This window comes from Grampus griseus, assembly GCF_964374135.1.
Source record: "Grampus griseus genome assembly, chromosome: 14".
Classification (NCBI taxonomy): Eukaryota; Metazoa; Chordata; class Mammalia; order Artiodactyla; family Delphinidae; genus Grampus; species Grampus griseus.
The window spans coordinates 3854312-3916126 of record NC_139008.1 but is presented as its reverse complement, the minus strand read 5'-3'; the positions used below and the strand labels follow the sequence as shown (position 1 = coordinate 3916126).

Here is a 61815-nt window from a genome sequence, read left to right as displayed (position 1 = left end):
CCCAGCTATGCCCGAAGAGATTCTCCTGAGTCCCCCCCAGAAATCGCCAGGCCTTGGAGGGAGTTCACAGGCCCGAGGAGCTGAGCGGCGGAAGATGGGGCTGCCGCAGGGCCTGAAGACCCTGGTCCAGCCCTGCTGCAAATGCTCCGCGACACCCGCACAATCCCCTCCCTCCTCCGGGGTCAGCAAGACCTGGCCAGGAGTCCTGGCGCTGCCCTTCCTAAGGGTGGGGGCCCCTAAGGTCTCTAGGCCCATAGTGGATACTTCCCCTGCCCCCAGGCCTGGGGTGACATTTCAGTGGAGGATAGGGACAGGTGGGCGGAGGTGTGCACGTATATTTTCAGATTCCTGAGCTGGAAGCCTGGCGTCACACCCCGTACACCCTCCGGGAAAGGTGACTGTCATGACTAAGCCTACATATGCCTACAAGTGCCCCTGGATGACAGGGCGAGGCCAGATTCCAGCCCCTGCACTTTGTCCTTTGCTCTCCGCTCATAAGGACCCTGGGAGTGGGCTAGGGCAGAACCAGGAAGCTTAGCTTATCTGCTGATACATGAACACCTTTCTCCTCCTCCCTACACCCCCCCACCCCCTCCCCCAAAACCAACCATGAGCAGGTACCACAGAGAGGCCACTGGCCCCCGGTTCTTCCCTGGAAACAAGAGCAGTTGTAACCACAGCCCAGCAACTCCGTGTCTTTTTTGGTTTTTTTTGGCTGCGCTTACATGGTATGCAGGATCTTCCCGGACCAGTGATCGAACCCGTGCCCCCTGCCTTGGGAAAGCGGAGTCTTAACCACTAGACCACCAAGGAAGTCCAGCTCCGTGGTTGTTTTCGTTTTTTGTTTATTTGAATTAATTAATTAATTTTTGGCTGCGTTGGGTCTTCGTTGCTGCGCGTGGGCTTTCTCTAGCTGTGGCGAGCAGGGGCTGCTCTTCGTTGCGGTGTACGGACTTCTCACTGCGGTGGCTTCTCTTGCTGCGGAGCACGGGCTCTAGGCGCACAGGCTTCAGTAGCTGTGGCACGTGGGCTCAGTAGTTGTGGCTCGTGGGCTCCAGAGCACAGGCTCAGTAGTTGTGGCGCACGGGCCTAGTTGCTCCACAGCATGTGGGATCTTCCCGGACCGGGGCTGGAACCCATGTCGCCTGCATCGGCAGGCAGATACTTTTTTTTTTTTTAATAATTTTTTTAAAAAAATTATTTTCTTTATTTATTTTTGGCCGTGTTGGGTCTTCGTTGCTGTGCAGGCTTTCTCTAGTTGCAGCGAGCGGGGGCTACTCTTCGTTGCAGTGCGCGGGCTTCTCATTGCAGTGGCTTCTCTTGTTGCGGAGCACAGGCTCTAGGTGCGCGGGCTTCAGTAGTTGTGGCACGCGGGCTCAGTAGTTGTGACTCGTGGGCTCTAGAGTGCGGGCTCAGTAGTTGTGGCGCACGAGCTTAGTTGCTCTGCAGCATGTGGGATCTTCCCAGACCAGGGCTCAAACCCGTGTCCCCTGCATTGGCAGGCGGATTCTAAACCACTGAGCCACCAGGGCAGCCCCAGCTGCATGTTTTTTGACGCCTCGACTTACACTCTGGTTTCGTCCTTCCAGCAGCCCCACACAGTTTTTACCCCCTTTTTAAAAAAGTTAATTAATTTATTTTTTGGCTGTGTTGGGTCTTCGTTGCTGCGTACGGGCTTTGTCTAGTTGCAGCGAGCAGGGGCTATTCTTTGTTGCGGTGCGCGGGCTTCTCACTCGGTGGCTTCTCTTGTTGCAGAGCACAGACTTTAGGAGCGTGGGCTTCAGTAGTTGTGGCATAAGGGCTCAGTAGATGTGGCTCGCCGGCTCTAGAGCACAGGCTCTGGAGTTGTGGTGCATTGGCTTAGCTGCTCCACAGCATGTGGGATCTTCCCGGACCAGGGCTCCAACCCGTGTCCCCTGCATTGGCAGGCGGATTCTTAACCACTGTGACACCAGGGAAGTCCTCACCCCCATTTTACAAGTGAGAAAACTGAGGGCCTTTGCCAGTAAAGTGACTTGCCCAGAGTCACAGAGATGGCAGATATTCCCCCTCTTGCCATCTTTCCCTGGCTGTGTGTGACCTTGGGCATGTCCCCTCACTCCTCTGGGCTTCACCTGGATTTGGGGAAACATCAAGGCCCCTGCCTCATGAGGCAGTTAATGGGGAGTGAGCAGGACAGGGCCTGCCTCCTAGAGGCTCATGAAGGGCATCTGGGCATGTAGCGACAGTCGGTCCCAGCTGGGGGCTCACCACCTCACCTCATGCAGGTAAGCGTGGCCCTGCATGAACGTGAGTGAGCTGCACGCTCCCCATACCCCAGGCAGGTCCCCAACCTCGACTGTCAGCTTTGCTACCCACGACTTAAAACATCATGATGAAAGCTGCCCTTCCTGCCTCTTGGGGTTGCCATGGGATAAAATCAAATTATAGAACATCAGAAAAATGAAAGAGTATCACAGACACATAGGTTATTATTCTCATTACTATTATTATAATTATTTGTATAGCGCTAGTATTTCTAATACAAACTTCTACTTGGCCAGAGACAGACAGAAATCTGAAATCTGAGGCTACAGAGTTAGTTTTGGAGCCTCCTGGGCCCTTTCATAATGGAGAGCCATCTGCTGAAACATCAGACATGGCCCTCCCCTCTCCCGCTCCCCCACCCTCTATAGCTCCCCATTACCATTGCGGACAAAGTCCCAGCTCCTGAGTTCACGCCAGTCCTCTGAGAACACACCCACCCCAGGCATCCTGGGCGCCAGCAAATCTCCAGACCTGAGAAGCACTTTCCCACCTCCTGGCTGAGTTCCAAGGCTGCGTTCTTGCTGTGTGGCACTGCATCTTGCTTTCCTTCTCTGGGCCAAGGCTGAGGCTGACTAGGAGAGGAAGTGGCACCTGACAGCTTTGGGGGAGGGCAGCACAGAGGCCCTGCAGCTGTCACCTGTTGCAGAGTTCTAGTTCCTTGTTTCCAGCCAGTTCTTTGGTGAGTGTCATGGTACCCCCAGCGCTGGACCCCAGAGGCTGGCCCCGTAAACTTGCGTCTGCAGGGTGTCCAACTTCCAGGAGGGCCTGTTTCTTGCCCTTATGGGCTCCAGAACCCAAGCTTAACCCAGCTATTCGAGCCTAGCTCTGACCCTGCCTACCTCAGTCTCCCCACCTGTACAATGGGACCTGAATTCAAGGCCCAGTACATTCCTTCCAAGGGGTAAGGACTCACAGCCCCCACTGAGCTGTGCTAAGAGGGCTCCACCAACCCCATGCCCACCCCAACCCTGCTCACCCAGTTGGGGTCTTTCTCAGATGGGGCCTCCATGTACTCTACTGAGTGTTGGCCAGAACAAAAATGGTGTTGAGCCCAGATCTCCCCATTAAGGTTTCTATGGACTCAATTTCCAAAGTTCCCAGCCACATCAGATATTTGCAGTTCTCCCAACATACCTTCTGTCAAGCCCCCTCTAAATTGTCTCCTTTGTGAACTCCTATTCATACTTCAAAGCCCAGCCAAAAAGACCCCTCCTGTGGAAAGCCTTGCTTGATCCTTGGGCTGGGTTGCTCTTCCTCCAGTTCAGCTCCTCACACGTTCAGGATATCAAACAGTTGTTTTCCCTGGAGACTTCCGGAGAACAAGGCTCAAGTCTGACCTGTGAGTGATATCAGACACTGGGTGAGTCAGCTGCAGCCCAGAGACCTGAGGACTTCTTGTGACACCCAGCCTCCCATACACCCATCCCGTCAACATCCGCTGGAAGGTGTGAGCCCTGAGCTGGCCAAACCCCTTCCTCCCCAGGCCTGTTCCTCATCAGCTTTGGCAGTCCTGGGACATCATTCCTGCTAGGGCTGTGCCCACACCCTCCTGGCACAGGGTGTTCACACCCTTGAGAGCCAGTACATCCATTCCTGCGACCTCTGTCCCTTCTGTAGAGAACTGGATCCATCCATCTTCCCTTCCTCCCTTCCTTTCTTCCATCTGAAGATAGACGCCCAAAGCTGGGGTTTCCCTGGTAGAGCAGTGGTTAAGAATCCAGCTGCCAATGCAGGGGACATGGGCTTGAGCCCTGGTCCAGGAAGATCCCACATGCCGCAGAGCAACTATGCCCTTGCGCCACAACTACTGAGCCTGCGCTCTAGAGCCTGCGAGCCACAGCTACTGAGCCTGTGTGCCGCAACTACTGAAGCCCACACACCTAGAGCCCATGCGCCACAACAAGAGAAGCCCCCGCAGTGAGAAGCCCGTGCACCGCAACGAAGAGTAGCCCCCGCTCACCGCAACTAGAGAATGCCCGCACGCAGCAATGGAGACCCAAAAAAAGAAAAAAAAAAGAAGCCCAAAACGGTACTGACTATACACCCTGAGATGGGGATCCCACAGTGATCAAAACAAATGTGGTCCCTGCCTTTGCAGCATGGAGGGAGAGAATAAACCTATGATCACACAGATACACCCAAGAATCGGCTGTGACGAGCATGACAAAGAAGTGCAGGAGCCACAAGAACCCTGCCCTTGTCTAGGGATCCCCCTGGACCAGGTGATGTTTACACCGAGCCCTGAAGGATAAGCAGAACTTCAAGAAGCAGAAAGGATGTGTGTGGGAAGAAGGGTCCATTACAGACAGACAGAACAGCAAGTGCAAAGGCCCTGAGGCAGGCGGGAGTTTGGTGCTCTAAGGGCTAGAGGCCAGCATGTCTGGAGTGTAGAGTGAGGCTGGCGGGAGCGGGGGGTGGGGGTGGGGTGGGGGGACGGGCAGCCACACTCCCAAACTAGCTGCCGTCTAGGCAAGGACGCACATTATCATTGTGCAGCTACTTGGATTGCCACAAACTGAACACTCACAGTACCCAGCACCCAGATCAAGAGACATGTGCAGGTCCCTCCATCACATCCTTTCCAGTCGGTCCTCCCCAAAGGGCACCGTTGGCCTGACCTCTGCACACAGATGAACACAGGATCATAGAGAATCTGTTCTTGCGTGTGAAGTGGGATCTCACTGTGGTTTGCATTTGCATCTCCCGGATGACCCGTGATGTCAACACTCTTTTTATCTTTGCTGGCGATGTGGAGATTTGGGTGGCCTCTTGTTTAAAATACCCCTTCATGGGAATTCCCTGGTGGTCTAGCGGTTAGGGCCCCGCACTTTCACTGCTGTGGCCTGGGTTCAATCCCTAGTCGGGGAACTGAGATCCCACAAGCCTTGTGGCATGGCTAAAAAAATAAAAATAAAATGCCCCTTCACTTCTTTTTCTCATTCCCCTCCCTGCCTTTCCCCTCTCTTTCTTGCCCAAAGGCTATACCGGTATTCTCTGGTGGAAGAACAATCCAGAAGGAGATGAAGGCTCCCTCCTCCCCACAACCCACCCCTCTTGGGCCCTGCTCTGTGTGTGACAGGCCCGGAGACCAGGGAGAGGCACAGCGCTGCACATGCGCACACATGTCCCCTGTTGGAGCCCCCGCCCTTCCTGCAGCCCCCCAGTAAGCCTGGGACGGACCATATGCGGTACATGGCCTTCGTGTCACAGAGGCACAGTACGCCTGGCCCAAGTCGCCAGCAATGGCCACCCTGTACTGGCTCCGAGCAGGCCCAGCTCCAATGTGTCTGTTGGCTCACCTGTCCCCTCCCTACAGCTCTGCGACGTAGATGAGTGAGTTTGCCGAGGCCGCCAACACACAACCTGCTCAGCTGTGTCCCCAGAGAGGAGATTTCAGAGCTGGACACAGAACTTTCCACCCACTTCTGCAGTCCCCTGCCTACATGTCTGGGAACCAGGATGACCCAGCCCGGGCCCTGCCCTCCAGGGTCCCCCCACCCACAGAGAGGGAGCAACTAGGGGTAGACAGGAGGCCCTTGAGCCAGGGCCTTTGAGGGACCTGGAGTCCTTCTGACTCAGGGAGGGATGAGGGACCAGGCCCTCATCCTCGTCAGATGCACGTCAGCAGGGCTGCGTCTGGCCAGACCTGGACCACCAGGACGGTGTGTGCTTCCTGCCAGAAGGAGTAGGTCTTGCACGGCTCCTGGGCTGTCTCAGCAGGTCGGCTTTAGAGCCATCTTGGCCGAGGGGAGCGGGGTCCTGCACCCATCCTGGACAGACCAGCCTGGTACTCCCGGCAGAAAACTTAGCATCCTCCTCGCCATCCTGGCAGCACACAAAATGTGAAGCCCCCGCCCTCCAGGCCTGGGCTCTGGCTTGCCCCATGTGCTGTGTGATGCTGGCTGAGACTCTGCCCATCTCTGGGCCTTGGTTTCCCCTTTGGTAAGTAGGCCGGTGATGGTCACCGTCCAGGCTGTCTGTGACAAGCCCCTGAAAGGTCAGGAAGGCCCACTCAGAGGGCACGATCCACACTCGGTCCTGCTGCCCCTGGTGGGCTCAGGGGTGCCGAGTCCCTTTCCGAGGACATCCAGGGGTGAGGGATACAACTGTGTCCTACTTAACACAGAGCCTGAAAGTGGACCAGAAAAGGAAGGACCAGGGTCCCCAAAAGACGGGACGCCGAGCTGACCGTTCTGTGGGGCCTCGCGGCGGGAAGAGGGTGCTATGTTCTTTCCTGGGGTCCCCAGCTGCTCTGGGGCTCCCTTCGCTCTGGCTTAGCTAAGAGGGCACAGCATGCAGCCCCCTGGCCCTGTGCACAGTGGGTTTATCGCTGAGTCCTACCTGGGTCTGGACCAACCCCCCAGCCTGGCCACTACGTGTTCTGGGTCATAGGTGTGGGCACACGTGTCCTCAGGTGCACCTGTGTGCCCCCAGTGCTGGGGTCTCAGCAGCCCGGATGACTCGGACAGCCCGAATTACTCACTGGGGACCTGGGAAGTGGAGGGAACAGGGCCCCTCTGGGGAGGGGGAACCCTGGTTTCGGCCCCCGGCCCCCAACAGGGGCTGCTGTGCCAGGGGAAACCCCTTCCCCGCCTGACCCATCACACCCAAGCCTGAGATGGGGCTTCTCTGGGCTCGTACAGAACCAGTCTCATGGGTTCAGGACTGTGTCCCAGTGGACAGTGCAGGCCAAGGGGAGGGGCTGGTCCCCTGTCTCCCCGGCAGCTGGCACAGGGCTGGGCGTAGGGGAGACATCAGGAAGCTCAGGCCACCGAGCCGGCTCAGGTTCCTGGCCAGCCCAGCCGGCGGCTGAGATTTCTGGCCGAGGAGGGCCTGGTTACACGGCTGCGCGGCTCAGCCGATTGGGTTTCCACTTGGATGGGCCCCAGGCCCCAGGCTGGAGGAGCCAGCGCTAGCTGAGGAGGGCCCCACGGGGGGCCCCAGGCGCGCCCCACGGCCAAGCAGGGAGCCCGCTCTGCACTGCCCACTGACCACCCTGAGCCTCGGTTTGCCCACCTGAGAACAGCAGCCCCCTGGAGGCTCAGGGACTCAGGGCGCCCCCTCGAGACTGGCTGTGGGCCTTTGCGCTGCTCCAGCCCAGACTCCTGGGTTCCGGTAATCAGTAATTAATTGATTCTCGCTCTCACTGATCTCAGCTGGCTCCTCTGAGAAATGGGGAGATTCCTGCTTGGCCGGCAGGGGCGCGGTGAGCGTTCTGTGTGCGCAGGTGGGTCTGGCTCTGCTTCCGCGGGCCCTTGGGGACTCTGCCTTCCCTGTCTTGTCGCTGATGCGCTGCGGATGCGGGCTTCGCCCTGAGGTAGGTGAGCCTGAGGCTCCTGAGTCACCTCGGCCCCACCCACCCGCCTGCACTTTCCCAACGCCTCCCTTCCCCCTTCCTGTTCCCCTTTCACTTCCTCCGGCCCCTCCAGCTTGGGAGCTGTACCTCCGCTCCCCCAGCTCCCCCAGCTCCTAGGGCATTTCGGAGCCCCTGGCCCAGCCAGGAAGGGAGCCGGAACAAGGCCACCCAGCCAGGAAGGGGCTGAGCCCCCACCAGTGGCCCCAGGCGCCTGGGACGGGAGAGCCCACGTCACTGACTGCTTCTGGTCCCCCTGGGGCCAGACGCCCCCCTGCCCCTTTTCACAGCCCAGGGACAGAGGCCTGAGGCGCAGGGTCCCCTGGCCTCCTGTCTGTGCCATTCCCGTGGGCATGTTTGCCAACACTCTGGGGCATCAGGCCCAGGAGCTCCAGAACCCTGCTTGGCCTGAACTTGAAATTGCTGCTGACCCCACCCCACGTGGTCCAACCTGTCCCCCAGCTTCTCAGGCCTCTGTCTGGGGAACCAGAGGAACCTGGCATCTGAGGGATGTCTTGGTTGCCAGATGACTCGGAGCAGGTCACCACCCACTCCCGGTGGGCTAAGGTGGGCCCAGGTGAGAAGTGGACCTCAAAGGCCTCCTGGGACCACAACTGGGGCGGGGGGCATGAGGCCAGATGCCCCCTGTCTGTCTGGACGGCTGTCACCCCAAGGGGCCTCTGCCTCTTAGCACTCAGGGTCTGCCTGGGTCACCTCGGTTCTCATCTGGAGAACGGAGACAGCTAGCCCTCCCAGCAGAAGACTCCAGGGACCAGCAGAAGGGGCTCAGCTGGGTGTGTGTAGTGGGGGAAGCCCAGGGAAACTTACGTCTATTTCTGAAAAATTCAATCAAATAAGCAAGGCTGGGAACTCCCCAGGAGGGTGGCGTTTCTCTGGGTGCCCTGGGGGACAGGAAGAGAGAGGGTAGTTTTTAAGGATTTTTAAAAACACTCCCAAGAAGTGTTGGAAGTTCCCAGTTTCTCCGGAGCAGGGATCCCCCTCGGGCGGATAGCTCTGTCAGGGAGGACAGGAGGCCCAGGGCAGGCTGAGGGGCTGGAGGCTGCCCAGTGACAGCCCTGGGAGAGACTCTGGCTAGAGGCCAGGCCAGGATAGGGACCAAGGCCCTGGCTGACGCCCAGGAGAGCACACAGGGCCCAGCCCATCCTTCTCGCCTCCGGGGCCCCCTTCAGCTGGCTGGGCACCTCCTCAGAGGGCCTTCCCTGACTCCCTCCTTCCCGAGAAAATCCGCTGCTTTCCTTCTTGGGCATCAGCACTTGTTCTCTTTGGCTTTCTTGTTTGAGGTCTGTCTCAGGGATCACACCTGCTTTATTCAGTGTGTTGTCTGGTGCTCTTCTTCTCTGGAAGCACGTCTGGCTGGTCGGTGCTGGTGTGTGGAATGCAGGAACAGTGTGATCCAGGATGTTGAGCTCCTGCCTGTGCTCTTGCTGTGTAATCCTGACTGGGTCAGTTCCCCTCTCTGGGCAGGAAAGCTTACTGCTGTTATGGTAGAGGAGGGAGGAAGTCGTAGCCAACTTCCTGGAGGTGGCAGCCCAGAGCTGGCCCTGGAGGCAGAGGCACCCCAAGCCCAGTCCCTCCCAGGACCTTAGGAATCCAGAAGTCCAGAATTGCCTCTTGAGACCATCCTGGGAGCAGGGGACGAGGGCAGGGGAAAGAGGTGGTGACAGCGTGCAGGCCTGGGGCTCAGGACCCCCTGTTGTGTAACCAAGGGCCAGTGGCTGTCTCCTCTGGGCCTCAGGAGATAAGCACTGAGGACAGAGGTGGGACCCAAGAATTTAGACTTTGGAACAGCCTTTGGTCCCAGTCCCTGAGGACACTGCAGGGGACACTGCAGAGGCAGTGAGAGGCCTCCAGGCCATACACCTGGAATCCCTCACGCCGGACTCCAAGCCCTTTTCCAGTCTGGCCTCAGTTTCCTCATCTGTAGCAAGAGGCGTATTTGCTAGAATGCTGCCCATCAGTTGCTCCTCACTGAGGACCCACAGTGCGCAGGGGATCTGCCCTCCTGGAGCCAACAGTCTAAGGTCTTCCTAAGGTCTCCCCTTCTCTGTCCTGCCTCAGTTTCTTCCTCTGAAAAATGGAGCTTGGTTTCCCTGCGGGTCAGGGCAGCAGTGGGGCCCGAACACCCAGAGCAAGGCGGCCGGGTGGCCAGTTCTGGAGGAAGGCCGGGAGTGGTCCTTTGCTATGGGCTGTAAAGGTCGCCTGGCCTGGAGGCCTCTCAGGGAGGGGAACCGCAAGAGGAAAAAAAAAAAGCACCAGAAAGGCAAGTGAAGTCCCCATTGGCTGAGCCGGCTAAGGGCCCCGGGGGCTGTGTGCCTGCCCCGGTGACAGCTCTGAAAACTCCCTGCAAGGGCAAAGAACCTGTTCACTTCCTCTCCGGAGGTCTCCTCCCTCTTCCTCTGGCCCCTCCACTTCCTCTTTTCCTCCTCTGGCTGCTGTCTCTCTTCAGCTCCTTCTCTCCCGCTAGGCCTGCGGCCCCTACCCCCCAACCCTCCATCTTCCCAGGGTCCTTTCTCAGGGCCTAGGACACCCAAGCGGTCACTTATTCATTCAACAGATCAGAGCCCTGGGGAGGGTATGGTGGGTGGAGGTGGACGGACCAGAGACCCGAAAGGGCTCACAGTCTGGTCGGGGAGGCCCAGTTATAAATGCCGGCCCTGTGCAGTGGTCTTTGGGGGGAGGGGGGATATGCTGCAGATGCCAAAGGACTCCCTCAAGTAGGGGCCTTCTGGGATGGGCCTTGAAGGATGCATAGGAGACTCCCAGCTGCCGCAGACAGAGGGCCGGGAGTAGTGCAGCCTCAGCTCGGTGCTTCTGCCCCTTGGCCCGCCCCTGGTTGAGAAGCGGCGAGGTGGCAGCACAGGTCCTGCTTGGGGACCAGCCTTGCTCTCCACCCGATGTAGCTGCCTGGAGCCACCAGTCTCCCACGCCTTGGCCTGCAGCCCTGGTCCCAGTCTGTCTGGCACCCACCAGGCTCAGTGAACAGCCCGGAGCAGCCCTCATCGGCCAGGAGCAAAGAGGGTCACCCACCCCCCCCAACCCCCACCACAGCTCCTGAATCACAGGGTTGGCAGGTCCCAGGGTGGCTGGCCGGACGCCCGTGAATGAGGCCAGGGACAGGGCAGTCTGGCCCCTGGGAAGCAGGGAGTGGACGGGCTGGGAACATTTGCCCAGGCCCGGGGCGGGGCTGGGGGAGCCACCGAGAGCAGATCCCTGGGAATTCCGCTGGCAGGTGGCTCTGAGCCCGTGGGCTCTGCTGTGCGCTGGGAGACGGTCACCCTTTCTACCTGTTTGTGGCCTCTGCAACCTTCAAAGAGCCCTGCCAGCACTAGCCTCCTGCAGTGGGCTGGACCAAGCTGCCTCTGCCCTGGCCAGATTCCACCTCCATATATGGACGAAGCTTTTGCTGGTTTCAACACACGCTCAGTGAGCACCTACTGTGTGTAGCAAAGCCCTGGGCAGACCTGAGGTGCCTGGACACAGACCACGGGCAACAGGCCAGGGCCTCTACCTGGACCACCCTTCCTGTTTTCCCTTGTGTGAAAATTCAGCTTGTCACCACCTCTGAGAGGATGCGTGCTCCTCCAGGTTGGGCCAGATTCCCCTCTGGGGGTTCCATGGCCTCTGGGTTTCCTTTCACCACACAGTGGCTACTGTCGGCCACCCTCTGGGTGGCAGGCTCTCCCTGCCGGCCTGACACTTCTCAGAGCAGGGAACTACCCAGAACACTGTGGGGCACCCAGGTCTGCCCCAGGGTTTGGTGGAGAGACCCCGGGCAGGAGCAGGTGCAGTGGGAGGGTCTCCTCTGAGGGCAGCTGGCCTTCAGCTACTGTCACTGCCGCTCCACCCCACACCCTCACTCCTCTCTGGCACATTGTGTGTCCTTCCCCAGTCCTTGGTGGCCTCCAGATGGTCCAGGAGGGCAGTTCAGCTGTGGCTGCACATGACAGACAGACGATGGACGGTGGGCCCCGGGCCCCAGAGCTGTGACAAATGGCCCTGCCTGCCTGCACCCAGCAGTGGTTGGCAGCTGCCCGGGTCGCCGGCTAACAGCCCAGGCTTGGCCTTGGCTGGGTGTGACCAGGCAGCTCTGAGGCAGCCCAGCTCCGTGGGAACAGTTTCTCTGCTCTACAGAGCCCACCACTCCCCAGGTCTGCAGCAGCGGAGGTTTGGAGCCCTTCTCACAGGGAACTTCTAGCCGCTGGCCCCTGGGGGTGTGGGGGGGCTGCCCTGTCCCTGGGGACTGTGGTCTTGAAGCCCCTGTTAAATGGCCACCAGCCCCCCTTACTCCCCCATGAAACACCATAGTCCTCAGCCCCAGGTCTCTTGAGTAGTAATGTGCCCCCATGGCAAACGGAGACCCCCACTCAGCACGCTCAGCACCCCCAGAGGCCCCCCTGTAACCCAGGCTTTCTGGGCAGTGGAGCTAATGTGGACAAGGGGGGTGACTCGCTGCCCACCCCTCCCCCCCAACTGTTCCTTAAGTATGCGCCCACAGCAACCAGGCACCCTCGCATCTGTGCTGACCCTTGCCCACCGGGTCGCTCACTGCTCTGGGGCATCCACACCCGGAGGGTCCCGGGGTGGGGGGACCCGGAGTGACAGGCAGGCCGGGTGCAGGCCTGGCCACGCGGGGCCGGACCGGGCACTGCTCAGCTGGGCGGCGGCCCGGGGCTCGCACCCCACGACCCGCGGGCCCAGCACCCAAAGCCAAAACTCTCTCCCTCCTCCTCTTCCTCAATCTCGCTCTCGCTCTCTACCAGTCCATCTCTCTCTCTCTCTCTTTTTTTTTTTGCAAAAGGAGGGGAGAGGGGGTAAAAAAATGCTGCACTGTGCGGCGAGGCCGGTGAGTGAGCGGCGCGGGGCCAATCAGCGCTGGCCGTTTCGAAAGTTGCCTTTTATGGCTCGAGCGGCCGCGGCGGCGCCCTATAAAACCCGGCGGCGCGACGCGCAGCCACAGTCGAGACCGCGTCCACTCCGTCAGCACAGGCCCCTCGCCCTCGCCGCTCCGCCTCCGTCGCCGGTCTACACCGCTACCAGGTAGGGCCCCGCGCCGGCCGGGCCGCTAATGCGCTGGGCCCGCGCCTCCTCCGGGCAGGCAGCGCGCAATCCCGGCCCCGTGGACAGCCTCCTGGCTGCGGGGAGTGGACTCATGCGCTCCTCGCTCGGGGCCGGAGCTGCGCTCGGGGCGCGCTCCCAGAATGTTCGTTGGGACCGCGGGTCTTTGTCCGAGCGGGTGGCTCGCTCCGCCGGCGGGACGGCGGGACAGCGAGGCAGCGAGGTGGCGAGGCGGTAGGGTGGGTGGGCGCGGCGGGGCAGCAGGGCCGGGTGGGGGCTGGGGACACCAGTGCGCGTGCGTGTGCGCGTTAGGCTCGGGAAGCGAGGGCGGGGCGGCCGGCCGGAAGGGGTGGGGTCGCCGCGGCGCGAGAGCGCCTGCGCGCACTTCCTTCTCGCGCCGCCGGCTCCCGCGGGTGTGGCTGCTGAGCGTTCGCCGGGTGGTGCTTTTTGGGCGGGGCGGGGCCGGCGCCCGGTGTAGGGGGGCGGAGGCCTGGCTTCCTGCCGCGAGCCGCGGGGCCGCCTCCAACCCGCGTTTGCCTTTTATGGTAATAACGCGGCCGGCCGGCTTTCTTTGTCCCCAATCTGGGCGCGCGCCGGCGCCCCCTGGCGGCTCGAAGGCGCGGTGCGCCGGAAGTGGGTAGGGCGGGGGCGGCCGCACGGCTCATGGTCCTGTTCTCCCCGCAGTTTGCCATGGATGACGATATTGCTGCGCTCGTGGTCGACAACGGCTCCGGCATGTGCAAGGCCGGCTTCGCGGGTGACGATGCTCCCCGGGCCGTCTTTCCCTCCATCGTGGGGCGCCCCCGGCACCAGGTAAGGCGCCCGCCTCGGGTCTGACTTGGTGGGTGGGGCTTCCCTCTCGGGAGCAGGCGGAGGGAGGGAGGGGGAGGCCTTCGGTTTTCTGGGTGAGGGTCGGTGGGGCAGTGCCTGAGCTGAAGGCGCCTTGCTCCTCCCTCCGCAGGGCGTGATGGTGGGCATGGGGCAGAAGGACTCCTATGTGGGCGACGAGGCGCAGAGCAAGAGAGGCATCCTGACCCTCAAGTACCCCATCGAGCACGGCATCGTCACCAACTGGGACGACATGGAGAAGATCTGGCACCACACCTTCTACAACGAGCTGCGTGTGGCCCCCGAGGAGCACCCCGTTCTGCTGACCGAGGCCCCCCTGAACCCCAAGGCCAACCGTGAGAAGATGACCCAGGTCAGTGGCTCGCTGGCCTCGCCTGGGCGCCACCCCCGCACCCCGTTTCTTGCCCTTCTTTGTCACGCCCTTTCTCACTTGTTCTTTCTTCTGCCATTTTCCTAGGACTTTCTTCTCTGACCTGAGTCTCCTTTGGAACTCTGCAGGTTCTATTTGCTATTTCCCAGATGGAATCTTTTTCTCGTGTTTGCTTTTCTGACTAGGTGTTGAAAGCATAAAGTGCTGTGGGTGTAGGTACTAACACTGGCTCGTGTGACAAAGCTGACGGGGCCGCTGTAAAGTGGCCTTGGAGTGTGTATTCAGTAGGTGCACAATAGGTCTGAAGTGAATCCCCGTCCTGGGAGCCCCAGCACACTTAGTCATGTTCCTTGCACTCTTTGCATGTCCCCAGTCTGGCCTCACTGCTCCCGGTGGCTTCCCAAGTGTGACATGGTCCATCTCTCCGTGCAGATCATGTTCGAGACCTTCAACACCCCAGCCATGTACGTGGCCATCCAGGCTGTGCTGTCCTTGTACGCCTCTGGCCGCACCACTGGCATCGTGATGGACTCCGGTGATGGGGTCACCCACACGGTGCCTATCTACGAGGGGTACGCCCTCCCCCATGCCATCCTGCGTCTGGACCTGGCTGGCCGGGACCTGACGGACTACCTCATGAAGATCCTCACGGAGCGTGGCTACAGCTTCACCACCACGGCCGAGCGGGAAATCGTACGTGACATCAAGGAGAAGCTCTGCTACGTCGCCCTGGACTTCGAGCAGGAGATGGCCACCGCGGCCTCCAGCTCCTCCCTGGAGAAGAGCTACGAGCTGCCCGATGGTCAGGTCATCACCATTGGCAACGAGCGGTTCCGCTGCCCTGAGGCTCTCTTCCAGCCTTCCTTCCTGGGTGAGTCAGGAGGTCTCGTGCCCGCCCCACACGAGGGTCACTAGCCACGCTGGGAGTTAAGTCTGGCTTCTCTTTCTCCTCAGGCATGGAGTCTTGTGGCATCCACGAAACTACCTTCAATTCCATCATGAAGTGTGACGTCGACATCCGCAAGGACCTCTACGCCAACACGGTGCTGTCCGGCGGGACCACCATGTACCCGGGCATCGCCGACAGGATGCAGAAGGAGATCACCGCCCTGGCTCCCAGCACGATGAAGATCAAGGTGAGTGCCTGGCCTGAGCTGGCCCGGGCCCTTGGGGGGTGAGATGTGGCTTTGGTGCAGGTGAGCGTGGTGGTCGTCAAGGCAGCTGCCTTGCTGTAGGCCCCTGGTGTACCAGGGCTGGGACCGCCAGAGCCCTCACTGTGCCTTTCTCTCCCCAGATCATCGCTCCCCCTGAACGCAAGTACTCCGTGTGGATCGGCGGCTCCATCCTGGCCTCGCTGTCCACCTTCCAGCAGATGTGGATCAGCAAGCAGGAGTACGACGAGTCTGGCCCCTCCATCGTCCACCGCAAGTGCTTCTAGGCGGACTCTTAGTTGCGTCACACCCTTTTCTCGACAAAACCTAACTTGTGCAGAAAACGAGATGAGATTGGCATGGCTTTATTTGGTTTTTTGTTTTTTTTTTTTTGGTCTTTTTTGATTTTATTTTGTTTTGTTTTTTTTGCGCTTGACTCAGGATTTAAAAACTGGAACGGTGAAGGTGACAGCAGTCGGTTGGATGGAGCATCCCCAGAGTTCTACAATGTGGCCGAGGACTTTGATTGTACATTGTTTTTTTTTTTTTTTTTTAATAGTCATTCCAAATATTGTGAGATGCATTGTTACAGGAGGTCCCTTGCCTTCCCAAAAGCCGCCCCACTTCTCCCTTAGGAGAAGGGCCAGTCCTCGCCCGAGTCCACATAGGGGAGGGTGATAGCATTGCTTTCGTGTAAATTATGTACTCCAAATTTTTTTTTTTTAATCTTTGCCTTAATACTTGTTCTTTTTGTTTGTTTTATTTTGAATGGTCAACCATCGTGGCCCCCCTTTTTGTCCCCCATCTTGAGATGTATGAAGGCTTTTGGTCCCCCTGGGAGTGGGTTGAGGTGCGGAGGTAGCCAGGGCTTACCTGTACACTGACTTGAGACCAGTTCAATAAAGTGCACACCTTATACACGTGGCTGGTGGCTGGCGTTGTTGGATGTTGGGGAGAAGGCTGGGGCACTGGGGGTGCTTTGAGGTGCCTCTCACCCTGAAGGGTCTGGGATTGGGTTATGTGGGAGGAGTTAGGAATTCTGGCCTCTAATCCTGTTTAAGTGAATTCCCCGCCTGGCCCTTGTTCCCCTCGGTTTCTCGCTGGGTTCTGAGGTCCAGATGCTGGAAGAGTGGGGAGCTAGGGAGGTGTGGTCCCTGTACCCACCTCGTAGAACTGGGTGGGGACCTTCATCTCTGTGGGTGCTGCTTCCTCACTGTTCTCTTGGGATAGTGGGGTCTCCCAGGCCACAGGCTTTGTCCTCGCCTTCCCTTCAGTACCTGCGGAGAACCAGGGGCTCTGAGGTTATGGGCGGGGCCTGAAATTTAACACCTGCCCACTCACCTGGAGTGACCCCCGTGGAAGGGACAGCGCCACCCATCCGGGGCCTGTGGGCAAGGGGATGCGGGGTCGGCAGAGATGACCTTAGTTGGAGGGTAGACGTCATCCTTTATTCTTGGGGCCCAGTTTCAAGTGCAGATCTGGCTCGGGGGGAAGCAGCCTGGGGGTTGCGGTCAGTTTGGGACTCTTCTCCAAGCCTGGCTGGCCTCCACTCTGCTAGAAGCTGTGGTTGACATGGAGGGAAAGTGGGTGAGGCCTCTCCCACACTGCCAGAGGGAGTGAGATACGGAAACTGGCCCCCAAGTCGATCCAGATTTGGGGCCTTGGGGGACCCTCTCCCCTCCATGAACCTGGGGCTTCCCCAGGGCTCCGCTGGGGACGGTGGGAGCTGTGGCCTGTGAGGATGGGGCGACCCACTGCCTCCCATCTTAGGGACAGTGCAGACCCTCGGGCACCTTTTGCGCAGCACCTTGGGGGTGTGTGGTGGGAAGAGGGCTGTTCGACCTCCTGGTGGCTTCAAAAACCAAAGGGGAGCCCACGGTCCCCGGGCTAACCTGGGCAGATTTTCCTAGGTCAGCACATGAAACAGCATGGCGGGTGCAGAATGTGATATCTGGAAGGTGCTCTGTTCCCCAGGGCGTTGCCCTCTATCACCTGGCCCAGAGGAAGAGCACCGAGGATCCTTCGCCCTGACCCTGTGCAGTCTTAGAGGCCTGCGGACCTGGAAGGGAAGTCCCTCCTGGGTCAGTTGCAGCTCTTTTGGTCTAATTCAGGGATGGTGGTCAGCCCTGGGCTCTGGGAGCTGAGAGTACCTACTCTGTGCTGATGTCTTGGACACAGAGCCTGCCCTGGAGGAGCTGTCAGCCTGGAAACTCCCCTCTCTCCCTCCCTCCCTTTCTCTCTTCCCCGCTTCCTCCCTCACGCTATTTGTGCTAGGCATTGTGCCACGCTGTGGGATGCAGTGGAGAAGAAACCAGGTGTGTTTCCTGCCCTCACAAGGGGCCCAGCTTACTGGGCAAGACAGAATAAATAGGAATGTACAAGTACCAGTGGTGATAACAAGAAAGAGGAGTAGCGGCTGCATGTGGTAAAGAACATAGGGTCGGTCTGGGAAAACGGAGACATTCATCACGTTGATGCGTGATGGTGTCACGGGTGTGGACAGACATCAAAGCTCATCAAAGTACCTCAGTGCAGCTGAAAAAAACCTAAGAAATACAGGTTAAAAAAAAAGGAAAAAAGCAATCATCATTTTGCCTTTTTCCAATAAATAAGGTAATAAAAGACCATAAACCTGGCTGATGGGGGGGATGGGGGGATCCGCGGCTCTTGATCAGGAGGCTTTTTCAGACGGCTTCCTGTGGGAGGGGTGCGGGAGCTGGCCACACGACAGTCGCTTGGGCAGGTGGAAGTGTGGGTGTGCATGTCTCAGGCAGAGGCCCTGATCGACTGAGGACAGAGGCCCGGGGATGAATGGGAGGGTGGATGGGGCTATGTGTCTTCTGTGTGGCCCTGGGAAGTCACGTTACCGTCCACATGCCCATCTGAGAAATGGGAATGTCAGTAACAGCTGGAGGGGTGCTGTGAGCAGGTGCTCCCTCAGTCTTTTCCTTTGAAAGGAGACACACACTTGACCCTTTAGGTGCTGCTCCCTTCCTCCCGGGGCCACAGCTGGGCTGATCATCTGGGCTAAGCCAGAGGGTGCTGCATTACCTGCCGCCTTCCTCTCAGCACCCATCTTACAGATTAGGAAACTGAGGCTCAGGGAGGACAGGTGCACTGGCCCCAGGTTACCCATCTTATAAGTGAGGAAGCTGGAATTTGACCCTAATACCTGTGAAGTCCAACAGGGCAACGGGCCAGGAAAGGCAAGGTTCAGCCCAACCCAACCGTCCTCTTGTTTTACAGAACTTCGGCTTCTCCACTCTGACCCTCGAGCCACCTCAGCCCTGGGCCAGGAGGCTCCTTGCTTTCTCAGGTGGCTGGCTCCCCCGTGAGGCCGCTCTGACCGCCTGAGGTTCACCTTCTTAAGCAGCTGAAACGTCTCTCGCTGGAAGGTCGCTCCTCTGTGAAGCACCTCTTGCCTGGATGCAACTGCACCCTAACAGGTGCCCTGAGGGGAGGGGAGTCTCGGTAAGTGCGGGGGCTCAGAGCCCTGCGTCCTTCCCTCCATCCTGACGTGTCTTCTTGGATCCCAGCAGTGAGGACACAGGGAGGATGCTCGGATGCTCGTGGTGGCACTGTTGCAGGCCGGTCATCTTCTTTGGGGGGATCTGGGGCTGTGAGGCAGCTCTGAGGGGCCAGTGGCAGGATTGGAACTCACCCTCTAGCCTGGAATCACCCAAGGGACTCGGGATCATTCAGGGCCACGGTTGGCGCCTTCATTCACACATTCACCTTATTCATCATTCAACTTACAGTTCAAGCGGCCACGCAGTTCTAGAGGGAGGGGGTTCAGCAGTAGTATTGCGACATTGTCCCTGCCCTCATAGGGCTGCCAGTCTTTTTTTTTTTTTTTTCCCCACTGCATCACATGGCTTGTGGGATTTTAGTTCTCCAACTAGGATCCAATCTGGGCCCTCGGCAGTAAAAACGCGGAGCCCTAACCACTGGACTGCCCGGGGCTTCCCAGGGCTTCCCGTCTTGCTGCACTGTCCCCTAGGGGGCCACGAGCCACACATGGCTGTTTATATTTATGTTAATTACAATTAAGAATTCAGTTCTTCAGTTGCACAAGTCACATTTCAAGTGCCCATTGGACAGCACAGGTATGGAACATTCTCAACCTTGTAGAAAATTCTAGTGGATGGCACTGGACTGGTGGGAGGACAGATGTGGACCCAAAACTCATACTGATGGCTCTTAATTATCCACTGGGATAAATGCCTTCAAGAAATACTTGGAGGAATGGCGACAGAGAATAATGGAACAGTGACCTGGTCGGGAGGAGGGGAAGGTTTTCTGTGGACGGGATGTTGAGAAATGAGTCAGAGTCGGGCCGAGAGCCACCTGACAGAGGCAACAGCACAGGCAAAGGCAGAGGGAGCGCCTTCAGGAGTGAGCAGGTCAGAGGTACATATTTCAAAAGTAATAAAATTTAATTTTTAGAGCAGTTTTAGGTTCACAGCAAAATTGAGAGGAAGATACTGAGATTTCCCATACATCCCCGGCTTGCATAACCTCCTCCACCATCAACATCCCCACTAGAGCCTGAGAGCAGAGTAGAGTGGTACATGTGTTACCGCTGATGAAACCTACATTGACACGTGGTATCACCTGTAATTTACCTTGGAGTTCACCCTTGGTGTTTACATTATACGGGTTTGGACAGGGATCCACCATTACAGTATCATACAGAGCAGTTTCACTGCCCTGAAAATCCTCTGTGCTCTGCCCATTCCTCCCTGGCCTGGTCTCCCTGAGTCCTGGCAACCGCTGACCTTTTTATTATCTCCATAATTTTTGCCTTTTCCAGAATGTCATGTAGTTGGGATCATAAAGTATGTAGCTTTTTCAGATTGGCTTCTTTCACTCAGTAATATGCATTTAAGTTTCCTCCATGTCTTTTTTAAAAAATTAATTTATTTTTTATTATTTTTAAATTTTTATTTATTTATTTACTTATTTTTGGCTGCGTTGGGTCTTCGTTGCTGCTCGCAGGCTTTCTCTAGTTGCAGCGAGCGGGGGCTGCTCTTCGTCGCAGTACGCGGGCTTCTCATTGCGGTGGCTTCTCGCTGCAGAACATGGGCTCTAGGCACACGGGCTTCAGTAGTTGTGGCTCGTGGGCTGTAGAGCGCAGGCTCAGTAGTTGTGGCACACAGGCTTAGTTGCTCCACAGCATGTGGGATCTTCCTGGACCGGGGCTTGAACCTGTGTCCCCTGCGTTGGCAGGGAGATTCTTACCACTGTGCCAACAGGGAAGTCCCTCCTCCATGTCTTTTCATGGCTTGATAGCCCGTTTCTTTATAGTGTTGACTGCTATCCCACAGTTCAGATGGACTACAGTTCATTTATCCATTCACCTACGCTTCTCGGTGGACGCTGTGAGGAAGTGTCACCGAAACCTGGAAAGGCTTGTGACAGAGGGAGAGCAGTGAGGCACCGGGGCTGACTCCCCAGCCCCACCCTCAGTGATTTCCAGCTCAAATGTTCCTCAGAATCGGGGATGCCCAGGAAATGTGAGACTCCTTCCTCATTAGAAAAAGTAAGAGTGGTAGAGGTTACAGCTTCTGTGTATTGAATAACTCCTCTCTGCTGGACAGTACCTGCATAATCTCATTTAGTCAATAATCGATTTGACAAATGTTGATCAAGGGTCTGCTGCAGCCATGCCCTGTTCTAGTGGGGGAGGGAAAATAAACACATCTGCCACAATGAGAAACATACTGATTATGGCTTATAGGGGAAGGAAAGGAAGGGGTCAGGGAGTCAGGAGAACCTGGGCCTCTGTGAAACCCCCAGATGCCTGCCTGAGTCAGAGTTGGGCTTCACTGTTGAGGTTTTGATAGTAAACAAAAAATAGTGGAAACCCCATTAATACATGTTTGCCTCAAGTGGCTCCTAGCCTTTGACCTAACCATGAGCTGTGCCTGTTCCCATGGTGGTCCGCCCACAGTTGGAGCCACCAGAGTTCTCTGGATACAAACTGGCTCAACCTGGTGAGGTGGGAGGGAAATGAGGCCCAGGGAGAGTCTGATATGAAGCTTGATGTACTGGGTTGAATAGTGTCCCCCAAAGATTCAGGTTCACCTGGAATCTCAGAATGTGACCTTATTTGGAAACAAGATCTTTGCAGATGTCATTAGTTAAGATGAGGTCATACTGGCCTAGGGTGGATCTTAAATTCATCATGACTGGTGTCTTTATAAGAAGAGGAGCGGGAATTCCCTGGCAGTCCAGTGGTTAGGACCCAGTGCTTTAACTGCTGTGGGCCCAGGGTTCAGTCCCTGGTTGGGGAAGTAAGATCCCATAAGCCCCAGCGGCGTGGCCAAAAAAAAAAAAAAAAGAGGAGAGGAGAGGATACACACACGTGCAAAAAGTGAAGATGGCCCCACAGGCAGAACTTGGAGTATGTGGCCACAAGCCAAGGAATTCCAAGGATTGCTGGCAACCTCCACAACCTAAAAGAATCAAGGAAGAGGGCTTCCCTGGTGGCACAGTGGTTAAGAATCTGCCTGCCAACGCAGGGTACGCGGGTTCGAGCCCTGGTCCGGGAAGACCCTACATGCTGAGGAGCAACTAAGCCTGTGCACCCCAACTACTGAGCCTGCGCTCTACAGCCCGCGAGCCACAACTACTGAGCCCTTGCACCACAACTACTGAAGCCCATGAGCCACAACTACTGAAGCCCACGTGCCTAGGGCCCCTGCTCTGCAACAAGAGAAGTCACCGCAGTGAGAAGCCTGTGCACCGCAACGAGAGTAGCCCCTTCTCACCGCAACTAGAGAAAGCCCGTGCACAGCGACAAAGACCCAACACAGCCAAAAATAAATAAATAAAATAAATAAATTTAAAAAATATATTAAAAAAAATCAAGGAAGGATTCTTCCCTTGAGTCTTTGGCGGGAGCATGGCCCAGTCAACATCTTCTTCTTCTTCTTTTTTTTTTTTTAAATAAATTTAGTTAGTTTTAGCTGCGTTGGGTCTCCATTGCCGCGCAGGGGTTTTCTCTAGTTGCGGAGAGCTGGGGCTGCTTCTCATTGCGGTGGACGGGCTCTAGGTATGTGGGCTTCAGTAGTTGCAGCTCGCGGGCTCTAGAGCGCAGGCTCAGTACTTGTGGCGCACGGACTTAGTTGCTCCACAGGCATGTGGGATCTTCCTGGACCAGGGCTCGAGCCCGTGTTCCCTGCGTTGGCAGGCGGATTCCCAATCACTGCGCCACCAGGGAAGCCTCAACATCTTCATTTCTGACTTCTAGCATTCACATACAGTTCTTTCTTCCCCACAAATTTTTATTAGTAAATGATTTATAAACGCAAAAGGTTACAGGTGAGAGCATATCATCCATACATTAATTTACCCAGAAAATATTTATTCAGCGCCCATGTCAGGGAGCTTTCTAGGTACAGGGCGTTTACAGTTTATTGGGGAGGACAGGAAAAAAAAAAAAAAAGGTACAGTAGATCAGATTGTGCAAAGAGTATGGAGAAAAATAACAGAGGATAAGGTTATTTGTTAGGTTAGGTGTGTGTTTGCGAGGATGGGGAGGGGGTGATGCTATTTTCTGCAAGGGGGTCAGGGACCGGCTCTCTGACAGGTGGTTTCTGAACATTGCAGGCACTGGAACCGGCAAATGCAAAGGCCTAGAGTCAGGAGAGTGCTGGGCCGGCAAGAGAGGGCCTGTGTGGCTGGAAAGGGGCGTGCAGAGAGCAGAGGAGCGGGACATGACTTCGGAGAGCAAGTGCGGCCCCCCGGCCAGGATGCCCGCGCTCTACCCAGCCCTACCGGGTCCTTGGCTGCGCGCCGCACCCAACATGGCGGCCGCGCGGGACTCGCCCGCGGGATAGAGGAAGTGCGTATCGGCGGGCGCCGGAAGTAGAGAGCGGCCCGCCCCTGCCCCGGGTCTCTGTGGAGCCTCTGACGCGCCGGCTTTGAGCATCCCTGGCCAGCCAGGCGGGAGGCCCCGGAGCTGTGGCTCCGGCGGCAGCGGCTCGTCCCGCCCTCGACATGGCCAGCATCGGAGAGGTACGGCAGGAGCCTGTCTCTACTCTCCTCCCTGCCCGGCGGCTTTGGTCCCGCTCGGTCCTCCCCACCCCGACTCCGGTTTCCCTGCGTCCTTTCCGTCTCGCTCCCTTTCCCGTTCCATCCTTCCCGTCCTGACCTCGGCTGGCTCTCAGCTTCCCATCCTGACCGCCGCCGCGGCCCTCACTCCGACCCTGGCGTCGGCCTGGCTTGGTCCTTCCTGCCCCGACCCTGGCCTTGGCCTCGCCCCGTCCTTCCCATCCCTGCTCTGGCCTTGCCCCTTGCCCCTTGCCCCTTACCCCATCCCCCCTCCTTGACCCATCCCGCCTCCTAGGACCTTATCCTGTATCCGAGGGCATAAGCTCTCTCAACTTTCGGTTTTCCATCCGTTTGCCGGTCCCGCATTCCTGGTCGGCAGACTTCACCCCCTCTCCCGTCTTCCCCAGAGTTTCCAGCCCCTCTAGGTCTCCCAGGCCCTCTTCCCATGCCCCTGTGCCTTGGCTCAGCCCTTGGAGCTCTGAGACGTTCCTCCTCCCTGCCCACTTCCCTTCCCATCCCATCCCATCCTGTGTCGCTGAACGTTCGGTTTCAGTCCAGCCCACTTTCCTCTGAGCCTGCTTGTTGTGTGACTTGGGGGGGTGGTGGAGGAAAATCCATTTCACCTGGGAGACTTGTGACTCACCCAGAATTTCTTCCCCAGTGCTCCACAAATCTGGGTCCGACGGAGAAACCCACCGAGGTCCTGTAATGGGGTGCAGGGTATTTTCTCTGTAGACCAGGAAATGGGGGATCCGGACAGTGACTAGGGTCTTCCCTTTTGTTGATTCCCAGCTACCTGTTTGTGTACCTGTGTGCACCTGTATTTATACCTGTGGTCCGGGACTCAGACCGTCGAGCGTATTCCCTAAGCCTTGCGGGCTTGCTCGTGCTCCGGCTAGCAGGAGCGGGTTCGGCATGAGTGCGTGGGAGGCGGCTGGGGTTGCCGACAGCTGTTCTTCATTGGAAGCGGATTTGGCTCGGAAGTGGCCCCTTGATTGAGGGGGAAGGTGTGGGGCCCACCTGTTCGCTGGTAGTAGGATTGAAGGGCCAGGGAGTACCAGCTCCCCCAAGAAGAATCCTGGGGGTATAGCCTGGCTGTGTTAGCAGATTCCCGTTAGTCGCGTGTGCTTGGGCGGGGGGGCTGTCTGGCACCTTGGTCTTACGGGGTCCTGGCGCAAAGGCCCCTCTGTTCCTTGAATCATATGTCGGGGCCCTGCCCAGTGAGGCCTCTTGTCCCATCGTGAGGGTCTTTTGGCTTGAGAGGAGAGAGGGAGAGTCTTGCTCTATCCTGGACATGATCAAGGTCCCTTTCTCTGGGACGGTCTAATTATTTAAAAAATTTTTTTATTTTTTATAAATTTATTTTTTAATATTTGGTTGTGTTGGGTCTTTGTTGCTGCATGTGGCCTTTTCTCTAGTTGCGGTTACCGGGGGCTACTCTTCGTTGTGGTGCGCGGGCTTCTCATTGTGGTGGCTTCTCTTGTTGCAGAGCACGGGCTCTAGGCGTGCGGGCTTCAGTAGTTGTGGCACACAGGCTCAGTGGGTGTGGCTCGCGGGCTCTAGAGTGCAGGCTCAGTAGTTGTGGCACACAGGCTCAGTGGGTGTGGCTCGAGGGCTCTAGAACGCAGGCTCAGTAGTTGTGGCGCACGGGCTTAGTGGCTCCACGGCATGTGGGATCTTCCCAGACCAGGGCTTGAACCCGTGTCCCTTGCGTTGGCAGGCAGATTTTTAACCGCTGTGCCACCAGGGAAGTCCCTGGGACAGTCTAATTATTGATTGATTGATTGAGATACAGTTAACATACCATAAAATTTACACTTTTATTTTATTTTATTTTTTTCAGTTTTTTAAAATTTTTGGCTGCACCGTGTGGTATGCAGGATCTTAGTTCCCTGACCAGGGATCGAACCCACGCCCCTGGCAATGAATGGAAGCACGAAGTCATAACCACTGGGCTCCCAGGGAGGTCCCAAAGTTTGCTTTTAAAGTGTATAATGCAGTGGTTTTAAAATATATTCACGAGGTTGTGCCACCATCCCCACTCTCTGATTTCAGAGTGGGGGGGTCTGATTTTGAGGGTCCTTGCTGGGCTTAAAATGCAGATGTCTAGGACTGCTCCCTGAGTTTCTGAGGAGTCGGGCTCTGCGTTTTTAATAGCTCTTCAAAAGATTCTGAAGCCGTGGTTTGTTGACACCCAGTTCAATGGCTCTTTCCCTTGGGCATTAGAAAGTGATCCCTGTTCAGGAGCCATTCCTGGCCTAGGGAGGAGACGGGCAAGCAACAAACCAGTACAGTTCACCTGATGAGGCTGGAGACTGGGGGGGGGGAGGGTAAGCTGGGGCGGCAGTGGAGGAGAAGGTGAGTTAAATGTGTCTGGGGGATGCTGGAAGGGCTTCCTGGGGACGGAGCCTTTGAGCTGAAGTTCCGAGAGTAGCAGTTCCTTTTGTGTGGTGGCACGTTGGGTGGAGGGGGCAGCTTGTGCAAAGGCTTGGAGGCCTGAGTGCCGTGGGACAGGGGACATTCCAGAAAATGCCAACTGGAGAAGCAGAGGCTTAAGAAGAGGGGCAATGTGAGAAGCATCCCTCAGGTCACTCCTGTGATCAAAAAAACCAAAAACAAAAGTAAAATGTAGGGCTTCCCTGGTGGCGCGGTGGTTGAGGGTCTGCCTGCTGGTGCAGGGGACGCGGGTTCGTGCCCTGGTCCGGGAAGATCCCACGTGCCGCGGAGCGGCTGGGCCCGTGAGCCATGGCTGCTGGGCCTACGCGTCCGGAACCTGTGCTCCGCAACGGGAGAGGCCACAACAGTGAGAGGCCCGCGTACCACAAAAAAAAAAAAAAAAAAAAAGTAAAATGTAAAATTCCACACACTTGCAAAAGGATGTTGTAATGAACTTCCCTCTATGTACTCATTGCCCATTTTTTTTCTATTTCTTTTTTAAAAAAATTATTATTTATTTTATTTATTTTTGGCTGCATTGTGTCTTTGTTGCTGTGTACCGGCTTTCTCTAGTTGTGGTGAGCGGGGGCTACTCACACACCCCCGCTCGGAGGTGAAGAAGCTCGGAGGCCTCCTCCTTCCCTTGTGGTGGCGGCCCCCTATTTGCTGTTACCTCTGCAGAATTCGCTGCCTTTCCTGAGGGGAAGGTACACGGACTTAGAAATGAAGCCTCCATTCCAGGGAAAAGACTCAACTGTTGCAAACCCAGCACGACCGGGCCTCCCAGGCTTGGCTGTCGGGAGACCGGGGCGGGGCGGGGGGAACCAATCTGACCTGCTGCCCGGGCAGCTGCTTCTCTCGTCCAGGCCTGCTGCCCTGAACGCCTGTCCCAGGACAGGGGGTGCTGGCCTAAGGACAGCACTGGGGCGCAGCATGTGGAGAAGGTGATCGCGTCGGGGGTGCTGAGACTGGACGGAGGAAGCTGCAGCTCACCTCCTGTTTTGTTTTTTTTTAATTCATGTAATTTCTAGGTGGTTTTGAGAGAAATTCAGTATTCCGTACTGTAACTGGAAATGATATGATGCTGGAGTTTCTGGGAGTGTCTTGCCCTGTGTTCTCTTTGCTCTGCAGTGGCGTTCTTACTTTGATAAATCCGCGAATTGGGCATCAGAAGGGGTCAGCCTCAGGCTGCTCGGTGGAATTCAGGCCCAGCTCTTCCCACTTGTGCCCAGGAGCCCTGTATACCAAGCTTGCCTGATAAGGATTGCCCCTGGGCCCAGCCTCTCTCTCAGGAGATAGAGTCCCTAGGTCTAGGATGTGGCCTGGGAAGCTGATTTTTTAACAGGTGTCTGGGATGATCCCAGATGATTGGGTCTGGGAAATTTGTCAGGAAAGTCACGTATGGTTCAAAACACTAGACCCCAGGATACAGTGACCCGGGGCAGCTATGGAGCTGGGTCTGATGGCTGCCTTCTGCCCCTGTAATGGTGGGAGGAGGGAGACAGGATTGAGGGCACTTCGGAAGGAAGGAGGGAAGGGAAGGCAAGTCTGGCTACTGCCTCTCAGGAGGAAGGGTGAGTGGGAGGGGCCGATGCTGTTGAAAGGGTGGGCAGTAATCGGGGAAACCTTTCCCGTCCTGGCAAGGGCTCGGCCGGATGCAGAGGCTGAAGGGGTGTCGCAGTCATAGCTCCCGGGAAACCCCTGGTGCCTGTGTGGGGTGTGCAGACAGGCCCTTCCTCCCTGGACTTAACGGTTGCCATGGCAGCAGCAGGGCTTTCCAAGCCTGGAGGCTTCCATCCATGCAAATATGTATGGAAAAAGAGGGAGGACAGAGGAGGCGGGGCTCGTAGACAGAATCACTGGAAAAGGCAGTAGAAATAGTTCTGGGTGCTCTCCCTCCTGGGAGTGTCAGAGAGGCACCCCATCAGTGAGGACGTTTAAGGCAGGAGGGGCCCTTCAGGAGGTGTTGGGAAGATACAGGGATTCCTGCCCACCATGGGCTTTTCTTAGAGCATCCCAGTTCCTTTGGCCTTGATTTGGGGATTTCACGGCACACTGACATAGGTCTATCCCCTCTTTGTCTTGGTTGTACAGGCACTGGTCAGTAAGATGGGAAGCCCACATTAGGGCAGAAAACCTTCTGTAGATATTTGCAAAAGCAGAATGAAACAATAAGATGAGTGGACATCTTACTGGAAATACCAACATGGATTTCTTTCTTTTTTTTTTCCTTTTATTTATTTTATTTTTGGCTGTGTTGGGTCTTCATTGCTGCACGCGGGCTTCCTCTAGTTGCGGTGAGCGGGGGCTACTCTTTTTTGCGGTGCGCAGGCTTCTCATTGTGGTGGCTTCTTTTGTTGCAGAGCACAGTCTCTAGGTGCGGGGGCTTCAGTAGTTGTGGCTCGCGGGCTCTAGAGCGCAGGCTCAGTAGCTGTGGTGCACGGGCTTAGTTGCTCCGTGGCATGTGAAATCTTCCCGGACCAGGGCTCGAACCCGTGTCCCCTGCACTGGCAGGCAGATTCTCAACCATTGCGCCACCAGGGAAGCCCCCAACGTGGATTTCTAACCAGGAAGTCTGATAAGTGGAGAGAAGTTGTGCCGTTCCTATTGTTTGTTACGAATCTTGAGATTTAAAAATGTCATTGGTCTGGTAGGTGCTGTTTCTTATTTATTAGGGCCTCATGGTTTCGTTCTCTCATTTGCATCCAGCGCTGTCCTGAAGAGCTGATACACGTATCATACACATAATGGTAACTCATTACCCATCAGAGCAACCCTGGGAGGTGAAGGCACTGTTGTTATTGGTGAAGACCAATTATCATTGATTCTTGATGGAATTCACCGGCCCAAGGATGTTTTAAGAATACAGCCTGCCATTAGGGGCAGAGCAGGTGAGGGCAGAATAGCAGCTTTTACAAATGGACAACCTCGCCGATGGTCATGAGTTGAGTTGGAAACCTGCCAGACTTGTCTGGAGACCTTCAGTAGGAAAAATCTCTCTTAAATTTCAAATCTGTTACTTTTTTTTTGCGGTACGCGGGCCTCTCACTGTTGTGGCCTCTCCCGTTGTGGAGCACAGGCTCCGGATGCGCAGGCTCAGTGGCCATGGCTCACGGGCCCAGCCACTCCGCGGCATGTGGGATCCTCCTGGACCGGGGCACGAACCCGTGTCCCCTGCATCGGCAGGCGAACTCTCAACCACTGCGCCACCAGGGAAGCCCTCAAATCTGTCACTTTTGAAGAGCGATCCTGGTGTGCAGATTGAAAGGGGCTTTCGGAGAATGTTGGGGACTCTTTAATCCGCAGTTAAGGTTTTTGGTAACAGCCTCTTCTTCCCCATGGACTGTGGTGAAGGCTTCCCTTGCCTGAGGGCCACCCTAGGGGATCCCGTGGAATTTGATGCCCCTTGTTTTCAGGACGCATCCAGCGCCGGCGATGTGCCCCCTGCAGCGGCCGCGGTGGCAGATGGTGCCCACCTCCTGGGCTTCTCGGACGAGATCCTCCTGCACATCCTGAGCCACGTCCCCAGCATAGACTTGATTCTGAACGTCCGGCGCACCTGCCGGAAGCTCGCAGCGCTGTGCCTGGACAAGAGCCTCACCCACACGGTGCTGCTGCAGAAGGACTATGAGGTGAGGGGCTTGGGGGTGGCGCTTGGCATGCTGGGGGCAGAGATGGGGAACAACCGAGGTGCCCGACTGAGGCCCCGCACAGCCTGGCAGTGGTGGGGCACTTGCAGGGATGATACGGCAAAAGCCAGGGGCCCAAAAGTGCAGGTAGTGTGCCATCTGGGCCAGAGCACAGGTAGAGCAGGCGCTCTTCTGGAAGGGTCTTGGGCCTTGGCACTGGGCCAGGAGGGAGACTGACTTCCTGGTAGGTACCCAGGAGTGGACATGCGGGCCCACTGTCAGTGTTGGGCTTTCCTGTGGAGTTAAGCACAGTTGGAGGCACCACCTCTCCCCACCAGCGGCATCCGAGCGTTCTGGTTGCTCTGCATCCTCGCCAACACTTGGTGGTGTCGGTCTTTTCAGTTTAGCCATTGTGATGTGTGGGAGGTGGTACCTCGTTGTAGTTTTAACTTGTATTCTCTGGTGGAGGATGCTGTCGATTATGCTTTCTTCAGGTGCGTGGGCCATTTGTATATCTTCTCAGAAGTGTCTGTGCAAGGCTTTTGCCCATTCATTATTGTCTATCTTCTTCTTAGTGAGTTTTGGGAGTTCCATATATATTCTGGTACAAGTCCTTTGTGGGGTGTGTTGTGAATATTTTCTCTTATAGTCTGTGGCTTGCCGTTTCGTTTTGATTAATAGTGTCTTTTGAAGAGCATAAGTTTTTAATTTTGGTGAGGTCCAATTTATTGAATTTTTGAGTTCATGCTTTTTGTATTCCGTTGAAGAAATCTTTGTGAAACCTGAGGTCATGAAGATTTTCTCCTATGTTGTCTTCTTTCTTCTTTTTAACTTTTTAGAAAGTTTTAATTTATTTTTTTGGCTGTGTTGGGTCTTTGTTGCTGCACACAGGCTTTTCTCTAGTTGCGGCGAGCAGGGGCTACTCTTCATTGTGGTGCACAGGCTTCTCTCGTTGTGGAGCAGTGGCTCTAGGCGCGTGGGCTTCAGTAGTTGTGGCACGTAGGCTAATAGTTGTGGCTTGCGGGCTTAGTTGCTCCGCGGCATGTGGGATCTTCCCAGACCAGGGCTCGAACCCGTGTCCTCTGCACTGGCAGGTGGATTCCTAACCACTGCGCCACCAGGGAAGCCCCTCTATCTATTTTTTTAATAGGGTTGTTTCTTTGCTATTGAGTTGTATGAGTTCTCTGTATATTTCGGATATTAACCCTTTATCAGATATATGATTTGCAGTATCTTTTCCCATTTAATAGGCTGCCTTTCATTTTGTTGCTGGTTCCCTCTGCTGTGCAGAAACTGCTCAGGTGATGTAGTTCCTCTTGTTTCTTTTCGCTTCTATTGTTTTTGGTGTCAGATTTCAAAAAATCATCACTAGGACTGATGTCAAGGAGCTTATTACTACTTATATTTTCTTCTAGGAGCTTTATGGTTCCTGGTCTTACGTTCAAGTGTTTAATCCATTTTGGGTTAATTTTGGTGTATGGTGTAGATAGTGGTCCAGTTTCATTCTTTTGCCTGTGGCTGTCCAGTATTCCCAGCACCCTTCTATGTTGTCTTATAGAAGTTTATAGGTTTAGCTTTTATGGCAGGTCTGTGATCCTTTTGTGTTCATCTCCACATATGCCGTGAGGTCAGGGTGAGGCTCACTGTTCTGCCCACAGCTATTCACGGCTTCCACCACTACTTACTGAAAAGATTATCCTGTCCTCGCCGAATTGCCTGCAACCTGGAAAATCAGTTGATGACCTGTTTTAAAGATAAACAGAGGCCTTGCCCTTAACTCAAATTTTAGGGGACTTGGAGGGGCTCCTACTGCTGTTGCTGGCTGGGCAGTGATGCCTTTGAAACCCAGAATGAGGTCCCTTAGAGCTCAGTCTCTTTCTGTGAGAGCACTGTGCTCCTCCCTGATGGAGAGCTGAACTTACTCCCCAAAGTGCTGAGGTCAGGCTTCCTGCCCACGAGGGTTCTTTACTGTAGAGGAAGGGCAGGTGCACAGTCTGTCTGGAGCGTTTAGAATGTGTGTCCCTCGTCTGCACAGTTCTGCGTGTGCATTTGCTGTAGAGAGTGATCACGTGCACAAGCCTTGTGTACATGGATGCTGTGTTGTCTGAAGGCCTTGGTGGCCACTGGGCCCCCGACTGGACGTACTGTGGCTCCCTCGGCCGTCCAGGCTAGGTTTTTGAGGAACATTTAATGATATGAAAGTGCATGTGACGTAAAGGAAAGTGACAGTGAAAGAACACTTCCAGGGCGTGATTCCACTATGTGATTTCAAAAAACCCCACCTAACATAAAACTTCCCATCCTAACCACTTTTTTTTTTTTTTGGATACGTTAGGTCTTCGTTGCTGTGTGCAGGCTTCTTATTGCAGTGGCTTCTCTTGTTGCGGAGCACAGGCTATAGGTGCGCAGGCTTCAGTAGTTGTGGCACGTGGGCTCAGTAGTTGTGGCGCATGGGCTTAGTTGCTCCATGGCATGTGGGATCTTCCCGGACCAGGGCTCTAACCTGTGTCCTCTGCACTGGCAGGCGGATTCCTAACCACTGCACCACCAGGGAAGTCCTCTAACCACTTTTTTTTTTTTTTTTGCCGGACGCGGGCCTGTCACTGTTGTGGCCTCTCCGGTTGCGGAGCACAGGCTCCGGACGCGCAGGCTCAGCGGCCATGGCTCACAGGCCCAGCCGCTCCGCGGCATGTGGGATCTTCCCGAACCAGGGCACGAACCCGTGTCCCCTGCATCGGCAGGTGGACTCTCAACCACTGCGCCACCAGGGAAGCCCCCCTAGCCACTTTTAAGTGTACCATTTCGTTAGCCCTAAGTACATTCACAGTGTTACGCAACCATCATCACTCTTTCCGAAACTTTCTCATCGCCTTAAACAGAAACTCTGGAGCTATTAAGCAATAGCTCCCATGTCCCCTTTGCCCAGGCCTCTGGTAACCTCTATTCTACTTTCTCTTCCTGGTTTTGCCTGTTCTGGATCTTTCATGTAAGTGATCATACAACATGTGATCTTTATGACTGGCTTCTTTGGGCATCATGTCCTCAAGGTTCACTCATGCTGTAGCAGCGTCAGGATCTCATTCCTCTCCATGCCGAGTAGAATTCCACTGCATGGATGGACCCCATTGCCTTTACCTGTTCATCCGTTGATGGACGGCTGGGTTGTTGCCGCCTTCCGGTTGTTGTGAACGGTTCTCCGTGGACATGGGTGTGCAGGAGTCTGAGTCCCCGCTTTCAGTCCCCTTGGGGGTACACCTGGCTGTGGAACTGTGGGTCACGTGGTAACTCTGTTTGGCTTTCGGAGGAGCCACCAGACTTTTCCACAGGGGCTGCCCCATTTTCCGTTCCCGCCTGGCTGAGGCTCCTGACTGTCGGTGGAAGGTAAGCATGCGGGGGGGGGGCGAGGCGCCAGCCTTGCCCTCATTGCCCCTCCTCAGCTGGAGCGGGGCCTCTGCCGCGCCCCCCGCGGCTCCCTGACTGTCACGGTGGAGAGCGCGGTCTGGGGGGCGAGGGTGGAGGAGACGCCAGTGCCTGCAGCCCCTCTCTCCCCCCCTCCGCCCACCCACAGGCCAGCGAGGACAAGGTGAAGCAGCTGGTGACGGAGATCGGCTGGGAGATCCAGCAGCTCAGCATGGCCGGCTGCTACTGGCTGTCGGGCAGCACGGTGGAGCACGTGGCCCGCTGCCGCGGCCTGGTGAAGGTGAACCTCTCGGGCTGCCACCTGACCTCCCTGCGCCTCTCCAAGGTTCTGTCGGCCCTGCAGCGCCTGCGCTCCCTGGCCATTGACGTGAGCCCCGGCTTCGACGCCAGCCAGCTGAGCGGTGAGTGCAAGGCCACGCTGAGCCGTGTGCGGGAGCTCAAGCAGACGCTGTACACGCCCTCGTACGGCGTGGTGCCCTGCTGTACCAGCCTCGAGAAGCTGCTGCTGTACTTCGAGATCCTGGACCGCACGCGCGAGGGCGCCGTGCTCTCGGGCCAGCTCATGGTGGGCCAGAGCAACGTGCCGCGCTATCAGCACCTGCGCGTCTTCTACGCCCGCCTGGCCCCCGGCTACATCAACCAGGAGGTGGTGCGCCTTTACCTGGCTGTGCTCAGCGACCGCACGCCCGAGAACCTGCACGCCTTCCTCATCTCCGTGCCCGGCAGCTTTGCTGAGAGCGGGGCCACCAAGAACCTCCTGGAGTCCATGGCCCGCAACGTGGCGCTGGACGCGCTGCAGCTGCCCAAGTCCTGGCTCAACGGCTCGGCCCTCCTCCAGCACATGAAGTTCAGCAGCCCCTTCTACTTCAGCTTCAGCCGCTGTGCCCTGTCCGGCGGCCACCTGATCCGGCGCGTCATCGACGGCGGCAGGGACCTCCGGAGCCTGGCTGGCCTGAACCTCAGCGGCTGTGCGCACTGCCTGGCGCCCGACTCCCTGCTGCGCAAGGCAGAGGATGACATCGATAGTGGCATCCTGGAGACGCTGGTGGCAGCCTGCGGCAACCTGCGCCACCTCAACCTCTCGGCTGCCCACCACCACAGCCCCGAGGGCCCCGGCCGGCACCTGTGCCAGCTGCTGGCACGGCTCTGCCACCTGCGCTCCCTGTCGCTGCCCGTCTGCGCCGTCGCTGACTCGGCGCCGCGGGCCGACCGCGCGCCCGTCCAGCCTGCCACGCACGCTGTGCCCCGCGGCTTCGGCAAGAAGGTCCGCATCGGCGTGCCGTCCGGCCCCGACCCTTTCTCCGGGCAGGCGGGCCCCCTGCCGTCCTCTGTGTTCTGGTCGCTGCTGAAGAGCGTGCCCTTCCTGGACCGCCTCGAGCTGATTGGGTCCAACTTCTCGTCTGCCATGCCGCGCAACGAGCCCGCCATCCGCAACTCGCTCCCCCCCTGCGGCCGGGCACAGAGCGTGGGGGACTCGGAGGTGGCCGCCATCGGCCAGCTGGCCTTCCTGAGGCACCTGACGCTGGCCCAGCTGCCCAGCATCCTGACAGGCTCCGGGCTGGTCAGCATCGGCGTCCAGTGCCAGCAGCTCCAGTCCCTGTCCCTGGCCCACCTGGGCACGATGGGCAAGGTGGCCTACACTTCGGCCCTCGCGGACATGCTGAAACACTGCAAGCGGCTGAAGGACCTCAGGTGAGGGCACCCGGCCGCCCCGCGCGCCTCTGCCGGCCCTGTGGGGAGCCGTAGGGGCGCACGGCCTTCTGCTCGGCAGTGTTGGCGTACCCGCCGCGCACCTGCCGAGGCGAGCAGGGGGGAGGCCTGTCCTTCGGGGCTGAGGGTCTTGGGGGGGTGCTGACAAGGGACTGTGCAGTGGTGGGGCTCGGGGGGCGCGGGGGCTTGGGAAGCGGCAGTTGGCGGCGCCCAGGGAGGGTGTGCAGGAGGCGGTGCCGCCCGAGCCTGGCACATCGTCCTCGTTGCCTGGGCTCTAGGACGCTGCTGCGTACGTGACCTTATTAGTCCTCGTGCCTGTCCCACGAGGTGGACGCTGTTCTTGCCAGATGACGGAGCTGGTAAGTGGGGGGCCGGGAGTGGAGCCTAGCTTTGCGACTCTCGAAGGATGAGTCGGGGTTAGCCAGGAGGTGCAGGCGCAAGGCTTTCCGGGAACGAAGGCAGCGTGTGTAGAAGCCCCAGAGGCTTACAGACAAGCAGCGAGCTCCGAAGCCAGCTGATTCTGATCGGGGGCGCGGGGGCGTCGGTGAGGCGAAGGTGCTGAAGGGCTTCGGCCCACAGAGGGCGGGGTCGGGTTCCAGCTTGGAGATGTCCCTCTGGCCGCCCACCTGGACTGGAGGGGCCCGGCCGCGGGAGGGGAGATGGAGAGGCGGGCTCAGAAGGGGGCCGCACACTGTTGAGCTGTGGCAGTGCCCGGAGCAGGACGGCCGGACTGACCTGAGGGGCCGCCCCTGGAGAGTGCGGACCTTGGCAGGGCTTCCCCCACCCAGGCAGTTGTTGGAGGGCCACTGGCGATTTCCTGGGCCCCGAAGCGGAGTGATCCCCGGCGACTCGTGCTGTAGAGTGAAGGCTGTTCTCGTGAGGGCCCAGCACTTAGACGGCCAGCCTTTGTTAACCTGAGCCGGATTTGAAAATGTCTACAGATCTGATCTTGAAAAACTGCAGTTTCCTAAACGTCGTGGTGGCCTCAGGCCTCAGCTCTGCGAGGGCTTCGGGTGGGGGAGGGAGTGGCCGCTGGGCTTGGTCTCCATGAGGCTGGAGCTGGTGGGGCAGCCGGATGAGGGCGGCATCGGGGCACGGGGATGCGCGCGTGTCGTCATCGCCGCACCAGTGAGCACTCGCTGTGTGTCTTCGCTGCGGGCCGGGCACCAGGCTGGGGGCTCTGTGGCGCTGTCTGGCTTGATCTCCTCACTAGGCCCTTTGTCGTTCCTGCTTCATGGAGAGGCAGCGGACGCCTGAGGGAGGAGCTGAGGTCCGCCCGGGTCATCGAAGTCCAGTGCTCGACCTGGGCCCCCGAGCCACACAAAATGGAGACAAGCGTGTCCTTTTCGGACCTCCACTCTCCCCGTAGAAGGCAGGAAATGAACCAGATTTGAGGTGGAGCTTTGCTGCCCCGGCCCTGGAGCCTCCCAGAGCTTTTCTGCCAGGCTGCCTGCCACCCCCAGGGCAACACACGCTGCGGGCCCCCCGCCCAGTCCCTGCCAGCGTGAGGGTTGCGGCCCGGGGTCCAAGCCTGGCCTCCCACGTGGCTTGGCCCCCTCCTGCCCTGTGGGGCGGGGTGCCACCTGTGAGTGAGTGGGGAGGGGCCCTGGCCACAGCCCCTGCCCCTCGCCCTTCACAGGGTGAGCCTGGCTGCCATCTCAGACGATGCTGCCCCTCTTGCCCAGATCGCTCTCAGCTCTCTCCCTTTTCACTGGTTCATCTCCATCCAGTGCCTCCTCCCACCTTGTCCCCTCCTGTGCCTTCACTGTCACATCAGTGGTCTTTCCAGAAGAACTGTTGTGAAGTGAGTGGTCAGTGGGCCATGCGTAACTTGAAGCTGCAGGTGGACCACAAAATACATCCAACAAACGAAAAACCACCAGGTCTGCTGTCCTGTTACCCTGTTGGATTCTCGTGATCAGGAATTGAATGTCCCTTAGTTCGGGGAGCCTGAGGGAGCATTTGAGTTCTAATTTAACTAAACTCAGAGCCAGAGTATTTCTGGATCTGTCATTTTTGTCCTCAGTGTTTTGGCTTTCTTGCTACCCTCTTAAACCTGGCGCCTTTTCTAACCACGCTGTGGTCAAACCACGTGCTCGTTATTGAGGAGTGTTTGATCAATAGAGAAATCAGTGAAAGTAAAATAAACTCATACATTCACGTAGTTTAAAAAGTCACGGGGCTTCCCTGGTGGTCCAGTGGTTAAGACTCCACGCTTCCACTGCAGGGGGTGCGGGTTCAGTCCCTGGTTGAGGAACTAAAATCCCATGTGCCTGCGCGATGCGGCCAAAAAAATAAAAATAAGATAAAATAAAAAGTCACAGTGCTTCAAGGCAGGTAATGAAAACTGGCCGCCTCTCTCCAACGTCCTTTCTGCCTCATATCCACAGTGTCATATTTTAAAATTAATTAATTAATTAATTTTGGCTGCGTTGGGTCTTCATTGCTGTGCACAGGCTTTCTTTCTAGTTGCGGCGAGCGGGGGCTACTCTTCGTCGCAGTGCGCGGGCTTCTCATTGCGGTGGCTTCTCTTGTTGCGGAGCACGGGCTCTAAGCGCGCAGGCTTCAGTAGTTGTGGCTCGCGGGCTCTAGAGCGCAAGCTCAGTAGTTGTGACACATGGGCTTAGTTGCTCCACGGCATGTGAGATCTTCCCGGACCAGGGCTCAAACCCGTGTCCCCTGCATTGGCAGGCGGATTCTTAACCACTGCGCCACCAGGGAAGTCCCACAGTGTCATATCAAATGTCTGCTGCCTGCATGGCCACCTGGAGACGGCAGGTGCTCCCAGCTCACCTGGGCTGCTGGATTCCCTGCACGAGGCCTGTGCTTGGCCCCTTCAGGGCTGCTCTGCCTGGAGGAGTGAGGAGTGGGCGTGGTGTCCAAGCTGGTCCCATGTCCCTGCATCTCCTCGTCCAGGAGATAGACCCTAGCCTTGGGTGGAGGCAGGCAGGACCCACGGCAGGGGCCTCAGAGTCAGAAGGCCTGGGTAGACCTTGGGCTGTCTGTGCCCACGTCCTTGTTTGGTCAAGTGGGGCTGTTCAGACCAAAGGGATTCATCCTTATAAGACACTTAGAACAGGACTTGGCACTTATAATACACGTTATGGTTCTTCATCCATTCAGCAAATAAATGAGCATCTCTTATGCCAGGCACTGTTCCAGGCACCCAGGACACTGAACAGAACAAAGATCCTTGTCCTCGGGGAGCTTACGTTCTAGTGGGGAAAACAGACCAACAGTCAACGTAAAGGAAGCGTATGGTATGTTAGACGGTAACAGACGCCGGGGAGGAGAAGCAGAGCAGGGCGAGGGATGCCTGGGCGCAGGGGTGGCATTTGGGGTACATTTCGTGAAGGAGGTGAGCTTTGAGCAGAGAACCCAGGGAGGTGAGTTAGAAAGCAGAACCTGGGGGAAGAGTGCTCCGGGCCAGGCAGGTAGGGTCACATCAGCCGGAACGGTATCCACGACCCACAGGGTGACTTACGTTTACATGAACTAAAATGAGATGAAACCAAGCATCGAGTTCCTTGGTGGCATCAGCCATGTCTCAGGTGCTTAGTAACCACGTGTGCTGGTGGCCACTGTGCTGGACAGAGCACATACAGACACTCCCCTCTGCCCAGAAGGTTCTGTTGGACAGAGCTGAGAGCGCAGGGCCCGAGATGGGTGTGCCAGGGTCTCAGGAGCCAGAATGGAAGCAGGGCAGGTCTCGCTGCTGTGCCGCAAGTGGCCTGGGGGCAGCGGCAGGGCCACCGTCAGGGGCACGTCAGACATGCAGGGAGCAGCCAGGCGAGAGCGGGGGTTGGGGCATGGCCAGAAATAGCCAGCTTCTGGCTTCACGGGGAATCTGCTGATTGATTGGGTGCATGGGATGGGTGCTGAGGCTAGGGGGGTCCAGGCGGTACCAGGGCTTCTGGCCTGAGCCGTTGAGCTGACGTGGCTGCCATGTGGCTGAGAGAGGAAGGCAGGGGTGAGGCTGCACACATGTGGGTTGGAGAAGCCTGGATGCCCCCTGGCCCTCCCCCCAACCCCCAGAGAGGAGGACCGTCCCCCAGGTCCGCCAGCTGGCGCTTGCACTGCAGAGATCGCCCAACAGGATCTGGTCAGGAGGATGAGGACTTGGTAGGAGCTGTCGGGGAGAGGAGGTGGGGGTGGGGATGTTCTGGAAGCTGAAGGGAGAGACTGCCCTTTAGGCTGCTGCAGACTGTGGCTGCCCCCATTGGCTTGTATTTGTACGTCCGCCACGTGCTCTCCCCGTGCTTACAGGTCTTTGACGTTTTAACAACCTTGGGAGTGTCGATATTATCATCCCATTTTGCAGATGAGGAAAGTGGGGCCCAGAAGGTTAATGAACTTGCTCAGGAGACACGGCTGGTCTGTGGGCAGCTGGGAGCGGGTCCTGTCTCGTGGGGTGGCTGGATGTCAAATGGGGTAACCTGGTGTTTAGTGGTCACCAAGTGACTTCCGGGGCCTCGGACGTGATCCCCGTGGCCCAGACCTTCCCCCGGGGCAGGGCCGTGTGAGCAGTGTGGGTTTTGTGGGCCGACCTGAGGACCTGACCGCCTCTCATAATGGGCTTTCTGTGCGCGCGGCTGCTGAGCCCACACCTCATCGGAGCTGGGTACTGCCTGTTCGGAACAAACACCAGTTTCTAGAACTTGGCCAAATGGCCCCGTTCCTCTGGATTCCTGCCTTCTGTGGCAAGCGGAGCCCGGGGGGATGGAGGGAAAGGAGCAGATGGTGCCTGCCTGTCACACCGCTCCCAGGGCGGCCTCCCGGACAGCTTCCGCACTTCCCTGGTTGGCCTCCGCCGTCCCCACCAGCGAGGTCTGTGAGCTGCAGCTCTTTGCCAGCTGGGGCCAGGGCCGCTCCTGCCGGAACACGTCGTCCCGCTGGGGCCTCACAGGCTCTGGATTTGTGGTGTACCTCGCCAGCGGGAGGATGCCAAGCTGGGCAGAGCAGGGCACCTGATGAAGCCCTGCCTGGTGGAGAGGGGAAGGGAGAACGTCACCCTGAGTCACCCTGGGCTGCCCCTGACCTTGGAACTGGGGCGGCGTCTGGGCGTAAGCGAGAGGGCTTCTTGGAGCCAGGCCCTGGAGGCTATGCCAGGGCAACCCTCCAGGCCTGGGCGCTGCTCGGAGGGGCGCCTGAGAGGTGGGCAGGCAGATGAGGGGCGGCCCGAGCACCGGTCTGTGCCCACAGAGCCTCTCGGAGAGCAAGCGTCGGAGGCCAGACCCTTCGAGGTCGGAAGGCTGAGGCCCGCCCCCCAGGGCGAAGCCAGTCACAGAGGCGCCCCTCTTCCTCTGCCCTGAGCAAAGACACTGCCCGTCACTCGAGTCAGGTTAGCTCTGCCAGCCCACCGCCCGGAGGAGCGGGACACGGTGTGGATGTGCCAGCCTCACCCGCCCCACCAGGCCTGCCCGCCCTGAGCACCCGTGATGGGGGCTTCCTTCAGGGGGAGGAATCTGGAGTGGCTGGCAGGCCGAAAAAAAGGTTCAAAAGCGTGTAGTACTCAGCTCCCTCTCTCTCTCCCCTCTGTCTGCTTGAGATCCCCAGCAGGCAGCGCAGACCCGCATCGCCACCTAGTGACCGAGGCGCTGCAGGCCTGTCCTTCCCGCCGCCCGCGGTCCAGCTTCCTCACTGCTGCAGGGACGACTCGCGGGTCAGGGCTTTTCTCCCCCTCCAGTTTTCGCACTTTCAGGTCTGCACAGTATGCTTACCTTAGGATCTTTTAAAAAGATAGAACCAAATAATATGTTCAGACATTTTCTTAAGAGACATAAGCTTCTCGGAACATTCACACCCATGGGCGAGATGCACTTGCTTACTCTCTGGGCCCAGGGTGTTCGGGGGCTCGGGTCCGGGTCCGTGGCCCACAGCTCTGAGAGGCCCGGCTCGCGGCTCCCTCACTTCTTCCCGGTTTCTTTAGGGATGAAATTCATTCAGTGGCGTCCAGCGGGTGAGGCATCGCTGAGCACTGCAGCCCTTGGGGAGCCCTTTCCCTGGTGTTTGTGCCTGAGCAGCCCTGCCCGGGGGCTTCCTTCCTGCTGCACCCAGAACCCTCGACGGGGTGAGGCTTTTCAGAATCATACCCCAGAGAGACCTGCGTTCCCCCGACAGTTTTAGGAGCTTGCTAGAACTTCTGCTTACGTGTAATTAAAATAAAAACGCAGTCTCGCTGCTGCATTTCAGTGACTGGTGGCTCCCGTACCGGATGGCTCCGAACAGACGTGCCGTCACCGCAGACTTGATTTTTTTTAATTAATAGTAATCTTTTATTTATTTATATATTTTTATATTTATTTTTGGCTGTGTTGGGTCTTCGTTTCTGTGCGAGGGCTTTCTCTAGTTGTGGCAAGTGGGGGCCACTCTTCATCGCGGTGCGCGGGCCTCTTCACTATCGCGGCCTCTCTTGTTGCGGAGCACAGGCTCCAGACGCGCAGGCTCAGTAGTTGTGGCTCACGGGCCTAGTTGCCCCGCGGCATGTGGGATCCTCCCAGACCAGGGCTCGAACCTGTGTCCCCTGCGTTAGCAGGCAGATTCTCAACCACTGCGCCACCAGGGAAGCCCCGCAGACTTGATTTTAAAGCCCCTCACCCGTCCTGTGACTTGTCAGCATCCCCAGGTGTCAGGGCTGTGGAGGCTGTGTCCGAGGCTCACGTGGCTCTCGTTTGGGCCTGTGGACGGCCCCTCACCCTCGTCCAGGTCAGCCTCACCCGGGACGTCACTGCGTCCAGAGCGCTTGGGCTCTCCTTCCGCCTGGGGGGGGCGGTGGTGGTGGTGACTCTGTCCCCACTGCAGGCCCACCGCCTCTCGGGGATGGGGGAGGGCCGTTCCACTCACCCCAGAAGCTTCTCTCCTTTGATGATGAGATTCTACAGCTGCAGACGAGCCTCTCAGGGGCGTCCCAGGAAGTCACCCACTCGGCCTCGTCAGTTTACGGGGAGAGACAGGCCTCTCGGGGTTCCCTGTGGGTCTCGCACGGAGATGGGGGTCTTGCCAGCTGCCCCGGCCCACCTGGAGGGCCAGTGGCTGTCCCGTGGGCAGAGCTGAGGCTCAGAGAGACCCACAGTCCCGGGCAAGACGCCGTGTTTGTGCAGTGCCTGGGCCTTGGGGGTGGCCAGCCTCAGGGGACAGTGTCACCCCGACCTGAGGCACTGTTTCCACAGCTCGGGCACAGCCTGGCAGAGCGCTGTCCTCCCGGGCCGGCCGGCTTGCTCGGAGGGCTGAGGCCCCACGTGGCTGGCACGATGTCCATCAGAGGCCTTCGTGGCTCGTTGAGAGAGAGCCTTGCTGGGTGCCCAGTGGCCACCCTTTGAAGCGTCCTCCTTTTCAGCCATCGGGTTCAGACGTAGCCCCTGAACTGCAGTTTCCTGCACACGTGCCCAGATCTCCATCATCCGTGAAGCCCTTCTCCCGCCCGCTGCAGTGCCCGTGTGCCTTCTGCCTGCTTTGGGTGGAAATCTCTGCCTGGCCTCTCCCGCTCGTGCCGCCCGCCTTGAAGCGGCTCTGGCCGGGTAACCGGGACTCCGCGCAGCAGTCAGAATGGTTTTAGAAGCGTCAAGTGAGGCACGTGCCTGTCTGAGAAGGACCGAGGTGCCGCTGAGTGCTATAAAATGAGGACGGTTCCCCAGTCTGGTGCTGATCTCCAGGGATAGCCCTTGTTAATAGGTTTTCTTGTGTTTTCTTGTGGGAGGATTTTGGGTAAACAGGATCCACTTTGACCTCTGTCCATGGGGCCGTCTTGGTCTTTCTGTGTGATTTATTGCGAAACGATCTCCGTGCTCTGTTCATGCTCCAGCTTCCTCTCCCTGGCTTCTGTGCTAGTGTTCTGGGGCTGCCCTGACAAATGACCACCAACCGGGTGGCTTAAAACAACAGACAGTCACCCTCTCATAGTTAAGAGGTCAGAAGTCCCCGGTCAAGGTGTCGGCAGGATGGTTCCTTCTGGAAGCTCTGGGTCGGGGCCTGTTCCAGGCCTGTCCCCTAGCTTCCGGCGGCTGCTGGCAGTGCGAGGTGTTCCTTGGCTTGTGGACGTGTCACTCCAGCCCCGAGCTCCCTGCGTGTTCCTGTGTTGCTGTGCCGTCACAATGCGTCTAAGGAACCGGTCACTGGACCCACCCCAGTCCCACGTGACTTCATCTTAGTCTGCAAAGACCCTGCTTCCAAATAAGGCCATGTGTGCAGGTACCAAGGATTAGGAATGCAACAGATCTTTTGGGGGACACGATTCAATTGCCACGCGCTCTTCTGGGTCTGTAGGCGCACCGAGCAGTCAGAGCGGCGAACGAAGCAACTTGGCTGGGTCTGTGGGCATCTGGTTGCGTCGGGCCTGCAGGGTCTCCCCCCAGATCAGGATCACCAAGGGAGACCCCAGGGGTCTGAGTCCTCACCCGGCACCCCTGGGGGCTGTGGTGTGGATGGGCCTGGGGGCAGCCAGTCTGGGCCCTGGACCAGGAGCCCCGCTCAGCGTGTGTCCATCTCCGCAATCTCACGCTGTCCGTCCTCTCTCCCTGCAGGCTGGAGCAGCCCTACTTCAGCGCCAACGCCCAGTTCTTCCAGGCGCTGAGCCAGTGCTCTGCGTTGCAGCGCCTGTGCCTGGTGTCCCGCAGTGGCACCCTACAGCCCGAGGCCGTGCTGGCCTTCATGGCGCGCTGTCTGCACGTGGTCGTGTGCCACCTGTTCACCGGCGAGTCGCTCAGCACCTGCCGGAGCCTGCAGCAGTCCCTCCTCCGCAGGTGAGTGCGCGTCGCGGGGGCTCCGGCGCTGTTCCTCCCTAGGCTTCCCTGGGGGCCAGAGGTTGTTTCTCAGAGTTACAAAGTGCTGGGCGGTGATGCAGTGAGCCCCCTGGCCTTTTCTCTGCCCCGGGCTCAGCGTTCTGCGTAGTGGGAGCCCCTCTCCCTCGCGCGTGACAGGACCCTCTTCCCCATCCAGCCCCTCGCGTGTTCCCCTGGCACAGCTGTCAGAGGCGGGAATGTGCGTGGTGCTCACCTGCAGCCCTTAGCATCCCGTCCGCTTCCCCATCTCGTCCTTGTTCTGTGCGGGACTCGCTTCAGAGCCCTCGCCATGCCTGGTCTCCTCGGCCTTCTAGGCTGTGACGGGCGCAGCCTTTCCCTGGTTTTCGTGACCTCGACACTTGGAGGGCACTGGCCAGGTGTCCGCGTTTCTGTTGAAAACAGCGCGTTCATCCTGCGCCTCTGATTCCAACCCTGCATCACAGGGCTCATCACACTTTGCCCCCCTCTTTCCTCGCAGCCTCTCCCTTCAGCAGCAGACGGCCTGGCTCTCCATTCCCTGAGCTGTGTTTGCTGATTTGTCCCGTCCCCCCGGTGTGCGCGTGGGGCAGCTGCTCTGCTCCTGGGGGGTGGCACCTGGGTCGCCCCATCAAACACCGTCTTCGAATGACCTGGGGCCGGCCTCTTCTCGTCTCCCTCAGCTTGGCCATGTTCCTTGCTCTCACTGCCTCGGACTCCACTTTGCGTTCACCCCACATCCTGCGTGGCTTGCTTCCTTGTTTTTCTGGTGTTCGAAGCCTTACTGAAGTCGGAGGGTCAGAGCTCTTGTGAGGGCCACCCCTCAGCCTCCTCCTGTCCCCACCCCCCCGCATTGTCCCCACCCCCCCGTACCCAGAGACAAATGTTCCCGGTTCTCAGTTACCCTTCCTATGTTTCTTTTGTAGGATTAGCAGGTACACAAATGTTTTCCCGATCCCCTTTCTTTTACTCAGTTTGCTTTTTCACTTAATAATGTATCTTGGAAATCGCTCATTCTCAGTTCATCCAGCTGTTGCTCATTCTTTTTACAGCCCTGCGTTAAAAAGAAATCCTGGTAAAGTACGCATAACAAAATTTACCATTTTAACTGTTTTGGTTTTTTTCCATTTTAAGTGTTTTCACCATTCCAAACTGAAACTCTGTCCCCATTAAACATTAACCCCCCCCCCCAGCCCCTGGCGCCCACCCTTCTACTTCCTGTCTCTACTCCAGGGACCTCCTATAAGTATAACCATATAGCGTTTGTCCTTTGCGTCTGGCTTTTTCTGTGTTGCTTTGACATTTGAGAGACTTGAAAGATAGAAATAAAGGATCATCATATATTGATTAAAATAAAGCCACTTTGGCTCCCTGAACCTCCAGTATGAGTTTACTTTTTAAATTTTAGAAGTCCATCCAAGTATCCATGAGAAGCACAGTGTTTTGTTTCCCTGTGTCCCAGCGTCCCTGAATGTGTAATGTTGCATCTGGGTGTGCAGCCTGTGTTGTCCACCCAACATTGTTTTGAGATCTGCCATGTGTGGCTCCCGTGGAGCTAGTGTGTTCCTGCTAAGTGCTGTGTGTGGCAGCCCCCCACGCGGATTCATCATGCCGTGTGTCTGTTCTGTTGAGGGAGATCCTGGTGGTTTCCACCGTTTCTCTGCTCTAGTGAATATCCTCGTGCGGGCTTTCCTGGGTGCCGCTGCGCAGGTCCCTAGAAGCGGCACTGTGGGGTGTGTTCGGGAGATTGCCCAGTTGCTTGCTCTCCAGGACGGTTCTCCTAAGCTCAGCTTCCCTGTGGGCGTGAGTGTTCTTGGCCCACGTCCTTGCTCATGCGAGACACTGCCAGACTCTCCCGGGGCTACCGGGTGAGCATGTCCTCCTGCCGTGTGAGCTTGTGTCGCGTCTGTTTCCAAGGAGCATCGCTTGATGTGCTAATTGCCCGGTATCGTCTCCTCGTTTGTGACCATCTCTTCACATCCCTTGGGGACTCTACTGTGGGGTTCCTTTCGGGAGGGGGTGGGGGACTTGGGACCAGCGAGCCTGTGCTGCGGCCGCCTGTGCTGGCGCCTGTCGTGGGCCCCTGGCCTCGAGTCCTGAGGCTGCTTCTGTCCTCCCGGCTTTCCCTGCCCACTGTGTTCACTGTTGATTCAGGTTACGGCTGTGGGTTTAATGCCATCCTGCACTGGCCCCCGTATACCCTAAGCTTCCTCTTAAATCTGCCACCTCTCCTGTGCCTTGGTCTGAGAACCTAGGTAGCAAAGCCTCTTGGTTTGTGTGCAAAATACAGCTCCGTGGGCTTTGAGTGATGGCTATGGGGAATCTCCCTGGCGACTGCCAGACGTGAACTTGACTGCTGCGTGTGCAGAAGGTTCAAAGACTTCCTGTAAATGCAGGTCCCGCTGGGTGTTAACTGAGCGAGTTGCCAGATACCTTTGGTCAAGTGAGTATTTACTGTCTGTCCAGCAGGAGGTGGTGACTTGGCTTTGCCCGAGATCTGTAGGGAAGCAGTTCAGTGAGGTGGTGTCCGCAGGGTCCACTCGGGCGGGCTCCGCCACATCTGTGACTTCTCTCACCTGCGTGCCTCTGCAGTGCTCTGGAGCTTCTCCTGGCCCAAGGCGGCCTGTGTGAGGGCCGCTGATGTCAAGTGCAGAGACCTTTGGGATTTCTGAGCCTTCCAGCTCACGCTGGCGAAGTCGGGGAGGGGGTGGAACTTATGTCTCCGAGTAATTGACTGCAGTTCCCTGATATCAGGTCACTTACCTCTGTCTCAGGTTGACCTCAGATGGCTCATCTGGAGTCAACCGTAGTGAGGGCTGATGGCCGTGCGCCCGCTGGCCAGCTCTGCTGACGTCCTTTGAGATGCCAAGGTCTATTTTTCTTAATAAGAGGAGATGGTATTTTTTGAAGACCTTTTAATACACATAATCTACAGTTTACTATTTTAGACGTTTCAGGGTGTGCAGTTCAGTGGCGTCGAGCACATTCGCAGCGGGACCTCTATTCCACCTTGCTTCTGTGAACCGAGGCAAGTTTGACTGAGTTTCCCGTGTCTCTGCGCTTTGTTTGCATTTAGGGGCAGCAGTTGCTCGAGTGGTTGTGGGGATTAAAAGGCAGAGGGTTTAAAGCAATTTTCCCTCCTTCCGGGGCAGCGCTCCCCGCCCTTTGCCCTCCGTCAGGGGCCTTTGCGGAAGGCGTGTGGCCTTGCCTCTGCTGCTCCCCGCAAACCAGGCCCCGCGTTCCCCTAGTGGGTGGGTCCTGGAGTTTGATGGTTGGTCCAGCTAGCACTTAGATAAGTGCCCAGGATTGGAGTGCAGGCCTGGAGCGGCGCTTCCTGGGGGGGATGTGAGCTGAGCAGGTCGCTAGGGGCGTGAAGCGCTTAGAGCCTCTGGAGCGGAAATCCGCCCATGTCAGCGGTGCCCCTGGCGGAGCGCTGAGGGTGGGCGCCTCGTTGAGGCACGGCCTAGAGCGTCGCAGCCTTCCTCTCCCAGCTTTCCGTGTCCCTCGGGTGGCGGGACATGACCACGAGGAGGCCCAGCTGGTCACAGAGTTACAGAAGTGCCCTCGCCAGGGGGTCTCCGGAGGCACAGGGCTCCGGCCACCCTGCCGGACAGTCCTCATGGTGGCCCCCTGTCCTTGTGGTTTGCTGTTCAGTGTCCCAGGAGGAATCCTAGCTGAGGCTTTCCCCTCCCTGGTGTTTATAGTATCTCTAAAAATTCAGGGACTTCCCTGGTGGTCCAGTGGCTGAGACTCCGCGCTCCCAATGTAGGGGGCCCGGGTTCGATCCCTGGTCGGGGAGCTGGATCCCACATGCCGCAACTAGGAGTTCGCATGCCGCAACTAACTAACTAAATATTAAAAAAAAAATTTAGACTCTACGCCTTCAGCTGTTTTCAAGTGCGAATCCCCTTGGCTCCACCGGCTGGCATGGCCAGCACATCCAGGCTGGAGTCATCGAATGGCTTTGTGCTCTGATTGTTTTGAGTTAACACTGCATCATGGGTGTCTTTCGTGTCATTCAATAAAGCTGCACGTAGTTATTTGTTATGCCTTTCGCTGTCCGTTACAGGACGTCGTGGTAATTCTGGTCTGGCCGACACGGCTAACTCTGTGTACTCTTGACTCTCCTTCACTTCGGCCTGGGTTTTCCCGGCTGGGGAACCTGGGGAAGGGGCCCGCTCACCGCTCACCGTCGTGTATCCACCCCTCGGTGTCCCCGTTTTCGCGATTGAGCTGATGCTAAATTTAGCTGGTGGGCTAAACGGGATACAGGCTGTGCGGCGCCCAGGCACGTGGACTCTGGGACAGACGGTAGCTGTTTGGAAGACAGGGTGCCGGGCAGGTGGTGTGGCCGCTCCACCCAGTGCTCTCTCCCTCCTGCTCTCTGCCCACTGGGCTGGCGATGGGTGTGTGAGGAGGGGAGCCTGCTTTTCTCGGGCGTGGCGATCGTGACGTCATTGTTGCTCTGCCTGCCTCTGCCCTTGAAGCGGCCGGGAGGAACATTGGTCCTCTTCACCCTCGCAGACCTGCAGTAGGTCACATTCACGGGGGCTCCTCTCCTGGGAGCTGACACCTCCCTGCTGGATGAGTTCTGCTCCAGGGGCTCCGAGACCCGTGTAGGATTCGGTCACTCCTCAGCCTTGAGGGGTGACTTCCTGCAGTGGGGGGACCAGCTTTGGGCATTGCTGCTTTTCCCACTGTGTGTACACGCAGGAGCCTTCTGCAAAGTGGAGGACATCTGAGGTCACCAGGCAGTTCAGAAGAGCTGCGCTTGTGATGGAGAGGGTGGGAGCATCCCTCATGGGCGCTGTTGGCTGATGGAGCTGCTCTGTCGTTCTGACCCTCAGAATCCATCTCAGCACAGGGCTCCAGGCCAGTGATCGGACTTGGCACTAGGTGTGGGTCGCTGCCCTGGGAGTCTTGTGCTCACTCTTGGTTCTGCTCGCGAGGTCCCTGTCTGCCAGCCTCTTCCTGCCGGCAGCCTGCTCCTGTCCTTGGGGCCCACGCCAGTGCAGCCTCTCACTGGGCTGGGAGCTCCCTCCTCTGGCCTCTCAGACAGCACACACCTGCCCCTTTCCTAGGGCGCATAGCACTCTCCCCCCAAAATTATTGCGTTCTTTGCATCTCCTGTTAGATAATGAGTTTTTTGAGGGCCAGCGTGCAATAGCTCTTTTTTCCTTCTGGGTGCTCGGTGCACGGTATTCGAGACCAGGCCTGAGGCTGGCGTTGGTTAAGTGAACTTCCTGGGCGGAAGCTGTGCCAGCCCCTCTGTCCCCTGTGTCCCAGCCCTGGCACAGGCCTGGGCCGCGGCACGTACCCGCTGAGCGTCTGCTGCCGGCTGAGGTGCTGGGAGCCCTGTGTGTGCTGGAGCGTGGCCCCCTTTGTGGGCTCCTCCAGCCAACATTCTTCCAGCTCCTGCTTTGGGCCCTGTCCTGGATGCCAGGGGCCATGCTAGTGCCTCTTCACCAGTGCTCCCTTGGTGCCGGTACTGTGTACTGTCTCTGTTGTTCTCACCTCCAAAAGCCCTTTGAGCTACACGCCCTAAGCCCCAGCATTCAGGTGGGGAAACTGAGGCTCCAAGAGGCCGGTGATGGTGCAGCAGGACCCCAGCACTGGAAGGACAGCGTTTGTGTCCCCTTCAGGCCTTTGCTGCGGCGCAGTGGGGTCCCAGCTGCTTTTCTGCGAGGCGCCCAGCAGGTGGTGCCGTGGCTCACCGTAACCGGCCTGCCTGGCGCTTCCGGTGCTTCACAGCAGGCCCGCATTCCACCCCGGGGGCGCATGAAAAGGAGAGGCTGGAGTTGTCACTTTTTCTTTCTTTTTTAAAAAATAAATTTATTTATTTATTTATTTTTGGCTGCGTTGGATCTTTGTTGCTGCACGCAGGCTTTCTCTAGTTGTGGCGAGCGGGGGCTACTCTTTGTTGCGGTGCGTGGGCTTCTCATTGCGGTGGCTTCTCTTGTTGCGGAGCACAGGCTCTAGGCACGCAGGCTTCAGTAGTTGTGGCGCACGGGCTTAGCTGCTCCGTGGCATGTGGGATCTTCCCGGACCAGGGCTCGAACCCGTGTCCCCTGCATTGGCAGGAGGATTCTTAACCACTGCGCTACCAGGGAAGCCCCTGTTGTCACTTTTTCTGATGCGTTTCTTTCTTCTCACCCTTTTCCCTGCCTCAAGCTCAGAGGATTATTGAGGCACCTGCCTGCTCACCTGTGTGACATTGGGAGGCCCCCCTGTTCCCTGTGACTCAGCCAGCGGGGCTGGTGTTGTGTCTGCAGTCCCGTCCCTAGGAAGGCGTTGCCTCTCCCCGGGTCAGCACTTGTTCCGGTTCCCATGCCTGCCCCGCGTGGAGATGCGTCTCAGCCGGTGGTCGTCGGCAGGTTCTTCTTGTTGTCGTGCCCTCTGTGGGTTTGGCACCGAGACCTGCAGCTCTGGGTCCCTGCACCGCCAGGACCTCTGGGGTGGCGGTGGCCTCGGATGGGCTGCCTAGGTTCCTCCCTCGTGAGGTGAGTTCACGGCAGGCCCACGTGGGAGGTGCTGTGTGTACAGCGGCATCCTGTCAGCGTTCGTTCTCTTGTTTTATCTTCTGGATCTTGGCTTTGCTCTTTCAAGTTTGAAACGTGAGCCTCTGGACCTTTCTCGGACGTCCGGTGGCAGGCGGCCTCCGCGAGGCTTTGGAGTGGCTGCCTTCTGCATCTGCCCTCACCTCGGGCCCTTCCGGTGGCCCCAGCGCCAGGCGGGACTTCGTTTGGGCCCGTGCCGCTGAGAGCAGCGATGCCTTGTGGCTGCTCCGGGGAGCAGCTCTCCTGCCGGCCTCCCTCCCCGCTCCTGCCCTGGGAACGCCCTGAGTTCACTGGATTCCCATTGGGCTCCCCCGACCACCTGGCCTCGGGGACACCCTGTCCAGTGAGCAGAGCCAGCCTCTCTGTTTCACTTCCTGTCTCTCCTAGAAACCCTGAGTCACCCTTCCTGGCCAAGTCAGTACCGCCTGACCCACCGAGGGGCCCTGTGGCCCGTCGCGGGGGTGCCCTGGGCGTCTCCGTGCTGTGCACCCAGCCACGCCTCTGCTGTCCACTTTCTCCCAGACATGCAGTGGGTGGGGCGCCCTTCCCAGGGATTTCACAGCTTTCTTGATTTCCTTTGACTCTCACATTCCTGAAAGTTCCCTTCGAGGCCTCGTGAACTCTGGCCTGGGTGAGGGCGGTGTCCTCACTTGCTTCTCTTTTGGTAGTACGCGGGGTGACACGTGGCATCCCGCTGAGGTCAGACCACCCCCCACCCCCGCCCGCACCCTCAGATCCCATGACGTGCTCACCTCCTGGCCTCGTTGCTCTGTGACTTTGAACCCGTCACTTCCCTCTCTGAGCCCAGTGTCCTGTCTGTAAACCAGCAGCCATTGTCCCTGCTTCCCGGCGCCGCTGTTTCCTGGTGGTGGCTCGCTGCCGACTGTGTGTGCCCGCCTTGGTGGCGTTGCTCAGGATCCCCTACGATCGCCTGGTGGCGGTGCCTTCTCCCCCCTTGACAAAAGAGGCAGCCCAGCTCTGTGAGGTTTGGGGGCGTCCTGGTCATCCCGTCTCGAGGGTAAATGGCCCAGCAGGTGTTGGAGGCCAGTGTGGCCGTTCTGCCACCCTCTGCCACCTCCTGTAATAACCCACGGTGCCCGGTCCGAGGGGCAGAGGCGCTTACTTCAAGGAAGCAGGATGGTGGGGCGGAAAAGGCTCTCACCCTGACGTGTCCCTGTCCGAGCCGAGCCATCCGGGGTGAGGACGCGTTGGTTCTGAAGCGGGCTGAGCACTTTCCCACAAGGCAGGGCCTTCCCGGGCCGCGCCCTCGGGGGTCTCGTCCACTCCAGGCCACATGTGTTGACTGGCTGCAGCCCCCTTTCTCAGGAGCGTCGGGAGGACCCCGACCCTGGGGCGGGAGCGGGCTTGGTCCTCCGTCCCCCTGGGCCCAGCATCCCACTGGACGGGGTCACGTCTCTGGAGCCCATGTGGAAATTCCTCCCCTCCCCCTGGACTGCGAGGAATGTAGGCCCACGAGGCCAAGAGGCAGCAGCCCAGGCCTGAGCAGACACAGTCAGCTGTGCTGCTGATGAGCGCCTGGGCTCCAGGGCCTCCCGCCCAGATGCAGTGCTCCCCGCCCCTCTGTGTTTGTGTTCTGTTCGCGAGTGTAGAACCAGGGAAGTTTACAGATACAGGGATACATTGTTTAAGTCTGGGGCACACTGGGAGCTTCAGAGTTGAAAGTGGATTCTAAAATACAGAGTTAGCGTGCTGTTCCGCCACCGTAATTGCATTAAAGGGGCAGTGGGACCCCATCTTGGATCCTCAGCTCACTGCCGCGCGGGACAGGTCTCTGGGGTCCGTTTGTCCTTCCTACCTGGAATGGTGATCTGGGAGTGTCACGAAAAATACCAGGCCAGCAGGGTTTCGCTGCTGCAGGCTCAACTGGGGGAATCCTTGGCCTTGACGCAGAGCTCGCTGGCTGGCGAGTTCTGGCTCCATTTGTGGTGGACACCCAAGAGGCTGGTCTGGGAGCTGGCAGGGCTCGGGCCGCGTGCCGTGGGCCCCAGCGCAGCAGCCAGCGGGCCACGTCAGGGGCGCGCCTGCAGCCCCGGCGACTGATCAGTGTGGGAGATGTTCACTGCTTAGCATCTCCTGTGGCCAGGGCTGTCCAGGCCACCGAGGAGGGGGCGAGGGCGGTGGCTGCACCTGCTGCCGGGCACGCGGCCTCTTCCCACCGCCGAGTAGTTCCCTAGAACAGGAGTTCTTTCGTCGTCACTGGAGCCCCTCATTTTCCAGGTGAGGTCTCTGGGGCCGGAATCACCGTGGCTCTGAGCAGGGAGCTGGGGCCGGGCCCGAGGCTTGGGTCTGCGGTCAGGCTCCAGCCTCCTGCTGCTGTTCACGCCGCAACAGCACGGAACGTCCCTGGGGACCTACTGGTCGCCAGGCCGTGCTTCGCACTCCTGGGTCCCTCCCTCGAGGACGACGTAGGGTGGCTGTTTTTTCTGTGACGAGAAACGCAGCTGTGTTCTGTCGTCCTGTCTCTGCCGTGGTTCACACACCTCCCTTTTCTTAGGGGTCTCTTGGAGGATTGATTCCAGCGAAGGCCTGGGGACAGTGATGCCTGGTGTTCCTGGCTTTGGGCTGTGGAAGACTGGCATGAGTCCCCAGCTGGCAGCACCAGCCCCGTGGGAGGTGAGGGCGGACGACGTGCGGCGCCAGGTCACCAGGGTGGTTGTGAGCGTTGGGCATCTCTCCATTTCTCTGAAGGCAGATACTGTTCCTTCCTTTTAAATTTTTTATTGTGGTAAAACATTTATAAGATAATAGTTATCATTTTAGCCATTTGTAAGTATACAGTTCAGTGGCATTAAATGCTGTGGTGTACCTATCACCACAGTCTATACCCAAAACCTTTTTATCGTCCCGAACAGCAACTCCATATGCGTTAAACAATACCCCCCTTCTCCTCTTTCCCCCAACTCCTGCCAAGCACCGTTCTGCTCTCTGTCTGTGACCTTGACCCCTGTAGGTACCTCACAGAAGCAGAATCCTACAGTATTTGTCCATGATGTCTGCTTTATTCCACTTAGCATGATGGCCTCGAGGTTCGTCCATGTTGGAGCAGGTGTCAGAATCCCTTCCTTTTAAGGCCGAGTGAGATTCCAGCCTGTGGATAGGTCATATTTTGTTTGTCCTTTTGTCTGTTGACACTTACTGTGGTTTTCAACTCATATTTTTTGTGAATGAAGTTGAGTATCTTTGCGTGTTTTAAAAAATCATTTACAGAAAATGACGAACTAGGAGAACCATCTGCAGGTCCTGTCACTGCCAGAGGTCGGATTGTCCTGGCCTCCTGCCTGCCCAGCAGTAGCACCGTTCAAACCAGGTGGGGGTCTGAGGGCACAGGACAGGGGTTGCAGGTGTTAACTGAGAGAAGGCACCCAGCCTCCCCCGTGAGAAAACCAGGAACTAAATTACAGCGAACAACTCTGTTTCTGGAGAGTTCAAAAGCAGGCAGTGGTCCACTCTGGTAGGGGTCGAGGAGGTGACTGCCAGGGGGGCCCAGGGCTTCTGGGGCGTGGCTGCTGGTCCCATGGGGCTGCACTGCCCGGGGTGCACTTGGGTATAACGTTTTCCACCCCCTCAGGCAAAGCCTGCTTGTGTTAGTGGAGGGAAGAGACCAGCCCGTGGCCCAAGATAGGTGTGCCACCTCTGTGGATTGGAACGCACACCCCTGACCCAACTAAGCTCCCGCCTTTAGGCTTCGGTTCTATGGACGGGCTTATCCATGGGGTTTGCATAGAGCTCTTCATGGCGGTGCTGTTCGATTTAGCAAAAGATTGAAAACAACCCAAGTGTCCATTGGTAGGAGACTGGGAAATAAATTATGATGCCTCCAGTTGATGGAATGAAATGCAGCTGATAAAAGAACAGGAAGCACTTGGGGTCACCAAAGGGAATCTTTCAAAGTGTGTCTCAAACAAAAGCAGGGGCGTAATCTGTTTCTCTGCTGGCACGTGCGTAAAGTGTTTCTGGAAGGCTACGTCGTTCCTGGGGAGAGGCCCTCCCTGACAGCGTCTTGGGGGAGGGGAGGAGCCCTGGGGGCGTCCCGAACCTGCTCCTCCGTCTTCTGTTTTGTCCTGGCCTTTGTCCTCCAGGCCTTTCTGGTGACAGAGCCTCGCACTGGAGTTACCGGCTCCAGGGGTCAGGCCCTCGGATTTACAATCCTGTCCCACATGGGACCTGGGGGCCGCACGACAGCTGACACCGAGGGTCTCTCCCACCCCCTTCCTCTGCGCGAGGGCAGATTCCAGGCAGCTCCGAGGCGCCCTGTGGGTCCCAGCAAGTTTGGTGGGGAGCTGAGAAGGGCGCACCCCACACACCTGCCCAGAGCATCATCTGAGTTCTGTGAACCTTTGATGGATGTTTTATTCTTGGCTACTGCCCACCTCTGTGCTTTTTTTTTTTTTTTTTTTTGTGGTACGCAGGCCTCTCACTGTTGTGGCCTCTCCCGTTGCGGAGCGCAGGCTCAGCGGCCATGGCTCACGGGCCCAGCCGCTCCGCGGCATGTGGGATCTTCCCGGACCGGGGCACGAACCCGTGTCCCCTGCATCGGCAGGTGGACTCTCAACCACCGCGCCACCAGGGAAGCCCCAAAACAGTGCCTTTTTAAAAAATAATTAATTTAATTAATGGCTGCATAGGGTCTTCGTTGCTGCACCTGGGCTTTCTCCAGTTGCGGCGAGCGGGGGCTACTCCTCATTGCAGTGCGCGGGCTGCTCATTGCGGTGGCTTCTCTTGTTGCGGAGCACGGGCTCTAGGCGCGTGGGCTTCAGTAGTTGTGGCGCGTGGTCTTCAGTAGTTGTGGCTCACGGGCTCTAGAGCGCAGGCTCAGTAGTTGTGGCGCACGGGCTTAGTTGCTTCGCGGCATGTGGGATCTTCCCGGACCAGGGCTCAAACCCGTATCCCCTGCATTGGCTGGCGGATTCTTAACCACTGCACCACCAGGGAAGCCCAAAACAATGGGTTTAAAGCAAGCACAATCTTGCTTGCTTCCTTGGAGGCTCAGAGAAGGAAGGTATTTTGGGCAGCTGGCTTTTCAGATAGCCGAAGGCCCCATTTTAAATCCCCTGGTGTGTTTTTAACAGCCTCAGGTAGACAGTTTTCTTCAATGTGATCTCCCTTCCGGCTGTTATAAATGGCAGAGAGTAAGTATGGTTGAACTTTCCTGAACCTCTGTGTTTTTGAAAGCCCTGAGTCACCCTCAGACCCTTCGGGAGGGGCGTCTCCACGGTGGCGTCTGCAACTCGCTCTGCAGGTTTCAGAGCGAGTGAGCGGCCCCTGTCGCGGGCTTAGCGTGTGAGCTCCGTAAATCTTGCCTCTGTCGCCCCCAGGTGGGATCCAGGCTAGCACGGTTGCAGGGGCAGGGCTCTGCTCTCTCTGCTGCCCAGAATGGCATGGGGGCAGCTGAGTGCAGAGCTGGGCCTGGGGAGTGCGTGCACGGGAGGGTGCCCAGGGAGTGGGGAGTGCGCCAGGAGGGCACGCACGCCTGTGCCTGAAGGTGAACCCATGGACCTCGCAGGCCTGGCTTTGTGCTCGTGACTCCAGGCCAGAGGCTGCAGCCTCGGGTCTTTAGTGATGTGATTAGCCCTGGTCAGGGGAGTGGTCCCAAGAGGTGGCCTGTCCTGCTGGCGGTCATCAGGCTAGTTCTGAATGTGGGTAGCTGGAAGGAGTTTTATTTTATTTCATTGTGTCTGTTTACCTAAATCTCAAACTATATTTGAATCGCACAAATGAACATTAGAACACATGTGCAGGTGACCCAGCAGAACCCGCGAGCTCTCGGCCCGCACATGAGCCCCAGCCGAGAACTTGCCTCCTTCCGCCGGCGGAGCCCCAGCCCTGCACTCGGAAGGGAGTGATCGCGCTCTCTGCCTTTGCCCCTTGTCCACTGCCTTGTCGCCGACTCCAGGCTTCACTCTGGGTGGGGACAATGAGGCTGCAGCTGGGGGAGCGCGCAGGCTCCTCGGGCCGGGGAGGGCCTTTACAGAGAGGCGGGTGCGGGCGAGGCCCCCCAGCCCTGCCCAGGTCGGAGCCGACCCAGGTGCCCACCCCGTGGAGAAAGCCTTGAGAAGGAAGTCGGTTTGATTCTGGGGCGGCCCCTCCACCCTGCGTGCACGGCGGCGGTCAGGGCGGCGGGGAAGGGACAGCACGCCGCCACATTCCTCGCTTTGGGTGAGAAATTAATCCCCCTTCAGCATCTTGACAGCAGCTCATTAAGAGCCTCAGGATGGCAGGCAGGCAGGAGCCTTGCACGCACATCCCACACCTGAGGGTATTTTGTTTCAAGCAGAGTAGATCGCACAGAGGGTTTGCAGGTGAGGACTTGCCGGTTCACGGTCACAGACGCCGCTGCCGGGAGCAGAACGCGGCGCACAGAACCGGGAGGTATTTCCTCGGCATTTTTATTGCCAAAACATGAAGTTTTATGAGTGCCTTTCTGGCGTTCATTCCACATATGTCGCAAATCCAGCAAATCCAGCTCAGTGTTGCTGGGGGGCCGGGGGCAGGGGGAGGCCGGGACTGCGCTTTCCTCGTTCCCTGAAAGCAGGCACGGGACTTGGGACCTGGCTTTAGCTTTGGCAAATTGTGTGGGCACCTTCCTGCCTCTCGCCCTTTGAGCCCCACGGGATGGAAGTCTCTCCCATGACCAGAGTCACCTCGGGTTCCAGGTGGGAAGGGGGAGGGTCACCTCACTGGCTGGCCACTGGGGCCAGCTCCGGTGTGGGGCCTGGCCTGGCAGGTGCTCCGTGGATGTCGTCTCACACCCACGGGGTGGAGCCTGTCGCCCGTGGGTGTGGAAGGTGAGAGGTCGTCTGACGGTTACTTGTCACGTGTTCCTTGCTTTGGTCTCCTGGCAGAGGGGCTGCCTCACCTGACTTGGGCGTTCATGTCCCTCGAGGGTGGCCTGTGGACATGAGGGTTTGGCCACCTGTCCCCTCTCTCCACTCCCCTGCGGGTGTCCTGGCCGTGGGGCCTCCAGTGACCACAGACGCTGTTTCTGCAGCCCCCTGGGTGTTACCCTTCAGGGACCCCCGCTGCCTGGGAAGGCAGGGGCCTGCCCCGACGGGCTGCCCTCCTGCCTGCTCCCTGGAGCCTCAGCGTGAAGGGGCCCTGGAGGCGCATTCCGGTGTCAGCCGCGGCTCTGGGACACAGCCTGACCCTGGCCACCTCCACGCCCTGAGCCCAGCCTCCCTCCCTCCGTCCCTCCCTCCGTGGTCCTGCTAACAGCCTGCCTCTGGTTCAGTTTCCAGGCCGAGCGGCCCGCGCTGAACGTCGTCATCTTCCCTCTGCTCCACGAGGGCCTGACCGATGTCATCCGAGACGTTCCCATGGTGCACCTGGACGAGGTCACCTTATTTAAAAGCAGAGTGGCCGAGGAGCCGCCAAATCTGTGGTGGTGACAGGAGTGGCCCCACCGGCCCGTCGCCACCTGTGGCCGCTGCGTCTCCGTGGCCGAGGAAGCAGGACTGCCCCGGTCAGGTGTGTGGCTTCCGGCCTTGCCACGGCCGCCGCGGCTGCTCCCCTGCCCGAGGACGCCGGATGCCCGGTGGGTCACCGGAGGAAGGAAGCCCCCTCCCAGCCCTTAGGGGCCTCCTCTTGTGAGGAGTCTGTGCTCAGTGACGCTCTGGCTGAGATGCGTGAGGCAGCGGCGGCAGGGCCGGTTGTCGGGCGACCTGCGGGCCTGGCCGGCGTGGTCTTGGGCTGAGACACCCATCGCCAGGACGCTGACTCCTTGGGGGCCAGGTCCCCAGAGCGCCACGTGACCCCACGGCCGTCCCCCAGCCCCCAGGAGAGGCCCTGTGCTCCTGGTCACCTGCCTCGGGCTCCGTGGTGGGCGGCTGGGAGCCCGAGGCGGGGGGGGCTTGCAGGTGCTGTGGCGGATTTGGGGCTCTCCCCTCCTTCCAGTTAACCCAGTTACACCTCTGGTGTGCGTCCAGCCACGTGACGTCAGACAGGTTCGGGCCAGCAGCGGGCTGCTGGGCAGGGAAGCTGCAGGTCCCTGTGAAGGTCTCTGTTTCTGGGGAAACACGGATAGACCTGCTTCATTAGAAAACCTTGAAATATTAAAACCCAGAAGGGATGTGTGGGGCTGGAGGAGTGATCACATTACCCCGTTTCAGACAGCTTTATTTAGCACTTTAAAAAAATGCAACGCAGCTATTCCCAAAACGAGGGACGTCCTCCCAGTGTCCTGGGCCTCCCGCCACGTGCCGCCCACTGCTTCTGCCTTGTCAGCCGCGAGACTCCCCCAGAGCCGTCATCCCTGCGGCTGGTGGGCTTCTGAGGGGCCCCAGTTGGGTTCCCTGCACCCAGCGTCTTGCCCCAACGCTCCCGGTGACGCTCCTGGAGACTTCCAGGGAAGGCTGAGTGGCGTCGGGGCGGCTTCCAGCTGGGGGTACCTGGGTCTCCGCAGAGGTTGCCTCCCCAGGACCCCAGGGACTGGTCCCATCTTGCCCCGGCCTCCCTCTCCCTCTGGGCTGGGGGTGCAGGTTCCCCAGGCCCTCCTCACCGCTGCGGCCCGTCTCGGCTGCCGTCCACTCTGTGGCCCCTAGCCCAGCCCGCTTCCCACTCTGTTCCATGTGATGGTCGCCTCGTGTCGTATAGTGTGTCCTATAGTTTGCCTGTTGCAGGGCCCGGTACCTGGACCCTGGGCCTGTGTTCGCCTGCCCTTCCCTGGGTTCTCAAGGGGCAGACAGTTCAGCAGTCCCCGCCCTGCCAGGCCGAGGGGGTCCAGGAGGCCTTCCGATGGTGGAAGTGCTTGGAGGGCCAGGGTCTCGGGACGCACACAGGCCCCCGAGTGCTCCAGTCGATTCTCCCTAAGCGCAGTCTGTCTGGCGGCCTCCACCCGTCCCCGCGGCCCCGGCCCTGCTCTCACCTCCCCGCAGCACCAGGTGGAGCTGGGTCTCCTCCCCCTGCGCTGTGGTTTTCTTGCCGAGGGTGCAGTTGTCTCCTCTCTGGAGCATGGGGTGCCCTCCTCCCTCCCTCCCCAGCTTCCGCTGGCGGCTCTTCGCCTCCTGCCCAGAGGGACCCCCACCAGACCTGCAGCCCTCCCCTCCGCAGTCCTGACCTGGCCTGAGAGTCACAACCGGGCCCGCCCCTCTGGCCATGCAGGCTGCCCTGGGCCCTGGGGAGACAGGGCCAAGGCCCTCATTAGGGCCACACGCTGTAGATGAGGGTCTGAGAGGTGGTGGGAGTCCCCCACCCCATTTCTGGGCATGTCTTTCAGTTGCGCCTTGAGACCACCGGGAGGGTGCTCAGGAAGGGTGATGTGGGGACTGACTGCTCATTGCCGTCACAGCAGGAGCGTGGCCAGTTACAGCCCGACCGGCAGAGGGACGTGGCCCAGGATGGGGGCAGGTGGTCTGGCCGACCCCGGGACCCCTGGGGCCCTGGGTACACGTCTCCTTTCGTCCAGAGCAACCCGGGCTCAGGCCAGAGGATGATCGTTCCATAAGAATTTATCCACAGGCTGCCATGGTTTTCGTGCTCTGGCCCGGATGGCCTGTTCTCGTGAGCAGGCAGTTTGAACCAGCAGTGTCGTTTATGCCAGCAAGCAGGGCTGGGAGGGGCCGTTCACGAGAGGCTGGGGCACGAGCTGACTTGGAAGGCAGCCCCCGAACAGGAGGCCTTGTATCCTTAGTGTCCCCCTCAGCCATCCTTTCCTTAGAGCAAGAATTTCCGCTGCTTCTCCACCCAAGACGGATCCACCAGATGTTAATAATGTGCTTATTCTCGCTAAGTGCATTTTGGCACCGGTGTTAATTGCAGCTTATATTCTGCAGCATTTTATGCTGGGAAAAGAACCCACCCTAATGGTCCCCAATTGGCAGAACTGGGCTGTTAAGCGACGGACCATATGCTGCCTGCTGAGAGGGGCCTGGTCAGCACTGGCGCCTGCGCGCGTGTGTGTGTGTGTGCGTGTGTGCGCGTGTGTGTGTGCGTGTGCGTGGTGCGTGCATGGATGTCTGTGCGCCTACATGTGTGAGTGTAGTCTGCTATGGACGGGCTCTTGTTCCTGGTGTGCACGTGTGTGTGTGCACGGTGTGTGTGCACGTGTGTGTGTGCGCGCTGTGTGTGTGAGGCAGACACTGGGGGAGGTGGGAATGAGGGAGGAGGGGATCAGGGAGATCTCTCTGTTAAAAAGAGAAGCCCCCGGCCTCCTGAGGCCGCCGCTCTGCCTGTGGCCCCTCCTCGCCCCTAGACCCCTCGGCCCCGCCTGCTCCCAGGGCTGCGGCTTTGCCGCCGCAGCGTCAGGCAGCCTTGGTGGCCGGGCCTGAAGGTGCTCCCCCAGGGAGGCTTCTTGAGCCTGAGGAGAGTAGAGACCTGCAGGCCCCCTTCCCTGCTGTCGGCGGCTTCTCTCTCTGTCCCGTGCGAGTGTTTTTATTCCCGAGCTGAGGGGCTGGATTAAGGGCACCTCACTCTCATACAACAAGGGGATGGGTTTCATCCCCACCCGTCAGCTGCCCGTCCGAGGACCCAAGGAGACAAGTCCGAGGGTCCCTCCTCCGCAAGGCCCCCGAGGGCCTCTCCACTCAGGCCTGGGACGACGCCCCTCCTTGGGCAGGTCAGCAGGGCTGGGTGCTGAGGGTGACACTCCCTTAACCCCCTGCGCCAGGATCCAGAGCTGCAGGCCGCTCGGCCCAGGGGGCAGAAGCTTGCCAGGGCCCAGGGCTGGGTAAGTTGGCCAGGGGATCTGAAGCCAGCAGTTGCAGCCTCACTGTGTCAGGGGCCTCCCTGGGTGCACGGCCTTGGCGGGTCTCAGGCCCCCCTCCCTCACCCGACCCCGCCTGGCAGGAAGGGGACCTGCCCTGATGGGCCCACCCTCGCGTCCTCCTCTGAGTGGCACTGGAGCAGCCGGCAGCCTCCTGCTTCCTCTCGTTCTCACTGTTCGTTCCTTTAGGATTTGAAAATTGCTGAGACCTTGTGGGAAGCAGTAAGAGAAGTTCGTGGGTGAGGATGATGCAGCGCGGCCGTGGCAGCAGGCTGCCACGGCTCCAGTCACAAAACCCGAGGTGAGGGGGACGTGGACGCTGCCACCTGTGGTCCTTGTGGCCTCAGCCCCAGTCCCCCTCCCCCCCCCGACGGGATGGGGTGAGGTTGTGCCGAGGGGCTCGGGGATGGTTGCTGGTCTTGTCTGCATCTAGGGCGCAGGATTCCACTGGGCGATGAACAAATACCCACAGGAATTCAAACAAACTGTGGGTCCGACACAGGCCAACGAACATCGTCTAAATTACTTTCTAAAGCTCTTTCAAAAGCCAGTGAAGTGTGAGGTTTCGCATTGATGTCACAGGGTCAGGGCACCCCCTGCACCAGACTCCAAGCCGGCCGGCCCCAGAGGCCTCCCTGCCGTGCCCACTGCGCTGGGGGGGGGGGTACGAGAGGTGAGGGTGCTTTTGCACATGGGCCCGTGGGCACGTGGCACCCCGCAGCCACCCGCGGCGCTCAGCCCTGGGACCGCTGCCCTCTGACCGTCGCCCACCTGCCGGCCCCTCTGACTGGACAGTCTTGCTTGGCACGTTACCAATGGGAGGAAGGGTGAGGTGAGTGCCAGGGTTTCTCACGGCATGCGCGTGACCAGGTGCTACACGACCGAATACACGTCACCTGCCTTCTGATGACCGACCTCCTTGTCCTCCGGTGAGGCCACTCCTGAATTTCGCGTTCCAGCTACATTTTGAATGGGTATTTTCATGTAAATTTGTGGCATGTGAAAAGTTTCAAATAAAGTGGACCTGATTTAGAAAACCTGCGTGGTCCTTCCAGCAGGGGCGCGCCCTGGCCTTTCCGCTGCGACCCCCTCTGCAGCCCCGGAGGGCGAGCTTAGGCAGTGGCGCTCCGGTCACCCGCTGCTGTTCAGGTGCTGAGGACAGAGTCTGTGCTTGGCCCCTTGGGGGTCCCTGGATGGAGACGTGAGACCCAACGCGGGGCACCAGGCGCTGCCAGGGGCCATCAGCAGGCGACTGCTGTGAGGAGGGGCGAGGCCAGGATGGGGCTGGCGGGCAGGGGGGCAGGGACACTGGTGTGGCCCGAGGCTGCTCCCCGCACAAGGGCTCCGTGAGGCTGGCAGAGGCAGGGTCGGCACAGCCCATAATCTGGGGCCCGTGGGGACTGAGTCAGTTTCATTTTTATTTAATACA

The 61815-nt window shown here is 58.3% G+C and overlaps 2 protein-coding genes across 3 annotated transcripts; both read left to right on the top strand.

Annotated features, from left to right (window-relative positions):
* Nucleotides 1–12641: 12641 nt before the first annotated feature.
* Nucleotides 12642–16030, top strand: ACTB (actin beta). The gene is made up of 6 exons (XM_082670851.1): nt 12642–12718; nt 13421–13549; nt 13698–13937; nt 14388–14826; nt 14910–15091; nt 15250–16030. Exons 2-6 carry the CDS (start codon nt 13427–13429, stop codon nt 15391–15393), a joined length of 1128 nt encoding a protein of 375 aa, XP_082526977.1. The 5' UTR covers nt 12642–12718; nt 13421–13426; the 3' UTR covers nt 15394–16030.
* A 16815-nt stretch (nt 16031–32845) lies between these two features.
* On the top strand, nt 32846–61399 carry FBXL18 (F-box and leucine rich repeat protein 18). Of its 2 annotated transcripts, XR_014297749.1 has the most exons (4): nt 32846–34341; nt 42879–43097; nt 56919–57154; nt 60576–61399. XR_014297749.1 is itself a non-coding variant. In XM_082671592.1 (3 exons), exons 1-3 carry the CDS (start codon nt 32861–32863, stop codon nt 57073–57075), a joined length of 1857 nt encoding a protein of 618 aa, XP_082527718.1. In that variant the 5' UTR covers nt 32846–32860; the 3' UTR covers nt 57076–57433. The 2 variants fall into 2 exon arrangements, 1 of the variants encoding a protein (XP_082527718.1); XM_082671592.1 differs by lacking the exon at nt 60576–61399 and having other exon boundaries at nt 56919–57433.
* The last annotated feature ends 416 nt before the right edge of the window (nt 61400–61815 follow it).

Excerpts from the sequence above, each read along its gene's own strand:
- ACTB (XM_082670851.1), top strand. The coding sequence starts at position 13,427 with ATGGATGACGATATTGCTGCGCTCGTGGTCGACAACGGCTCCGGCATG. Across the intron at positions 13,550-13,697 it reads TGGGGCGCCCCCGGCACCAG|GGCGTGATGGTGGGCATGGG; the intron begins GTAAGGCGCCCG and ends CTCCCTCCGCAG. Across the intron at positions 14,827-14,909 it reads CTTCCAGCCTTCCTTCCTGG|GCATGGAGTCTTGTGGCATC; the intron begins GTGAGTCAGGAG and ends CTTTCTCCTCAG.
- FBXL18 (XM_082671592.1), top strand. The coding sequence starts at position 32,861 with ATGGCCGGCTGCTACTGGCTGTCGGGCAGCACGGTGGAGCACGTGGCC. Across the intron at positions 34,342-42,878 it reads AAGCGGCTGAAGGACCTCAG|GCTGGAGCAGCCCTACTTCA; the intron begins GTGAGGGCACCC and ends CTCTCCCTGCAG. Across the intron at positions 43,098-56,918 it reads CAGCAGTCCCTCCTCCGCAG|TTTCCAGGCCGAGCGGCCCG; the intron begins GTGAGTGCGCGT and ends CCTCTGGTTCAG.